General features: G+C 45.5%; 1 protein-coding gene across 1 annotated transcript; it reads right to left on the bottom strand.

Moving 5' to 3' along the window:
* Positions 1-19,876: 19,876 nt before the first annotated feature.
* Positions 19,877-39,484, bottom strand: LOC311111240 (uncharacterized protein; the record flags this gene model as incomplete). Its single annotated transcript, XM_084153953.1, has 11 exons — positions 39,366-39,484; positions 38,100-38,180; positions 22,593-22,645; positions 22,109-22,240; positions 21,758-21,895; positions 21,370-21,503; positions 21,058-21,178; positions 20,762-20,901; positions 20,552-20,587; positions 20,283-20,318; positions 19,877-20,065 (listed from the first exon to the last, which is right to left on the bottom strand). The coding sequence occupies exons 1-11, from the start codon at positions 39,479-39,481 to the stop codon at positions 19,877-19,879; spliced, it is 1,176 nt and encodes a 391-aa protein (XP_084010079.1). The 5' UTR covers positions 39,482-39,484.
* Between the last annotated feature and the right edge of the window lie 28,727 nt (positions 39,485-68,211).

The raw sequence follows: 68,211 nt of genomic DNA, 5'->3' as shown, positions 1-68,211 counted from the left end.
AATATACCAAAAGCTAAATCAAGCAGGGATTTACGACTATTTAATCATGTTAATCATGACTGAAACATGCAAACTACAAACATTTAACCAGTTAAAGATAATGAATACATGACAACTAGATTCAAAATAATTCATACAAAAGTCAAGAGTTGGCTATAACATCAGTACAAACAAAGTGAGTGTGTGTATCTGTGTGTAAGTGTTTGTGTGCGTGTGTGTGTATTATGGTGTGTATTATAATTTCCCATCATAAAAATGTATCCCCATTTCCAAACAAATACCTTAATCGATACCAAAAAAAACAAAAAAAACTGTATTTTTCTCCAATCTGGCAACCCTCATAAAATTCGACATAGCCTTCTATAAAATACATTATGAAAGAAATTGTGTAATGTACACGAAAAAGTAGAGTCTTATATTAAATGCATTATGAAGAAAATGGTGTAATGTAGGTTCCACAAAATGTGAAATGTTTTATGAAGAAAATCATGTGGGCCTACTGTTGCCTACACAAAAAAGGGCCTCTCTGACAAGAATAGAAAACAAGAATAGAAAACAGTATTGGCATTAATAAAAATAAAAAACAACATAAGACTACTATTATATTATAATTATTTAGTTGACAACCTGGTTGATTAACAATATTGGGTTGTGAACACGTTTGTTCTTTTATATAAATAAATGTGGGACACAAAAAAATGGCAGTGTAGAACACCATTGCCCATCATGCATTGCTCTAACAGCTTTCAAAATATTGTTCCGAAGTTTGGCCCCCAAAAAATTATTTCCCTATGAATGAAGTCGCACAGAAATGTGTGCATTTTCCTACGAATAAAGTCGCACAAAAATGTGTATCTTTTCACACTAATTAAGCCACACAAAAATGCACAAAATCTGCTGAAATACTTTTTGTACATATTTGCACAAATTGAATGTGAGATTGTGTTGAACTGGGAAGAAGTAAAGTGGTGGAGGGAGAGGAGAGTGGTGGAGGGAGAGACTAATGGTCAAGGAAGAGGAGAGTGGTGGAGGAAGATGAAATACATGCATGGGTGGGGAACTGACAATACCCATCTTTCCCCTTTTATTTAACTAGCCAAGTCAGTTAAGAACAAATTCTTATTTACAATGACGGCCTACACCGGCCAAACCTGGACGATGCTGGGCCAATTGTGCGCCGCCCCATGGGACTCCCAATCACGGCCGGTTGTGATACAGCCTGGAATTGAACCAGGGGGTCTGTAGTGACGCCTCAAGCACTGAGATGCAGTGCCTTAGACCACTGCGCCACTCGGGAACTTCATTTGGACCAGCTTGTTTAGTGTATACAGGGAGGGAGAGAGAGAGAGAGAGAGAGAGAGAGAGCGAGAGAGAGAGAGAGAGAGAGAGAGAGAGAGAGAGAGAGAGAGAGAGAGAGAGAGAGAGAGAGAGAGAGAGAGAGAGAGAGAGAGAGAGAGAGAGAGAGAGAGAGAGAGAGAGAGAGAGAGAGAGAGAGAGAGAGAGAGAGAGAGAGAGAGAGAGAGAGAGAGAGAGAGAGAGAGAGAGAGAGGAGGTAGGGAGGGGGCGTGTGGAGCACTTCTGAACCCAGTAAACACTATCTAAAGCTTGTTAACCTCTTCCCCCTCTCTTCTCTCCTCTCTGCTGGACATGAACATGAACTTGTAGCTTCACACAATTCCCTGTCCCTGAGAGTAACCCAACCACTGTAGTACTTCTCAACCTGACTTGCAGCTGTGCTAAGGTGCTTAGAGGGAGGAAAGAGAGAGCAAAAAAGAGATGCCATTGTCATTCACAAAAGAGTTTGCCTCTTCAGTGAATGGGAGTGTCCCGGAGGTTGTTTAGTCAGTACTGACATTGAAGCGCTTGTAAATTGGAACAGAGTACACACACATTCCAAGTCTGAGTAACTCAATTGACAAAGGGGCATAAAGTACACTGACAAAATGGTGCATATCAGGAGCATTTCTGTACTGTGTCAGGTATGAGTAAATGGACAGGTATGCTACATTACATGTTGATTCCTCTAGCATGAGTAATAGCCAGGACCATGACTAACACTGCCATTGAACAGTCCACAAAATAATGCTTAGCTGTGACTAATGCTAAGCTGTGGTATACGGTAGCCCATAAAAGAGGTGGAAGTGAGTTGAATTATAGTGATTATGATGATAATAATAATCAAGCGATTCCGATGTGATACTGCACTTGTGTATTTCCAGGTTAGGAGGAGGGATACAAGAGACGGACAGTATTTCAGCAGATACCACCTTCTTGTTATTTGTCTCTACTTTGAATATTACAGCATCAAATCAAATCAAATTGTATTGGTCACATACACGTGTTTAGCAGATGTTATTGCGGGTGTAGTGAAAAGCGTGTGCTTCTAGCTCCGACAGTGCAGTAATATCTAACAAGTAGTATCTAACAATTTCACAACAGATACCCACTACACACAAATCTAAGTAAGGAATTAATTAAGAATATATGCATATATAGACGAGCGATGTCAGAGCGGCATGGACTAAGATACAGTAGAATAGTATAGAATACAGTATATACATATGAGATGAGTAATGCAAGATATGTAAACATTATTAAAGTGGCTAGTGTTCCATTTCATAAAGTGGACAGTGATTTCTAGTCTATGTCTATAGGCATCAGCCTCTAATGTGCTAGTGTAGTAGTAATGGGCGATTCCAAAAATATTTTTGGTATCTCAGATTGTTCTGGCAATTCTCACATAGGAAATGTATTAGGAGGAAGGATGTTAAACATGCTTTCTACATTTGTATCACAAACCATTTTTGAGAAAATCATGATGAAATTGGCAATTTTAGGCCCTTTAAGCTACACTGTGCCAAGCTAAATGGCCTCTTTCATCATGATTTTCCCAAAAATGGTTTATGATACAAATGTACAAAGCATTTCAAACATCCTTCCTCCCAAATAAGGTTCTTTGTGAGAATTGCCAGAACAATCTGAGAAGAAAAATATATATTATCTGCTCCCGCTGGCGTGGAATCGCCCTAAAATGGTTTTACAGGATGTAATGCAACACAATCCCCATTAAACATATGGTTACTTGACTTATGTCAGTGTTCTCTTCAGAAACTCAATGATGTTTCATGCCTTCAGGCTTGTAAATCATACCTGACACATAGTTCAGAAATGCTCCTGATATGCACCATTTTGTCAGTGTACTTTATGCCCCTTTGTCAATTGAGTTACTCAGACTTGGAATGTGTGTGTACTCTGTTCCAATTTACAAGCGCTTCAAAGTCAGTACTGACTAAACAACCTCAGGGACACTCCCATTCACTGAAGAGGCAAACTCTTTTGTGAATGACAATGGCATCTCTTTTTCGCTCTCTCTTTCCTCCCTCTAAGCACCTTAGCCCAGCTGCAAGTCAGGTTGAGAAGTACTACAGTGGTTGGGTTACTCTCAGGGACAGGGAATTGTGTGAAGCTACAAGTTCATGTTCATGTCCAGCAGAGAGGAGAGAAGAGAGAGGGAAGAGGTTAACAAGCTTTAGATTGTGTTTACTGGGTTCAGAAGTGCTCCACACGCCCTCTCCCTACCTCCTTTCTTTCTCTCACACACACACATATTCTCTCTCCCACACCATTGCCTGCTTAAGCTTGCCTGCAACCCAGGAACGTGCTGTCTTGAGCGAGCATCTTAGAGCTGCTTCTTACGCCACTGTATCACCTATCTATCATTACACGTACCTCAGAGGGCAGAAGAGTGCATGCGAGGGAGAGAGAGATGGAAAGAGAGAGAGAGAGAGAGAGAGAGAGGGAAGAAGGGTGCATGTTCAGGGGGAGAGAATGTGCTTAAGTGTGTGTGTTTCCAAGAAACCTCTGATAGAGATCTCCTATATTGTGTGACGCTTCATTGCTCTCAATGCAACCTGAGATAGCCTCCACATCAGGACGAAGTGGAAGTGCTCGGTGAATTCTGGAAATGAAAGGATTACAGTCACTCACATAGAAGCTTCTGACATTTCTCCAAGACCACAGCCCACTGGTTGAATCAATGTTGTTTCGACATCATTTCAACCCCCAAAAAATCAATGTGATGACGTTGAATCATCGTGGAAATCTGATTTAATTAGAAAAAAATCATCAACGTAAGGGATTTCGTCTTTTTTTCACCCAACTTTTCACTTAAATCCAATGACCTGGTGAATTTGACAACTCACAGTTTACAACTAAACCAAATGTAAATCAAAACTAGACGTTGAACTGAAGTCTGTGCCCATTGGGAGGCTTGTTCTTTGGTTGGTCTATTGCCATCGTTTCATAGCATCAAAAATAGTCTCTAACATTTGAGCATCTCTGCTTAACGAGCAGCTCTGGAGAATATACCGTATATATTTTAGAAAGGTGCTATTTATTGCCCATGCTCGCCCATTCATAATTGGCATAGTGGATGGCACCTTGATGGTTTGATTGGACCTACATTATGGCTGGCTGTTTCTGGCTGTGTTTGCAGGTGCTTGTGAAACCCCCATTCACCTGAGTCCCAGGTGTGCGTGTGATCCACTGCACGAAGTCATGTAACCTAGCTATGTGTACTGAGAGAGGAAGACTCAGTGAAAATATTTGAGAACGTCGCAGCAGCACCCACAGGCTTTAATTACATCCTCTAGTGTCTTTGTCACTGGGCCTTTTATGAGCACAGCAGGCTTGTGTTGTCACTACTACTATTACCATTCAGGGTGGAGTGGTTTAGTTTCTTCTTTATGAGTGTACTGTGTCTTCTTAAACATGGTTTCCATGTGTTTGATGCCATTCCATTCACTCCATTCCAGACATTATTATGAGCCATCCTCCCCTCAGCAGCCTCCACTGACCTCTGTCTATGTCAATCCTTATGTCAACCCCATTATGAAATAGCCAAATGTCACAGATCACAGCAACATCTTGAAACAACATTTTTCTCTGTTGCTAAACCATTAAACATCTGACAGAGCTTCAGTTTGATGAGTGTGTATTTATTGACTTTTTCTGTCAGTAGGGAAGTGAAGTTTGCAGATCAAAAATGGTGAGGAAATGTCCCAATGTCCCCAAGGGGTTTAGTTATATCAAAGAGAGACTAGATGAAATGCCACCAGAGGCTGTTCTCCTGCCAACATTTCCATGATGGATAGTAAATCAAAACGCCTTTCAACTGTCTCTAAATTATTTTTATGTGAGCTTTGCTGTATCCCCGGGCCCGATCCCCGCCTCACAGAGCTTTGTACCTCCGGTCTCCATGTACCTGCTGATAGACGTTACACTCCAAACACACGGAGAGGAAAACAGATTTACCAACAAGCTTCAATAGAGGACCGAAAACACACACTGTTGTTGGAGGCTCTGTTTTCCCCAGATCAAAATGGCACCTCTAGATTTTATCTGGCTTTTGCTTTCCATCACACTCACTGGTTCATGTGCTCCATTGAGTTTGACATCACAGCAGGAACTTATGTGTTAGTTTTACCCCAACAATCTGCAAGTTGTGTTTTCTTTTAATTATTAGAAACAGTAAATTACTGATGTATATCATGTGTGTCCTGATGGCAGCATCAGCAGGCTCTGTGGTAGGAAGGCCAGAGGTTGACATGTGTTTTGACTGCCTGGGTTTATCTGCTAGCTGGGCTGCTGTGGTGTTTGAACAGGCCGACTGAATGGAGAGACACTCAAAATGCCTGCCGCTCAGCCCTCAGCCATAATTCAATTACACTGAGCTGGGCCCGGCAGCGGGGGCCAAGGAGATAATACACACATCCAGCTCCACTTAAACACTCCTGGCCTGCACGACTCATTATGACCCAGTCTGCTGAACACACACAAACACACAGACGCCCGCACCCACACACCACACACACACACACACACACACACACACACACACACACACACACACACACACACACACACACACACACACACACACACACACACACACACACACACACACACACACAGAGAGAGAGAGAGAGAACAGGGGCAACTATGAATGGCACAAGTTGCATCATAAAGCTTACACAGTATAAAGAGGGGCCATGTGACGTTTGTTTTGGTGGGAGTCATTAATAACCCCACTGCTCAAATTCTGGAGTGTGTGACAAAGTCAGAAGTGTGTGACAGTCTCTGTGTGACAAAGTCTGGAGTGTGTGACAGAGTCTCTGTGTGACAAAGTCTGGAGTGTGTGACAGAGTCTCTGTGTGACACACTCTGGAGTGTGTGATAGTGTCTGCGGCGTGTGATAGAGCTTTCCTCTCTCAATTATATCACCAGATCAAGAGCATGGACACACAATGAACTTGGCTAACCTCATTTAGAGACATCAACTCACGTCAACTCTGCACTATACCTTCACAAAAAGATAAGCTGAGTCCCATGTGAATGTGAATTAACCTATTCACCCCCTCCTCAATGCATCACACTACAAGGAGACCACTATGTCCACCCCCCACCCCTGCCCAAACCCTGTACATGCAGGTGTTTTGATCATCAGATGTGTTTATGATCTACTTATATAACGTTCTATTAGCCTACATAACTACAGTATTTCCATAGTTCTATTGAAACAACACCATGGTCTACAGTGGGGGAAAAAAGTATTTAGTCAGCCACCAATTGTGCAAGTTCTCCCACTTAAAAAGATGAGAGAGGCCTGTAATTTTCATCATAGGTACACGTCAACTATGACAGACAAAACGAGAATTTATTTTCCAGAAAATCACATTGTAGGATTTTTAATGAATTTATTAGCAAATTATGGTGGAAAATAAGTATTTGGTCAATAACAAAAGTTTCTCAATACTTTGTTATATACCCTTTGTTGGCAATGACACAGGTCAAACGTTTTCTGTAAGTCTTCACAAGGTTTTCACACACTGTTGCTGGTATTTTGGCCCATTCCTCCATGCAGATCTCCTCTAGAGCAGTGATGTTTTGGGGCTGTCGCTGGGCAACACGGATTTTCAACTCACTCCAAAGATTTTCTATGGGGTTGAGATCTGGAGACTGGCTAGGCCACTCCAGGACCTTGAAATGCTTCTTACGAAGCCACTCCTTTGTTGCCCGGGCGGTGTGTTTGGGATCATTGTCATGCTGAAAGACCCAGCCACGTTTCATCTTCAATGCCCTTGCTGATGGAAGGAGGTTTTCACTCAAAATCTCACGATACATGGCCCCATTCATTCTTTCCTTTACACAGATCAGTCGTCCTGGTCCCTTTGCAGAAAAACAGCCCCAAAGCATGATGTTTCCACCCCCATGCTTCACAGTAGGTATGGTGTTCTTTGGATGCAACTCAGCATTCTTTGTCCTCCAAACACGACAAGTTGAGTTTTTACCTAAAAGTTATATTTTGGTTTCTTCTGACCATATGACATTCTCCCAATCCTCTTCTGGATCATCCAAATGCACTCTAGCAAACTTCAGACGGGCCTGGACATGTACTGGCTTAAACAGGGGGACACGTCTGGCACTGCAGGATTTGAGTCCCTGGCGGCGTAGTGTGTTACTGATGGTAGGCTTTGTTACTTTGGTCCCAGCTCTCTGCAGGTCATTCACTAGGTCCCCCCGTGTGGTTCTGGGATTTTTGCTCACCGTTCTTGTGATCATTTTGACCCCACGGGGTGAGATCTTGCGTGGAGCCCCAGATCGAGGGAGATTATCAGTGGTCTTGTATGTCTTCCATTTCCTAATAATTGCTCCCACAGTTGATTTCTTCAAACCAAGCTGCTTACCTATTGCAGATTCAGTCTTCCCAGCCTGGTGCAGGTCTACAATTTTGTTTCTGGTGTCCTTTGACAGCTCTTTGGTCTTGGCCATAGTGGAGTTTGGAGTGTGACTGTTTGAGGTTGTGGACAGGTGTCTTTTATACTGATAACAAGTTCAAACAGGTGCCATTAATACAGGTAACGAGTGGAGGACAGAGGAGCCTCTTAAAGAAGAAGTTACAGGTCTGTGAGAGCCAGAAATCTTGCTTGTTTGTAGGTGACCAAATACTTATTTTCCACCATAATTTGCAAATAAAATCATTAAAAATCCTACAATGTGATATTCTGGATTTTTTTTTCTCAATTTGTCTGTCATAGTTGACGTGTACCTATGATGAAAATTACAGGCCTCTCTCATCTTTTTAAGTGGGAGAACTTGCACAATTTGTGGCTGACTAAATACTTTTTTTCCCCACTGTATATTATTTGTCAGCACCCGCATCCCACCCCCTCAAACAGCCCTTCTCTCCACATCTGTCTGATTGGTTAGATAGTGATTGGTTAGATAGTGGTTCTCAGGCATGTCACCACTGCCTGTTATTCTCCTGACTGTGGCTTGGCCCAAAAATATCTTCAATTTTATATAACTGGTGCTGGAATTGTGTGAGCTGTATTGACAGTACGGGAGAGTGGGGTAAGTTGAGCCATTTTTTACATTCAGCATCACTGCGTCAAGGGAAATATAGTATTATTTCGCTGCTTTTACACAGGCAGCCCGATTCTGATCTTTTTCCACTAATTGGTCTTTTGACCAATCACATTAGATATTTTCACATCAGATTCTTTCAGAGCTTATCTGATTGGGCAAAATACCAATTAGTGAAAAAAAGATCAGAATTGGCCTGCCTGTGTAAACGCAGCCATACTACCAAAGATATCTACATACACTGAACAAAAATATAAACACAACATGCAAAAATGTCAAAGATTTTACTGAGTTGCAGTTCATATAAGGAAATCAGTCAATTGAAATAAATAAATTAGGCCCCTAATCTATAGTTATTTCACATGACTGGGAATACAGATATGCATCTATTGGTCACAGATACCTTTAAAAAAAGGTAGGGGTGTGGATCAGAAAACCAGTCAATATCTGGTGTGACCACATTTGCCTGATGCAGCGCGACACATCTCCTTCGCATAGAGTTGATCTGGCTGTTGATTGTGGCCTGTGGAATATTGTCCCACTCCTCTTCAATGGCCGTGCGAAGTTGCTGGATATTGGCGGGAACTGGAACACGCTGTGGTACACATCGATCCAGAGCATCCCAAACATGCTCAATGGGTGACATGTCTGGTGAGTATGCAGGCCATGGAAGAACTGGGACATTTTCAACTTCCAGGAATTGTGTGCAGATCCTTGCAACATGGGGCAGTGCATTATACTGCTGAAACATGAGGTGATGGCGGCAGATGAATGGCACGACAATGGGCCTCAGGATCTCGTCACGGTATCTCTGTGCATTCAAATTGCCATAGATATAATGCAATTGTGTTCGTTGTCCGTAGCTTATGCCTGCCCATACCATAACCCCACCGCCACCATGGGGCACACTGTTCACAACCTTCACATCTGCAAATCGCTCGCCCACACATCTGCCCAGTACAGTTGAAACCGGGATTCATCCGTGAAGAGCACACTTCTCTAGCGTGCCAGTGGACATCAAAGGAGAGCATTTGCCCACTGAAGTCGGTTACGACGCCGAACTGCAGTCAGATCAAGACCCTGGTGAGGACGCAGATGAGCTTCCCTGAGACGGTTTCTGACATAGTTTGTGCAGAAATTATTCATCAGCTGTCTGGGTGGCTGGTCTCAGATGATCCTGCAGGTGAAGAAGCCGGATGTGGAGGTCCTGGGCTGGCATGGTTACACGTGGTCTGCGGTTATGAGGCCGGCTGGCTGTACTGCCAAATTCTCTAAAACAACATTGGAGGTGGCTTATGGTAGAGAAATTAACATTCAATTCTCTGGCAACAGCTCTGGTGGACATTCCTGCAGTCAGCATGCCAATTGCACGCTCCCACAACACTTCAGACAACTGTGGCATTGTATTGTATGACAAAACTGCACATTTTAGAGTGGCCTTTTATTGTCCCCAGCACAAGGTGCAGTTGTGTAATGATCATGCTGTTTAATCAGCTTCTTCATATGCCACAAATGTCAGGTGGATGGATTATCTTGGCAAAGGAGAAATGCTCACTAACAGGGATTTAACAAATTTGTGCACACAATTTGAGAGAAATAAACTTTTTGTGCATATGGAAAATTACTGGGATATTTTATTTCATCTCATGAAACATGGGACCAAGACTTTACACGTTGAGGTTGACATGTGTTTTGACTGCCTGGGTTTATCTGCTAGCTGGGCTGCTGTGGTGTTTGAACAGGGCGACTGAACGGAGAGACACTCAAAATGCCTGCCGCTCAGCACTCGGCCATAATTCAATTACACTGAGCTGGGCCCGGCAGCGGGGGCCAAGGAGATAATACACACATCCAGCTCCACTTAAACACTCCTGGCCTGCACGACTCACACACACACACACACACACACACACACACACACACACACACACACACACACACACACACACACACACACACACACACACACACACACACACACACACACACACACACACACACACACACACGGAGAACAGGGGCAACTATGAATGGCACCAGTTGCATCATAAAGCTTATTCAGTATAAAGAGGGGCCCTGTGACGGTATGACTGCATCAAGAGCCTGGACACACCATGAACTTGGCTAACCTCATTTAGAGGCATAGATAGTGGTTCTCAGGCATGTCACCACTGCCTGTCATTCTCCTGACTGTGGCTCAGCCCAAAAATATCTTCAATTTTATGTGAACAGTGCTGGAATTGTGTGAGCTCTATTGACAGTACAGGAGAGTGGGGTAAGTTGAGCCATTTTTTACATTCAGCATCACTCTGTCAAGGGAAATATATTATTCTTTGGCTGCTTTTACACAGGCAGGCCCTTTCTGATAATTTGTCCACTAATTGGTCTTTTGACCAATCACATTAGATCTTTTCACATCAGCTCTTTTTCAGAGCTCTTTTTCAGAGCTTATCTGATTGGTCAAAAGACCAATTAATGAAATAATATCAGAATTGGCTTGCCTGTGTAAACGCAGCCATACTAACAAAGATATCTACATATATTTCAGGATGTTGTGTATCCCTGGAAGTAATCAGAATTAATGTAAACATTACAATTTTGAAAACATAGCTTGTCCAAAAAAAGTGGTATCTTGGCACAACGCGGGACAGGGTTAGTTAAGACGCCTGTGTTCTTTACTGAATGAAATATTACCACTACCTTTTTAAAACCATGTCTATCTTTATTTCCCAAATACAATTCATCACAATCACTTTTTTGTCTTTGAATAATTTTAAGCATATTTTAACACCTAACAAACACTTTGTACTTTTTTAAACACTTTTTACATAGGCCAGGGCCTGTTGTTACCTCATATCCCAGCGATAATGCCTTGCATTACGACTGGAAAGAAAACACTTCAATTTGCTCAACTTGCCATTGGCTCAACCATTGGCTCAACTTACCCCATGACCATTGACTCAACTTACCCCAAGGCAAAGTTTTTTTACTATATTTGCCCACACAGCTACAAGGATGCACTTTCATCCTAGTTTTAGGACCTCATATAGAAGCTTATAGAGACCCCAACTGATGCATAGAACAATCTTAAAATGATCTACTTTGGTTTAAATACAAGCATTGTGAAACCTCTAACACAATAAATTCATTTGACTTGGTGAAAATCTGTTTTTTGGACCTAACTCGCTTACCAATATTTCCATGCGGTTTCTGCCTTCACAGACTCCATGAAATGATGTCCTCTTCCTAAATATTTGGTCAAATTCGTTTCCTAGAAACAAGGGTGAGTTGATTTACCAATTTGGCTCAACTTACCCCTCTCCCCTCTACATGTTACAACTTGTGTTTGTTATGAAAAATGTCAGGACAGTAAGGGGATACTCATCAAAGTGCTTATTTATACTAGGCTACAGTACCACTATTTAACCCATGGAAACTCTCCTCTTATTTAGCTGACACAGGAAAACACTTGACTCAGTAGACAGAGCCATTGTGTAGATGGATCATTTTAAAGCTTAGTGTGAGAACACAATCAATTTCTAAACTTGGCAAAAGTCAAAGTAGTGCATTCATGTAAAGGTCGAAGTGTAGAGGCCTAGGCTACTGCAGATCAGCAGCAGCTGTGTAATATAATATGAAATGGACAACTTGTGTGATGTTGACCATCTGTCCGTGTAGGCTACTTGTTTAATATGTCAAGGCTAATTCTTTCACTAATACTGTGGGTTTGTTTTTCACAATTAGTCATAACCTATGTATGTCTACTCCATGACAGTGTTTAGTGTTACATAACCTGGCCTTGGCTATTCATGAAAAAGCCCAATATTAATTTGTCCAAAAATATATCACAGGTAGGCCTATGCCTGTGGTTCAGAATCTAGGCCAGAGGCATATGGACCACAGCAGCATATGTTCAACATGGTGACTGCACACAGAGCAACAACAGCGCAGTGAAGGACAGCCTATTATTACCTGTCACGATCAATAGGCTGTTTGCGGGCCCATGAGAAGGTGAGAAGAAAAAATAAAATCGTAAAAATGCCGCAGCCAAAGGCCAGGTTGAGAGGTCGTAGGGAATGAAAAGATAAAGCAGTTGTCCTCACGCAAGCCAAGCAATTTCGGAACCAGAGGCAACACACTTTTCCTCAAAACTGAGATGCCCCAGACCTGTCCGGCTGGTTCCTGGTTCTTGGCTGCAAATGTGCATGCGAACAGCTTGTAAATGACAGAGGAAGCCAAGGTGTAGAGAAGAAGTGCCAGGGGCTAGGGGAGTTTACACAACGCCTTAACATTTATCCACCCTCTCAGATTTTTCTATCCAACCTAACATAACAATGGCAATAAAGCGCAACCTTCCTGTGAAAATATTCAACGTTTCTTGGCCCCGATCCCTTTTTCACATAGCCTACACCCTTGACAGATTAGATATATTCTGTTGCTGCTATTGTGCTTTTGACAAGAGTAACTGGTATGCAGAATTAAAGATTGGATTGAAAATGCATCATTTAGCTTACATTGTATATAATGCTTATAAGCCGACAATCATGTTTTTTGTCAACCTATAATAATTATTTCTGATGAATTCTGTCAATTTGTAAGGCCTGCTGCATGTTTATAGACATAGGCCCACAATGTCCTCCTGGGGTCATACAGCAGTTTATTTAATGAAGTAATAAGTAGCCTACTGTGTTATAAATAGACAGACATATAGGCAGACAAGGCCGATTCATTAACCAACTTCAACATCTGTCTCCATCCAACACAACCTAATTATCATGAAACATTGTTCTTATTCAAACTTTAAATTTTACTTCCTGGGTCACTGTCAAGTTAACAGTCTTGTAGCCATTCACAGACACCTAATGATGACAGATGATCGAGGTGACATAGACCTACATGTAGTGTGTACCAGTATAACAGACCCTTGACTCATTCACTAAACCTGTCCAGGTAGGTCTCAGGCTTACAGTCCCTTCAATAGAGGGACAGTAATACTATTGGAAGGGGTGTGGCAAGAGGAGGAGGGATTGAGCTTCAGAGAGCGAGCTGTGCTGATTTCAGCCGGAGGCATGTATCTCAGATTTAAGAATGAGTTAGCGTGTCAAGATAGCGTGTCTCGCTACAGACCACGCCTGCACCTGTCAGGTGTTCAGTGGCATGCCTATGTTTCGTGCAGGAAATCTTGTGTGTGTGTGTACTGTGTGTGCGTGAGAGAGAGCATGTCTGTCTGTGTGTGTGTGTGCTTATGTGTACTCTCTCTCTCATTTGCTGCACGCAGCTGCATACCCCAGCGGTGATGGATACCTGTGATTTACCCATAGATGTAGGATCTTAATTTGATCACCTTGTTGCAGGAGAACTTTCCTGCAATGCAGGAAATATAAAACTTGTAGTGAATTTGAGGTTTAAAAAGGCTTCTGAAGTTTGTAATATCTACTTTTTACAAAAAAAATTATCAACCCCTACAAAAATGTCCATTAATTATAATCCACATAATAATTCAAATGTCCTGTTGCTGCAGGATTATTTTCCTGCTGTAGCAAACTGGCTCAAATTAAGATCCAACATCTGTAATGCCTCCAATGGCTGTGCAGCCCTGGAAACACCTAAATATTGACAGAGATATGCAGCACCTCAGTGGCTGAGCCGCGCTGAGGAGCTCTCTTCTTCCTCTATACCTCTACACACAGGTTGGGGCTGGTTATGTAAACAACACATAGAGGAAGAGCAGGTTTAGTGTTTAGTGTCACCTCAGAGCATCTCACTCCCCTACCTGGCTGAGAGACACAGGGGTAAGTTTTGATACATAGGGGAGACAGACCAAGACTAAGGTCATTATAACTGACTTTGAATTTGGACATTTCTCTTCCTCATCTCTAGTCATTCATTAGCAGGGGGAAGATCTGTCGACAGATGAAAGATGGCCGATGGTTATATTTGCTCTATGCCGCTACGGCTTTCATTCACATTGGCAACAACACAATACTCAGGGCCAGGGTTTTGTACTGACCACATGAACCAACCTGGTCTTGGAGGATTTCATATTATTCTGTACGTAAATCTGAGCCACTCCATTTCGTATGAGATGTACATTTCGCATGGTATGCATTAATTTGTGTATATCCATCATCCATTTGTAAGATATGTTATGAATTACGTTGTTGTGGCTAATGTTAGCTAGGTGGCTAGTTATCTAACGCTAACGTTAGCTAGCTGGCTAACCTTAGCTAGGCTAGGGGTTAAGGGTTAAGGTTAGGGTAGGGGAAGGGGAAGCTAAAAGGGTTAAGGTTAGGGTCAGGGGAAGGGTTAGCTAACATGCTAAGTAGTTGCAACGTAGCTAAAAAGTAGTAAGTAGTTGAAAAGTTGCTAAAATGCTAAGGTTGTCGGTGATGAGATTCGAACATGCAACCTTTGGGTTGCTAAAGTTGTCGGTGATGAGATTCGAACATGCAACCTTTGGGTTGCTAGATGTTCGTGTTGCAAAGTAGCTAAAAAGTAGTAAGTAGTTGAAAAGTTGCTATAATGCTAAAGTTGTCGGTGATGAGATTTGAACATGGAACCTTTGGGTTGCTAGATGTTCGCGTTATAGTAGGGTTGCTAGATGTTCACGTTATAAGCCTACCCATCCACCCCGACCAACCACCCTCCTTTTGTTTTTACCTCCTTTCGTTTTTACCTTAAGTAACCTTCTGTCTTATGTAACCATACCAAATGTAACTTATCATACTAATTTGAGTGTTCCGGATTTGTTTACTATGGCGGCAGGAACTGAACAGGGAAACTCTGGACTCTGAGTTGAGTTGAATTGGGCTGCTTAGTGTTATGACCACTGACATAACTTGTTGACATAAAAGCCGCTGGCATGCATTCAGTTAGCCCTTCTCCCTGGCTGAATACAGTTACTTTACCCGTGGAGCACATCAAACAATGTCGAAATCCAGACCTTTCAGGTAGCCAGCCCAACTGCCAAGATAAAAAAAAGTCCCTTGGATTATGTCAACGCAGAAATGACAGATGACAACAAGATAACCAGCATATTTGAGTTTCTCTATTGAGGAATGAACAGAGAGGATGTTAGTTATGCTGTTGGAATGCAGGTGCCGTGTCTATTCCTGACTAAAAGGCAGCTGTGGGCACAGAATTAAATATAACACTTTTATAGATCTCTATCTATCTGGGTATATCCAAGCCTGCATCAGTGACCTCACTGCCTGGCCTGATGTCAGAGCCCTCTGCCTAGGCATGTGTTACGTGCCTTTGGTCACAGACACACACGCACTCACACACACACTCAGTACTGTCACTGCATTTCCTCAAACACAAATAGCACAGTGACAGCCCATGGGTACTTCAACATGCACAAGATGTGTGTCTGGACGGCCATGGCGTGTCAGGGAAAGAATAACTCTCCTATCTGAGGCTACTAGGAGAGCATTTCTGGAACAGCTTTATCTGCCACATCTTGGTACTCATCTGCAGCTGCCAGTGAATAGCTGAGTTAGGGTGGCAACAACCTCACCCAGTAGTGCAACAATGGTGGAGGTGCCGCATTGAACTAAAACGTTCAACATATAATAAATATAAATGAATACCTGGAATATACAATATCTCCAAAAGTCATTGACATATTAATAAATGAGTGGTAGATTAAATGTATAGGAAGGAAAAGATCATTGTATAGTTGATATACTGCAGACCTATGGAGAGAGAGAAGTAAGTACAGATTGTGGTTAATCTTTCCTTTCTCATCAGTATAATGACATTGTGCACAGTAGAGAGAACTTCTAAAGCCTAGACACAATGTTCATTAAACATCTCCTGCATATGGCAGCGGTACGGTAGATAAGGTAGATAAGAGTTAGTATGGTATGCACTGCACATCTGAAGTGCACTTTGTTGACCCATTATGAACTCCGCTGAACTCCTCACTGCTGTCATCTATAGGCCAAACGGGGAAAATACATTACAATTGCATGACAAGCAGTGAAGGAAATGAGATAATCTCTCACTCCCTCTCTCTTTTCTCTCTGACATAGTTCTTAAATTGTTTAATGTTGTTCTTCCTGATCTTTGTTGCCTAGCGACGTCTTTACTGTGAGCCGAGGCTGCACGGCAGGGGTGGAGCTGGTAGATGAGAGGCATGGAGGCTTGTCACGCACGCACGCTCACACACACACACACACACACCTTTCCACCATACACACATGCACACACATAGCCTTCCACCTGTGCTATCACCACCAGAGAGCTGACAAGTGTGCAACATGTCTGGATCAAAGAGACCAGAAAGGAGTCTGTGTTCTTCACCACAGAACAAACATGATGTGCAGGGGATTTTTCCAGGCTGAACAGAACATACTTTTAACTCATCCATGTGGACTCTCATCACAGGCTAAGTTAGGGAACGAGTTGAGACTGGCCGACACTGGGGGTCTGTAATTACCCATCCAGCTGTCTTTGCCAAAGCATTTGAACCCTGACCTCTGGTAATTACACCACTCATAATTACATTGAACCTCACTGTGGTTCACAGCCATCTTTACCTGCCAAGCCAGATATAAATGATTTACTCTGTGTCGTTTAATGGTGTTAGTAACATACAGCTAGTTAGGTGATACTGAACCCCATCTGTAACTTAGCTCCCTCTGCTGGAGATAACACAGTCCCTCTGGAGAGAGAATAACTGGAGAGGCAACAAGTGCAAATAGACTGACTGAAAGGCAGGAAAGCAGACAGACAAACAAATAGTCTGGAGCATATAAAAAATAAAAAAAGGGAATTGTTCCCATGAGTGATTGTAACTGGCTGTAGTGCGTAGACCCTGAGGAACAGCAGCCTGCATCCTCAACTAGGGTCAAGCAGCTGGCCTTTCCCTTTTATTCATTACATTTGTTGTTGTTGCTACTTTTAATTGTCTACAGTCCACACTCTTGGTATTTGTGATTTAATGGTGCATATCATTTGTGATTAGCAGATGTTTCCAAGCCCTGCGGTGCTCTAACATCTTGACTTCATTAGGGAAAGTGCTGGTGTGTAGTATATTCATACTTACACACAAGCAGGGACACACATAATGTTTTAGAAGGTGACCTAAGGTGTAGACCAATAGCTAGCATTAAGAGAACACCTCCACACCATATATGTACCTATCTTGAGTAGGGAAGCTCAACACTAACGACAACACAAAAGAGTAAGTTTACCAACACTCATATCCAAATAACTTTCTGAAACTTTCAAATGGTTCCTTTTTTATTTACACTATATATACAAAAGTATGTGGACACCCCTTCAAATTAGTGGATTCGTCTATTTCAGCCACACCCGTTGCTGACAGGTGCAATCTCAATAGACAGACATTGGCAGTAGAATGGCCTTACTGAAGAGCTCAGTGACTTTAAACGTGGCACCGTCATAGGATGCCACCTTTCCGACAAGTCAGTTCATCAGATTTCTGCCCTGCTAGAGCTGCCCCGGTCAACTGTAAGTGCTGTTATTGTGAAGTGGAAACGTCTAGGAGCAACAACGGCTCAGCCGTGAAGTGGTAGGCCACACAAGCTCACAGAATGGGACCGCCGAGTGCTGAAGCGCCTAGCGCGTAAAAATCGCCTGTCCTCGGTTGCAACACTCACTACCGAGTTCCAAACTGCCTCTGGAAGCAACGTCAGCACAATAACTGTTCGTCAGGAGCGTCATGAAATGGGTTTCCATGGCCGAGCAGCCGAGCAGCCGCACACAAGCCTAAGATCACCATTCGCAATGCCAAGTGTTGGCTGGAGTGGTGTAAAACTCGCCGCCATTGGACTCTGGAGCATTGGAAACGCGTTCTCTGGAATGATGAATCACGCTTCACCATCTGGCAGTCCGACAGACAAATCTGGGTTTGGTGGATGCCAGGAGAACGCTACCTGCCCAAATGCATAGTACCAACTATAAAGTTTGGTGGAGGAGGAATAATGGTCTGGGGCTGTTTTTCAATGGTTCGGGCTAGGCCCCTTAGTTCCAGTGAAGGGAAATCTTAACGCTACAGCATACAATTACATTCTAGATGATTCTGTGCTTCCAACTTTGTGGCAACAGTTTGGGGAAGGCCCTTTCCTATTTCAGCATGACAGTGCTCCTGAGTGGCGCAGTGGTCTAAGGCACTGCATCGCAGTGCTAACTGTGCCACTAGAGATCCTGGTTCGTATCCAGGCTCTGTCGCAGCCGGCCGCGACCGGGAGACTCATGGGCGGCGCACAATTGGCCCAGCGTCGTCCAGGGTAGGGGAGGTAATGGCCGGCAGGGATGTAGCTCAGTTGATAGAGCATGGTGTTTGCAATGCCAGGGTTGTGGGTTCGATTCCCACGGGGGGCCAGTATAAAAAAATATATGTATTCACTAACTGGAAGTCGCTCTGGATAAGAGCATCTGCTAAATGACTAAAATGTAAATGTAAATGCCCCCGTGCACAAAGCAAGGTCCATTCAGAAATGGTTTGTCGAGATCGGTGTGGAAGAACTTGACTTGCCTGCACAGAGCCCTGACCTCAACCCCATTGAACACCTATGGGATGAATTGGAACACTGACTGTGAGCCAGGCCTAATCGCCCAACATTAGTGCCCGACCTCACTAATGCTTGTGGATGAATGGAAGCAAGTTCCTGCGGCAATGTTCCAACATCTAGTGGAAAGCCTTTCCAGAAGAATGGAGGCTGTTATAGCAGCAAAGGGGGGACCAACTCCATATTCATGCCCATGATTTTGGAATGAGAAGTTCGACGAGGAGGACTTTTGGTCATGTAGTGTATGTACTGTATCTCTAAAGATGCTTCAGAGAGTCTGTAGTTTAGTGGCTGCAGTATAAAAGCTATTGAGTTGGGTTGTTGCATAAACAGGTGCAGTTAGTCTGGGGCCTGAGTCTGATTCTGGTCCCTGCAGTGTCAAGCAGCGACCGACCGGAGTCTCCTCTCCTCGGACTGGACAGATTTGACAGGAACAGGAAGAGATGCAGACGATAAAGCCCCTGCTGTGTTTGAAGTGGTTCAGCTCAGAGCGCACAAAGACACAGTCACACAGGGCTACAACCATCACCACCCTTAGCCCCGCACGCAAAGGCATACCCTGTCTCTTCAGTCATTCCAGACCAGGCTAGGCATGAAGGAAACATCAAGGCAGCAAGGCAAAGCTTGCAGTGGTTTGGTTTGGAGGGCCAGTGGTTCCATTTTTACCATTCTCTCTCTCTCTCTCTCTCTTTGTGTTTGTTTATAGTCTATATCTCTGACAGGAGAGAGAACTGATCAGAGGTCTCCTCACCTCATACAGTCCTATTTGGGTTTTAGAGACAAGGCTTCACTGGAGGAAAGGAGTCAGTTGAGTCAGTTCAATGTCTCTGCTCTACAAGAGCCAGTTGATTAGTTAGTTTCCGTTGGCTTATCGTTTTGAGTGACAGTTGCCGTGGGCAGGGCTATGGAGGTCAGGTATTGAGCATGAGCTCTCCTTGTCCGGAGCCCCACTCCCTGAACCCTGTCTCTCCGCTGGAGTGGGGCGGGTTGTCTAAGGAGAGGCCCCGCCTCTTCCCAAACACTTGCTCCTGCAGCTCGATGATGTCAATGCGAATGTCGGCCATCATGAGTAGGAGGAAGTCAAAGGAGCCGGGAGGTCCCTTGGGAAAGATACGGAGGTTTTAATATCTCTATCCACACATCAGTAAATGAGATTTCAACCTGTAAGGCATGTTGCGTGCTTTTGGCTGGACTTACTGTATGCTTGGAATCCGATATTAGATAGAATAGAATGAACAAGATGACAATGATGAAAATGCATTTATAAATAGTTCAAAGCCTAGCTGGCAAATATAGTAAGTCAGAAAGCAGACTCACTGGTGGACCTCTGGTACCAGGAGTTCCTCTGTCACCCTAAAGAGAAAGAAACATCCAGAAATGTCCAGTTCCGTACTTCCAACATTCACACAGGCTTCTATAAGAGCTCACATTGGCAGCTCAGAGCTCTCAGGGTGGGGTGAAATGTGTTGCTGTTAATGTTCCAGTTACCAGCTTTGAAACGTTTACAGGAAAGTTTAAACACATACAGTACACACACAAGCATTTACTAAACATACACAGACACATGGATAGACTGTTATACTGACCTTCAGTCCATCTCTGCCTGGTGCGCCAGGAGGTCCCTGTTGGAAAAAGGAGCAACAGAAATATGGGTTGAAATGTTTTTAGTGGGAGCTACAGCTCCTCTCATGCAACATTTATTGTAATGATGTATCTCTGCAGCTATGGATGTGTTGAGGTCTGCCTGGACTAATAGACCCAACAGCATGTTATTGGGGGAGAAATAATAAGATTACCACAGCTCCTCTGCGACCCCTCTTGATGTGCTCCAGGTCAGGCTCGGGGCCCATAGGGCCCATGTCTCCCCGTGGCCCCTGGGGGCCGGTCAGGCCTCTCTCTCCAGGCTCTCCCTTCTCCCCCGGCAATCCTGAGTGGCCTGGGATCCAAGAATAAAGGGATGTAAGAGGAACCAAGGAGTATCAGCCTGCTGAATATCAGCCAACAAACGGCTGACATAGGCAGTAAACAGAGAGATAGTTGAGAGAGAAAGACTGAGTTAGAAAGATTCAGAGAAAGAGAAGACAACTCTTACCTGGGACCCCAGGGGATCCTGGAGAGCCAGGAGGACCAGGGAGGGCGGGGATGTCAGGACCTTTCCCCACCCTCCCAGCAGACGGCTTATTACTGTTGTTAGCCAGGCCAGGAGACAACACCTACAGACAGGTACACACACAGGTTGTAGTACAACAACCTGTCTCAATTTGGCCAGACTTCCATTGTGAGACATCAAGTCTGGCGAGGCTAGTTTACGGTTAGTGTATCTCTGGTTAGTGTATCTCTGTGTTTGTATGGAACAACAGTGTAAGTAAGATGTGCAGTAGTTAGTGTTGTGATGTAGATGTACCTGGTTAGGTGACTGAGTGCTGCCCAGCCTCAGTTTGAGCTGCAGCAGGCTGTTCCTCATGTTGACAAAGTCCTGACAGGTGAGGGAGCAGGAGCCAGCACTCATCAGGGTGTCAGACTTCCCTGACGAGCTCACTGACAGAAAGACACAGAGACAAAGAGACTCTCAGAGACACAGGCTTGTTACAGAATAAGTAACACTACAGAATAAGTAACACAAACAGAAAGTCTAGTAGTCTATGTTTACCGTCTCAAACACATACACTGTACCCTCAGGCTGAAGACACACAGGAAGGTACTGGAGAGCTAAACCCAGAGGTAGTGTAGCTGTAGTAGCCAGGCTCATGTAGACAGTAGGAGTAAAATATAGTAGTATACTGAACACCCACGGTTGTGACTGGGTATACAGGAGTGCTTGTCCGGTGCCAGGATGTAACCACTGCGACAGCGACACAGGAAGCTGCCCACGGTGTTCTCACAGTCGTGATCACAGACACTGCCGTCGGACTCCACACACTCATCTATGTCTGTGGGTGGTGTGGGAGACACAACACCAGCTGTTACTTTACACCCTCTGATTAAGGCTGCATTTAGGCTGCTCTAATCATAGTGAGGGAGAGAGAGCGGTTGCTCTGATGCAGGATGTTAAATAAAGATTTATACAAAAGAAGACAATGCTGATTGGCTGATAAACAGGCTGATAAACCTCTGATTGGCAGATAAACAGGTAGTGGACTTACCTAAACAGTAGGTCTGGTGGTTGCGATGCCTCTCTCGATCAAAGCGGTATCCGGGGTAACAGGTGCAGACAACCCGTCCAAAGTTGTCGGTGCACTGCTGTTCACAGGGGGAGCCAGAACACACATCCACATCTGGAGCAGATAAAGGGGAGGGATTGGTTCATCAATAGGGACATGAACAGATAGGACCTTACATGCAAAGCTAACAGCTCAATAATAACCTTGGATGGCCAATAATATTACTCAAGGGTATTCCTTTGTAATGTTGCCCCCTCTAGTGGTCATGGTGTGTCATTGTACAGTATTGACAATTTATGGAATTACATCTATTTTACTCTTCGATACAATTTGCAGTTCAATAATGGGTTAATTTGGCGTAAGTAATTTGCATTCTGTCTGTGTACAGGTGCCCAGGTGTAATTACAGGCACTGAGTATAGAATCTGACTTGGGGTGAGTAGAACTGGTGTATTTTTTTAACCTACTTTCAGGTATGCACTGGCCCATCACAAACCTGAAGCCCTCACAGCATTTCCTCCTGTGGATAAACACACAGACAGACAGTAGCATGAGCCAATAATTCATATCCCAGCTGCTGTATCCTTCCCTTCACATACTGAATGGATCTACAAAGCCACTAAATGTGAAACACCAGAAATACTGTATATAATGACAAGATGCTCATGTCTCCGCCCTAACAATGGGAGTCGTTGTCCCAAAGGAGGGAAGGCAGGTGGTCTACTTATCTCTCTGCTTATCAGTTTCCTAATCGTGGACAGATTTTGACAGGAGAAAACACTCTCGCTTCGCCTCTTCCTCTCTGGTAACACCCAGCCTGTCAATTGTCTTTAGGACCAAAGCTCCTCATTAGCACCAGATCCCTCACCTCCCTCCCCACTTCACAACAACACTAGCCTAGGTGGTCAAGAGACAGCTGAACAAAGAGCATCATCCTCACACACAGCAAACCAAAACACCACATGTTACAGGCATTAGGGATGGAACTGCGGAATAGGAAACGATGGAAAGGGATATTGGAACACTCATAGAATCACAGAACCAAAATAACACAGACCATAGACGAGGAGGGGGGTGGAGGTTATGGGGGGAAACACACAACTCCTGCCCCGAAAACTGCACGCTCTTGATGGAGGGAATTTAGCATGGTACCTCACTCAAGGTTCCCTGAAGATAACAACTTGCTTTTATTCTTCTCCAACCTCTATGCAACATAACCCTAAATCACTCCTCTAAGACCCTCCCCCACTCCCTCTTCTGAATGATAAAAAACCTACAAAACTATGGGCCTGGCCAGGGCCTGATTAAAGCCACATGACAGACTGGCGCTTTAATCTGTGGCTCATAGCTTTGTTGTGTTGTGATGGAGAGAGCTGGGGATGGGATGGGACAATACTGGGGGTCTGCTAGGGGCTCTGGCCAGGGGCCTGAAGGACATCTCTCTCCAGGCCTGCCACCTCATGTCCCTCCAGTCAGTGTGTCCAGAGAAGAGAGGGCCAGGCTGGGCTAATGGACAGCAGATGTGGGCCCTGTCTGTCTGTCTGTCTGTCTGTCTGTCTGTCTGTCTGTCTGTCTGTCTGTCTGTCTGTCTGTCTGTCTGTCTGTCTGTCTGTCTGTCTGTCTGTCTGTCTGTCTGTCTGTCTGTCTGTCTGTCTGTCTGTCTGTCTGTCTGTCTGTCTGTCTGTCTGTCTGTCTGTCTGTCTGTCTGTCTGTCTGTCTGTCTGTCTGTCTGTCTGTCTGTCTGTCTGTCTGTCTGTCTGTCTGTCTGTCTGTCTGTCTGTCTGTCTGTCTGTCTGTCTGTCTGTCTGTCTGTCTGTCTGTCTGTCTGTCTGTCTGTCTGTCTGTCTGTCTGTCTGTCTGTCTGTCTGTCTGTCTGTCTGTCTGTCTGTCTGTCTGTCTGTCTGTCTGTCTGTCTGTCTGTCTGTCTGTCTGTCTGTCTGTCTGTCTGTCTGTCTGTCTGTCTGTCTGTCTGTCTGTCTGTCTGTCTGTCTGTCTGTCTGTCTGTCTGTCTGTCTGTCTGTCTGTCTGTCTGTCTGTCTGTCTGTCTGTCTGTCTGTCTGTCTGTCTGTCTGTCTGTCTGTCTGTCTGTCTGTCTGTCTGTCTGTCTGTCTGTCTGTCTGTCTGTCTGTCTGTCTGTCTGTCTGTCTGTCTGTCTGTCTGTCTGTCTGTCTGTCTGTCTGTCTGTCTGTCTGTCTGTCTGTCTGTCTGTCTGTCTGTCTGTCTGTCTGTCTGTCTGTCTGTCTGTCTGTCTGTCTGTCTGTCTGTCTGTCTGTCTGTCTGTCTGTCTGTCTGTCTGTCTGTCTGTCTGTCTGTCTGTCTGTCTGTCTGTCTGTCTGTCTGTCTGTCTGTCTGTCTGTCTGTCTGTCTGTCTGTCTGTCTGTCTGTCTGTCTGTCTGTCTGTCTGTCTGTCTGTCTGTCTGTCTGTCTGTCTGTCTGTCTGTCTGTCTGTCTGTCTGTCTGTCTGTCTGTCTGTCTGTCTGTCTGTCTGTCTGTCTGTCTGTCTGTCTGTCTGTCTGTCTGTCTGTCTGTCTGTCTGTCTGTCTGTCTGTCTGTCTGTCTGTCTGTCTGTCTGTCTGTCTGTCTGTCTGTCTGTCTGTCTGTCTGTCTGTCTGTCTGTCTGTCTGTCTGTCTGTCTGTCTGTCTGTCTGTCTGTCTGTCTGTCTGTCTGTCTGTCTGTCTGTCTGTCTGTCTGTCTGTCTGTCTGTCTGTCTGTCTGTCTGTCTGTCTGTCTGTCTGTCTGTCTGTCTGTCTGTCTGTCTGTCTGTCTGTCTGTCTGTCTGTCTGTCTGTCTGTCTGTCTGTCTGTCTGTCTGTCTGTCTGTCTGTCTGTCTGTCTGTCTGTCTGTCTGTCTGTCTGTCTGTCTGTCTGTCTGTCTGTCTGTCTGTCTGTCTGTCTGTCTGTCTGTCTGTCTGTCTGTCTGTCTGTCTGTCTGTCTGTCTGTCTGTCTGTCTGTCTGTCTGTCTGTCTGTCTGTCTGTCTGTCTGTCTGTCTGTCTGTCTGTCTGTCTGTCTGTCTGTCTGTCTGTCTGTCTGTCTGTCTGTCTGTCTGTCTGTCTGTCTGTCTGTCTGTCTGTCTGTCTGTCTGTCTGTCTGTCTGTCTGTCTGTCTGTCTGTCTGTCTGTCTGTCTGTCTGTCTGTCTGTCTGTCTGTCTGTCTGTCTGTCTGTCTGTCTGTCTGTCTGTCTGTCTGTCTGTCTGTCTGTCTGTCTGTCTGTCTGTCTGTCTGTCTGTCTGTCTGTCTGTCTGTCTGTCTGTCTGTCTGTCTGTCTGTCTGTCTGTCTGGAGATGTACAGCCAGCAAGGGGAGGCTATGGCTGGCAGCCTCTGGTCTCTCTGAGTGTCCACTCATAACATCAACACACAACCTCTGCTCTGTGTCCACTGCTCTACTCAAAACATCAACAGACAGCCTGTCACTCACACAGAGACCTGACCCCACACTGCCCCTGATCTGGGACCTGAAAAAAAAAGAAAGAAACTCTTTCATGAGCTAACTTGACATTTTCCCCCCTTACTAGCTCTGACTTTGCTGATAGCTACTTTATTGAGGAAAAATGTACTTACTATGACTGAGATCTGTGGTTGTCCCACCTAGCCATCTTAAGATGAATGCACTAACTAAGTCACTCTGGATAAGAGCGTCTACTAAATGACTAAAATGTCAAAGTAAATGCTAGAGGTGTCTCTGATTGATGATAACGGCTCTTCAGTGGTCTGTATAAACTGTTCAGTTTATTAGTTACACAGTGTGATGACCTGTCTGTTGATGTTTGGGAATGTAGGGGTTGGTCTCTGTTGATGAACACTGTTCTCTGATCTAAAAGGGAAAAGGCCAAACCACTAAAGCTACATCACTGTCCTCCACAGTGAGATAACCGCTTCTCATGCTCCCCCGCATGCATGTGTGTGTGTGTGTGTGCGTGTGTGTGTGTGTGCGTGTGTGTGTGTGCGTGTGTGCCTGGGGCCCAGAGCAGTCAGTAATTGGGTGCATCTTGTTAATGTCAAGAAACAGGGCATGGGTTATTAGTGAGAGTGATGTGTGACACTGACAGGACTGTTAAGCACAGCCTTAAGGAGGAGAGCTACCAGACCAGGCTCTTCCTTCACTTATCTGCTCTGCTCTCTTCACAATACAGACAAACATCAAGGTTAGGTGACTAACAAGGTTAGGAGAGTACACTCTTAGAAAAAAAAGGTGCTATCTAGAACCTTAAAGAGTTTTTCGGCTGTCCCCATAGGAGAACCCTTTGAAGAGCCCTTTTTGGTTGCAGGTATAACCCTTTTGGGTTCCATGTAGAACCCTTTCTACAGAGGGTTCAACCTGGAACCAAAAAGTGCTCTACCTGGAACCAAAAATGGTTATCCTATCGGGACTGCCGAAGAACCCTTTTGGAACCCTTTTTTCTAAGAGAGTATCTTTCTCTACTCCCAGATTTTCAATACTGATGGTCGGATTCTATGGTATTTTCCTGCCCATTCGATTCTTCTGTGTTTCTACATTCTGCATCAACATGTCCTTCACAAGCATATTGTCTGATTAAGTTCCTTCAGAAGATGAGTATAGTCCCTGTGTCACCCTGAGGGTATTCCTGCTGTTAGACACTGCTTCTCTTAATGCTCCACACTCTAACAAAGTGCCTACAGACCCACCAGGTCTGTCTGACCATGCAAGTCACACAGACCCACCAGGTCTGTCTGACCATGCAAGTCACCCAGCTATGAGTCCGTTTTAGGAGCACCATGCCTGGGCATCCCTGTCCCTGTGCTCCCCTGGTCCTCCTTGGTGCTGGTGGTGACCCAGTGACTACCTGCAGAGAGAGGGACGTACCGAGGGCCCACACAGGCTCTACACTACACTGCTGCTGCCAAAAACAGCACAGAGACGCTGGAGGAATAGCAAGACAGGATCCACAGTACAGGCCAGAGCAGGATCACTTTACACGCCAGATTATGTACTTTAGCAAGGGTTTCCCTCCAGGGAAGAGAGATCAATGTTATTGTTTTCCATCCAGGCTGGCGTGATTTATTTGTGCTTTTGTGGCAGGAATGCACTACAAAGACAGGATATTCATTATAGACCCACCCAGGAATGCACTACAAGACTGGATATTAATTATAGACCCCCCCCCCACCCCGCCCCCAACCGTCTACAGCCTGGACAGACAGCACTGAGGTTACACAGAGAGAGCAGAGCAGAGACCAATCTAGAATGATGCTTTCCATAAACCAGACTGAAGTCACTATGTATTAACAGTTCCACTCACTCAGTACAGGATTGCTCCCTGGACCTCAGATAGTGTTTCTGTTTCTAGATATGGGGGATATAGCGAAGAGGGACAACAGTATCATTAGATGCCCTGTGCCACTTTAGTGAGGCAACGTTATGTATCATATTTACTCGGTCAACTCCCAGACTCCTCAGAGAGACAGCGGAGATGACTTAAGGGGGTTGTTGTGGCAATGGAAACGCAGCGAGGAGGAAATGAGACAGGGAGATGTTGACACGTCGAGGAGAGGAGGAGGATGGAGGGAGAGAGAAGGAGTGAAAAAAAGAGAGATGTAGCTTTTGTGTCAGTTGTGCTTGATGGTCCTTCATGTGGTGCTCTGTGAGTCAGAAACACAGGAAGTGGACCTCGGTGGAGGTCACTGACCCCTCGACACTTCAGGACAGGAGAGGCAGTGTGTTTGTGTGTTTCTGCTCTTACATATCTGTCATGTTGATGTCTTTATGTGGGTGTGGGTGTGCTGTGTGCTTTGCAGTTTTTGAATGAATGTTATCCTGTCTAAGTGCCTCTCTGTGTGAGGATGATAGTCTGTCTCCCGTCTTTGTGTTTACAGTTTTTCTCAATTGCTAAAACACTAAACCCTATTGTCTGAACCAAATGCTCAGTTGCCTGAACCCACTGATTGAATCAATCACTCTTTTGGCAAAACCATAAGCACTTTTCACCTGTTTAGACATAACTTGCCAACACATTTTCATTGTGATGCACCCGTGCTGCATAATGGTGAGCACAGGTGACAAAAGTCAAACACAATTAGAGCACAGGTGTCACCACTTGAACACAACAACTCAAAATTGATCACACTTGTGGCTAATGATGTGAGGGAACATATACAGTAAGCCAGTTCAGAGAGCACTGGTTTGTGAGGCCCTACAATGGATAGAAATCTGAGAGGAAGAGTTCGTGTGAGAGGAGGTCGAGGTGGTCGAGGTGGTCAGCGAAGACAAAGAACAGTAATATCTGATGAAATCAGAGCTACTGTGATTGACCATGTTCTTGTCCATGTAATTACCTTTTTTTGACATTATAGTACAGTATGTAAATCTTGACAGCAATTACTGTATGACATACTATATACTGTACCACAGTATACTGTAAGTAAATATATGTTTCAGTACATCACTGTACCAATGTACTGTAGTATTGTAATGGAGGGTTGGTCTAACTGTTTGTAGGCCTAGTATTCCATGTATATTTTTTGTAACTCCATGTTCTCTTTTTGTAGAATTGAAAGACTGCCACATGGGGGTGGGAGGACAGGTATGTTCTCCCCACACCAAGAGACCCTAATTGTTGATATGGTCCGTTAGAACAATGCCATTAAACTGAGCGAAATTCAGCAGAAGATCATTGAGGACCATTTACATTTTGAGGGTATCAACAGTGTCAGCCTCTCTACTGTTGATCGTGTCCTCAAGCGCAACAGACTGCGCATGAAACAGCTATACAGAGTGCCCTTTGATCGCAACTCAGACAGAGTCAAAGAGCAAAGATTCCAGTATGTACAGGTTGGCATATATCCAGACACATTCAATGTTGATTACTATAAGTAGTGATTTACTGTAGTGGCCTAAATCACTTTTTCCGTATCACTTACAAAACTATATCTATTTCTACAGAGGGTTTTTCAACTGGATGCAATGGAAAGACCCCATCAATACATCTACATGGATGAAGCTGGGTTTAATCTCACCAAAAGGAGAAGGAGAGGCCGTAATGTGATTGGCCATTGGGCCATTGTTGGTGTTCCTGGGCAGCGTGGTGGCAATGTCACATTATGTGCTGCCATCAGCAATCATGGGGTTGTCCACCATCATGCCAACCTGGGGCCCTACAACACTCACCAGCTCCTCATTTTCCTCAATCACATGCGAGATGCTTTGTTAGGGCAGCAGGATGAGCATCCCATCTATGTTGTTGTTTGGGACAATGTGAGTTTTCACAGAACCCTCCAGGTTAGAGAGTGGTACAATATGAACCAAGGTTTTATCAATCTTTGCCTTCCACCGTACTCCCCTTTCCTAAACCCCATTGAGGAATTCTTCTCCTCATGGCGGTGGAAGGTATATGAACGCCAACCTTACACCAGGGTAAATCTCCTGCAAGCCATGGGACTTGCCTGTGGTGACATAGGTGTGGAGGCATGCCAAGCCTGGATACGGCATGCCAGGGGTTTTTTCCCCCGTTGCCTGGCCAGACAAAATGTGGCCTGTGATGTGGATGAAGTCCTGTGGCCTGACCCAGTACGGAGACATGATGCTGTGGCTGAGTAATGCACTTATTTGTATATTTTTGTACTTTATTTTTACATGGGCTTACTGTACACAAGTGGCAAACGCATAAGATTTCTGTTTGTTTTTACAAGTGCTACATGTAAATGCACAAGATTTCTGTTTTGTCTTTTTGTACAAGTGCTAAATGCACAGTTTTTTTTTGTTTTGCAACATGCATTTAGCCTACAGTGAACAATAAACATTTATTTCTCCAGCTTCATGTCCTGAGCATTGTGTTTTCTATTTTTCTACGTAGTGTTTAGTGACTGTTCAGTAGTGTTTTTTATTTTTGATTGACTCGGGGCACGATTTGACAACATAGTTCAGTTTTGAGCACAGATTGAACTGTTTTGAGGTGAAAGTTTGGTTTTGCAAGAAGAGTCTGAGGTTTTGTGAATGTAGCTTGAAAATTGGGTTTTGTGTTCACAGTTAAGAGAAAAGGAGAGCAGCTTTCAAGAAATGTGTCTTAGCAATCGAGAAAAACTGTAAGTAAAAGCGTCAGTCCTGTGTGTATAATTGATTAGGGTGTTATTTTTAAGAGGGTCTGTTTTCTTAGTGTTTCCTCATACAGCAGGGTGATAGGCTGTTATATAAAGGTGTTTGTGGGTAGGTAAGGGTGTTAGTGTATAAGCATATTGTTCTTGGACAGTGTGAGTATATGTGAAGGTGTGCTGAGACGTGAGCGTGTCCTCTCTCTGTTTATTTATTCTGTCAGCACACTTCCAGCCTGCGGTCTCTCTGGGGACACATCAGAGTGGGGAGGCTGTTAGTCAGACAGAGGATGCTTTCACTGAGAGCACAGGAGGTCTGCACCACTTCCACAAGCACAGCCACGCTACAGTTCCCAAAAAGCACCAACACTCCTTCGCCACCTCTAACCCACCTCCTACCGCTTCTGTCTTCACAGCTCCTCACTCCATCACCAAAGCCTGTTCTAAAATTCTAACAGCCTATCCCTATTCCCACGGCTGACCTGGTGACACATCAACCATAATTGTTGGAACCGTGCTAGGAAGGACAATGTGAAAATAATATATCAGAGCCAGCATAGCACAGAATGGTTTGGGTCTGCACGGTAGTGTGAAAAGGGTATACCACCACTCATAAAGCCAGTTAATGTTGGGCCAAAGAGTGACAAAGAGCCCCCTATCCCTCTCTGTCACTCTCCCTCTCTTTTATGACCCCTCTCATTACAGGCCCTAAAGCTCCCAGGTCTATTCCCAGTGCCAGCGCCCACCCTCAGTTCCCCCCAGGCAATATGAAGGGCCGCTGGCTACTGTGACCCTGGGGTCAACCCAGGGCCGGGTGTCACCCCAGGAATGTGCCATCTCTGACCCTTCTGAGCCGCTCACAACCTCTCAACAACAGACAGACATGTGACCTGGCCTGGAGCCTTACCTGATGACGGAGAGAGAGAGAGAGAGAGAGAGAGAGAGAGAGAGAGAGAGAGAGAGAGAGAGAGAGAGAGAGAGAGAGAGAGAGAGAGAGAGAGAGAGAGAGAGAGAGAGAGAATATGGACCCTACGAGGACAATAAAGGGCCTAAGAGAGAGATGAGGTCCAGATTATAGGTAATGTAGTGAGAGCAGCCAGTAACTGAGAAGGGAGTCTAAAGCCAAACTAATGATGGATCTGTCTTAATGACGTGTCTGTGAGTGCTCTATTGCCAGGGCAGGAAACCAGGCTACAGTCTGGTGTTTTTTAAGGATTTTACGCTGAGATCACACCAAAGTCCTTAACCAGGGCTCAAGGTAATGGACTGATAAGACTTGGCCTTCCAGAACCTTCCAGGACTCAGAGGGAGACGGCCTGGAGGTGGGAGGGTTGAAATTGCCCCACTGCATGGAGAGATTTATGTTTGTTGTGTCCGACCGTGACTCCTCATCTTTACCACTTCAAACTTTCTTTATTTCATCCCCCCCTTTTCATTCCTTCATTCCCCCCTTTTTTTCCAATTCTGTGATATAAAAACATTTACTGTCTATACAGCACACGGCTGCTTCTCTGTGCTGTACTTCAAACAACATGCTGACGGTGCCATTACAGGCCTTAATCAATTGGTGGGTGATTTGTATTGCTGAGATATTAGTGTTACATCATACCCATACAAGGGCAGAAATGTGCTTACCCCTGCTCTGTGGAACTGTAATGAATAACAGGCATTGTGTTTGTACAGAGCGCTGTTCAGGTGAATGTTAATTAGAAAAATATGTAAAATGATTACTGGATATTTACTGGGGTCCAACAATAATACCGATCTACGCAAATGATTAGACTTCACCATTAAAGACAGGAAGTGAACCTCAGGCCTTGTAAAAAAGTGTTTTGTGAGAAACAGAGAAATTGATAATATTTCCCCTGTAATGAAACAGTATTACGGCAGTACTCAGAACAGTATTGTGTGAAACAAATTAAACAGTTTCATTTTCCCACAGCTTGATCGCCATTCAAAACACACGAGGAAGAAGTGTACTAGTTAGAATAGGACACCCCCGGAACTCCTAGATGCAACGTAAACAATGTGTGATGAAAGGCAGTTTCACTATGTGTTTAGGGTGAATGAGCTGTCCTGATGTACTCTTGGCAAGAGAAGACATGTCTCTCTGAACCTTTTATCACCTAAGCTTGTACAATTGGGTGGAAGTGGTGAGATATTTCTCTCCTCATTTCGTGGCTAACGTGCTGGTTGCTGTAGTGTGGTGAGTCTGATGAGGACTTGGCTGAAGATAGTAACCCTGTCAGAGCCTTAGTGGAGCACAGTGTGGGGTTCAGACCTGACTGGATACACACACAAACACACACACACGCAGGCATCTGGTCCTCGTTACTGCTTCGGAGCCTGTTGCTCCGGACCTAAATCACATCGCCTCTGCCCATTCTTCACTATGTTTTTCCTGACTCTGACATGACTCGTTTTAGCACCTAATTTCTCTATTTATTGTTAATCAATTTAGTGCCAGTGATTGACTGACAGACAGGGCTTACCAGGGTAGGTATGATGTATGTGTTATATAGTCGCTTGTTTTATGGCTTGTAGGGGGGAGACCTCTCAGAGCCCTGGACAGCGAATCACAGGGGGGCTTAGTAGAGTTCAGCTATGTGCCCCAGACACACACAAACACCTCTCGCCTGCTTAAATGATAAAACCAGAGCACAAAAGAGAGACAGGACTGTGAGAGTTTGGCTCTCTCTCTCTCTCTCTCTCTCTCTCTCTCTCTCTCTCTCTCTCTCTCTCTCTCTCTCTCTCCTCTCTCTCTCTCTCTCTCTCTCTCTCTCTCTCTCTCTCTCTCTCTCTCTCTCTCTCTCTCTCTCTCTCTCTCTCTCTCTCTCTCTCTCTCTCTCTCTCTCTCTCTCTCTCTCTCTCTCTCTCTCTCTCTCTCTCTCTCTCTCTCTCTCTCTCTCTCTCTCTCTCTCTCTGATAGGATGGTTTTCAGACCTTACAGCAGGCAGCCACATGTACTACAACAGTGTTGTTGCAAAGAGAGGGATAGAGAGAGGAGGAGAAGAAAGAAGGAGGAGAGAGCGGTAACAAGAAAGAGAGAGCGTAGTGAGGTGGTGCTGTTCTGGTGCTGAATCCTTCATTACACTTTAAAGCTTTAGCTCCAACACTACTGGCTTTGACTCCACTGGGGTTCCACCACATCAACTGGACTACCGGGCACCAATTGCAGCAGAATACAGAGGTTCATAAAAGCCAGAGCTCTGACCTATAGAGATTCCCTCCCTCCTGTGATTTCCCCTTCCTGATCCTTTTTAAAGGACTTGATGTGGCTTTCCAGGCAAGCCACTGCAGAGGGGAACACACGGCATTGCCAGAATCCAGGTTTATTTAATTTGGATTTAAAAAATACCTCCATTCTTAACGTTTTCCCCTCCTTCTCCCCTCCCTTACTCTCCTCCTTCTCTTCTCCTGTTCCCCCTGCCATGCATGTCACAGTCTTGTTTACAGCCGGCCCCACCATGGCCTGTCGACATGTAGGGGCTGTATGGGGGAGCAGAGCGGTGAGGGAGTGAGTGAGTACGGAGCCCACAGCGAGAACACTGCAGAGGTGAGAGCCAAGGCTAATGCAGTAAATCCACAAGGAAACAAATAAAGAGAGAGTGATGAGAGAGAGAGCATAACACTAAGGAGGTAGTAGCTACGTAGTACATATGCTCTGGGCCTGCATGTGCATCAGCTGTCAGAGCCTAGGACACATGCATACACGCACACTCGACTGACACACACATTATCACTCACTACGTACTCTTTAACACCAGGGAGGACACACACATTGCACTCAGAGAAAGAGGAGAGGAGAGAAGAAGAGGGGAATGCAGCCAGTGTGAATAGCCTGAGTGTTGTTCACCCTGGCCTGGAGGCCCCAGACAGACTCTGCATCTCCCTGCTTGGTGTTATCTCAGGGTTTAATGGCTGAAACTCTACACATCCTCTACACAGCTCTCTGTGGGACAATGACACCCGAGACCCTCTCCCTGGCGTCATCATCAGCCCCCATCGCCCCCCCATCCCTGAGGAGGGAGTCCTGTGTGAGGAGGCCTGGGCCTGGGCACGTAACTCATACACTAGCCCTGGCTTTCTCAACCTCCGTTCCCTGAGATGCTTGTGACCAGTCCCTCAGATGGTTGGCTGACATCAGAATTTAAGTCAAGTTCTAAGGGGTTATCCAAGGTACTACAGTACTCCTTGGTACACCCCCTGGTACAAAAACTGGTTGGGAAACCCTGGGCTACACTGGGGCCTGGGGCCTGGACTCTCTCTCCCTGTCAAGGCTTCAGCCTTCCAAACGAAGGCAGAGTCACAGTTAAAATAGAAAAGCTGTGTCGTGTGGACGGGCAGATTGAGACCAGGCCTGGAGCGGGTCTGTCTTTCTAATGAACACAGACCACTTGAAAGCCAAGTGGTTGACACACAGGGGAAAGGGGATGCTCAGAATTGGCATTTCTGATGGAACCCCGGTCACAGAGGCATCTGATTGGGTGCAGAACACACCCTGTATAATGAGATAAGACAGCCAGGTTTAACTGGGATTTGCAGAGGAAATCTAGTGGTCGGGCAGGAATGAACTGAGTATTACGTAAATAAATTATTGTGATTTCTTTGAGAGGTTTGATGAGTGTGTGGCAGGAAGGCAGGCCCAGTGAGTGACTGAGTTCACCTCAGTTCATTTCAGGGAATCCCCACTCAGGCCCAGACATGACAAGTAAGATGGATGGGATATTTAGAAAATAATAAAATGTTCATAAGTGAGCCAAGAGAGAAATGACAGCAAGGAAATTTCACTGATGCAAATGCAGCCCAAAGCCGTTTTGACTAAGACGTTAGATATGTCTGGAAGCAAACTAGAGAAACATTAACAGTAACCACCTTATCATCCACAGTTTGTATGCGAGTAAAGTCATACCGTATAAAAAAAATCACGACATCACGACAGCTGTGAAGGAAACAGGACGTTTAGGTACAATTTTATAAATGCCGACCGGTAATTTATTTGTTCTAGATGGTGGGATCATTTTGTGTTTGTAAAATGTATTATGCGAGAAATGGCGGTGGAAACGCCTTGTGCAAATACTGATATAATAACCATCATATTGAAGTAAACTTTGAGTCTCGCAATTATATGGTGTGTGAATAAATGATGAAGAACTTTGCAGGATGTTGAAAGTGCACTGTGATGAGTTTGATGCTCATTTCCAAAAAATATTGAGGGTCCTATTCTGGTGACATAATGATCTATGCTTGACAACATCAAAAATTCTCCCTCTTATCCATAACAATCTCATTATGTAGACTAGCCTACCCAGTACCTGCACAACCTAGCCGCACTGTATCTGCGAGCTGTTGGCTAGAGTGCATTAGCCAAGACCAGAGTAGGCACATTTGCTATTTAATGCAACAGTTTATGTAACAAAACTATCTGTGATGAAAACACATTGAACTTTAGATTTTTATTCGGTATATGAAAAAGTACATTTTGTGTGCACTATGTCATCACGCACTACTTTTTATCCACAACAAGTCCGTTTTCTTTATGCAGATATTAGAATATTTGCATGAAAATCTGTCGCCAATTGGATGGAAACCTAGCTAGTAAATAGCTTTTTTCTCCCTCTCTTTTTTCTCCACCTCATATGTGACTTGGGATTGTAACAGTTTTTCACTCAGACCTGACCACACGTTCTGGCCTGTGGATGAATATGTGTGTGTGTGTGTGTGTTTAGGTGGAGAGGTGCTATACCACATCCCCAAATACTTGCCCTCTTCCCAGGGGGCCCAGTCTTACCACTGTACAACAACAACAGTTTGGACTAGTAGGGAAGTGAAAACAGACATGGAAACAGACCCTTAACCTGCTATACCCGAATCCCAAATACCTCCCTTCATCCCTCAATCCATCTATCACTATTGGAGAAGTTGGTGTAGAGAGACAGATTTACAGTCTGGATCTATATAATCAGTTATTTTAGCACATCCCCTGTCAAGACTACATGATGGAATAGTGAAGCAATATAAAGGAGGACTTTTATATCACATTGACTCATAAAGTGCTAGCTCTTTATCCATGTGCTGCCCTGTCACCAGTCTCTCTGGTATAGAGACAGACTGGGAGCAGCTCTGAGGTTTTGCAATGCGCCCTAACTCAAACAGTATAGCATGCTGTTTATCAGTGTCTTCTCCTCGACCAATGAGCCATCAGCCGGGTGTTTAAAGCAGAGCAACACAGTAATCTGGGGAAGAGTGTTTATTGGTTTATCAACATCACAGAGACACAGAGCTGAGAGTGCTCCTTCCTCTCATCATCATCACAGACCTTCTCTACCCTGCCAGGAGAGACAGCACAGCAGCCAACTCAGAAAGAGAGAGAGAGAGAGAGAGAGGAGAGAGAGAGAGAGAGAGAGAGAGAGAGAGAGAGAGAGAGAGAGAGAGAGAGAGAGAGGTTTTCCTTGACTCAGGAAGGGGAGGATGGGTAAGCTCTGACCTTTCATTCATTCAGACAGACAGACAAAGAAACTGGGTAACAACTGTGTGTGTTTGAGTTGGCATCGTCTGTACTGACCTCCGCCTGAGACAGAGATCAAAAACAATGCCAGTGGGTTGATTGTTTCTGATTCACCCTCATTGGAGTGAAAAAAAAACAAATGCCTCTCATTGGCTCTTTGTTTCTAGTAGAGTGGCTGTGTGGGTTTGCTGCCCGACACCACAACAACCCAGTGTAATTGTGCTAACCCCAACCCCAGAGGTGGAGACATGGGAAAGCCTGCAGACTGCCAGGACTCACTGAGCTATATGGTTAACTCACTCTGCTTGCACGGTTAGGCAGACCAGACAGAATCATTTTCATGCATGGCCATCATCTAAATGATATTTCGCAGCCTGAGACAGGCCTTACCACGCTTCCCTGGGAGACATGGCACTAAAAACGAGAAAACTAGCTAAAACTCCACCACCACCACACACACATCTCGTCTGGAGCCAAGAATCAAATGAGACAACTTCTATTGCTGTGCTATAACCTTGACAGTACACAGATCAAATGCTCTGGACTTAAACCAGACCTGCAGGCTGGGGGTTTCTGGTGTGTGTGTGTGTGTGTGTGTGGTGTGTGTGTGTGTGTGTGTGTGTGTGTGTGTGTGTGGAGGATATTGGTAGAGTGGTGTGATTCTAAGGACATTCCGTATGGTGGATGGTTGTCAGGATGATGGGAGGGACATTTTCCGGAAGCGAACCACCCTATTTCATCCCTTCGCTTTATCGGCATCGAACACGTCACCCTCCTTAGGAGAGGGGGTGACCTTGACAATTTATTGTTAAAACAAGGGGCCGTCTGGATCTTTAATTTAAAGACCCTCACTCCCTTCGGTCTCAACATAGAGTTTGATCTGAAGCCATTCCTGTGATAGTGTTTTTGTTATCCATTGTAAATAATGTGTTTGGAGGTCTATATGATGTAGGCTAATTGTATCTATGATCGTATGTAATCCATTCATGCTTTTTTCTTTGTTCTATTGATATTTGTAAATGTACCAATGAAATCATGCCACAGCTGGCCTTGATTACAGACTCCTGTGTGTGTCCTTTGAAACTCTATATAAACTAGTAACCCGCAGTGTTTGTCATTAAACCATGATGAAGACAGCTTGGCTGTCGAAACATTGCTATTAAATTATTGCATAGAGCAGCGTTTCCCAAACTCGGTCCTCGGGACCCCAAGGGGTGCACGTTTTGTTTTTTACCCTAACACTTCACAGCTGATTCAAATTATCAAAGCTTGATGATTAGTTGGTTATTTGAATCAGCTGTGTAGTGCTAGGGCAAAAACCAAAACGTGCACCCAGGGGGGCCCCAAGGACCGAGTTTGGGAAACCCTGTCGTAAAGGTTGCGGCTCTTCTTTTCTTTTTAAAGGATGGGACACTCTTACCTGAGACAGGTGCCATCCGTGCCCCTTGCTGTAATACAGGGGTACTCCACTGTAACTACCTTGTTCTCCGGACACTCCTCCCTTTACAAAGCCACGAGAAAAAAGACGAGAGAGATAACAGTGTAATGGTTACTGAGAGCTCCTAGCTCCAGGTAACAATGTTGTTACTATAGTAATAGGAGTGGTATTAAAGAGAGAGTCACTCAATTAAATTGGTAGTTATTTCATAGTGGAAATTCCCTTTCAAAGCAGCCAGAGTTCCCAAGCATTATGGCTACTTTAGTACATCATGGTACAATACATCATCACAATTCTATGGCAGCAACTATTATATGTGAAGCAGCCATAATATTTCAACATGAAAGTTATAGAAAATGTATTGTGCCATGCAGTGGCCAGCTTGTGATTGCATTTTTTGTAAGAAAACGTTAGTTAAATAACCCAGCAAAGAAGTGCATTTATCACCAAGCTTTGGATGATTTGAAGCAGGTGTGTCTAAGGCAAAAACAAAAATGTGCACCCCCTCTCGGTCCCCAGGACCAGGATTAAGAAACACAATAACTCATTTGAAAATACAGAGGTCTATCACAAAGACATTTACTTGAAAAAATAAAGGAAAATAATAATATCATGAAATCGTTTACAACTGGAATGCTGAACTAAGAGGTAATAGCACGGAATTCAATTATAATTTCTGAGCAAAATTAGATGCTTCAAATTTCTTGTGGTCTATAATTTGCCCACTTCATTCAAAGGATTGTATGTAGGCTATGAACTCCCTCTCCCTGGTCCAGACCTCTCTGTGCGCACCTTAATAACCTATGTCACCTTATGGGCAGAATTTACAGATGGCATGCTACTGAGTGATCTCATTCAATATTCACATCACATCACAACCACGTTTACTCGGGGACGCACGGATCATTGGGTAGATAGGCTTAATGAGTGGAGCAACGTGGTGGTCTTTCTTTGACTGATTGTCGACGTTTTTCACAAGCAAAGTATTGTTTTTATTGTCTCTCACACATCACACAGAAATATTAAATGCAGTTACTTTTCGGTGTAAATAGCACATTCATCACCATGTCCAACCGGATAGCAAGTTACTGGACAGTTTTATTCATTTCCTACCAATCCTTCATTTGAATGTGCATGCATTTTATTAAGCTTTGATCAGGTGTCCTATATTTTATTTCATTTTCTGACAGGAAATAACAGACTGATATCTACAACGTTCCCTCAAAAATGCGCGGACTATCAACTTACCCTGAAGTGAGCACTGCAAATCTTGTTTTTATTAAAGAACTGGCACCACAATCCCAAAGAAAAACAACGTAGATGGCACCAAATGGTAAGAGTGTCGCAGCGCAAAGCTGACCCATGTCCCTGGCGAGCTCCGTGACAGCCTTGTTTATAATTTCTTGATGCCTCGAGAACGAAGACGCTGGACTTCTGCAAAACAGCTATATGTTTTAATTTATCAATGTCTCACATGTACAGATTTAAATCTAACAGAAATCATAATTATACTCAGAGGTCAAACACGTGAGACCCTGCACATTAATTACTGCACTCAAAACTTCCTCGCGCGGCACTGTAGTGAGTCCGAGTCCTGTCCCAACTTTTGCGCACTGAATCAGACCCCCTCGAGCGATTCTGGACGGGTTTATAGACATGCGCGGTGATGAGCGCGATTCCAATCATTAAACCCCGGCGGAATTACGTTCCTGTTTTTAAGAAACAGACTTTGCTGAAAAGGAAACATTTAAGACACAGTAGAACATACCTCTATCGTCCTCTTGTGGAGCGAACTCTCATCCAGAATAATTTCTCTAATTCCACATTCGTCTTTCTCTCATCCACTCTTCCCTACACATTAATGCATTCGTTTGAGTGGATTTAGAAAATACATATGTGGGGGAAGAGGTCAATGTTATATGTAAAGAGCAGAACCAATTTAGAGGAAAACGTTTGATTGATTGTTTCCTATTCTCCACTAACTCTCTCTTTCATCAAGGACAAGCTGTAGCATAATACATTTGCTGATTGCTGAAATTAACTTTCCCATTTAAATTCACCGCATAAATTGTTGATTTAGGCCCACTCTTTAATCAATGTCCAGAAAATTCTTGTTTGGACTTTTTACTCATGTTCATCTGCACTACTGACATACTGAAGTTATATGAAGTCCAAAAATGTCTTAAAAACATAATATTTTTTCAATCATAATCGAGATAAATACTAGCCTGTATCTGTAAAATATTTTTGTAATTCTAAATCAAAGCTGAAATAACTAGATAACTCCTCAGTTGCTCAGTCTCTAAAGCTACCACTGTTTTCCTAATTTGATTGTATTGCTTTAAATTAAATCATCCTAAAACAGAGGAACTTTGTCACTGAAGGAACTTTGTAGGGGACATCTTTAATATGTTTACACAACACAAGCTACTTTATTATTTTCAGATTCAATTATTTAAAAAATGATATAATCACACATTTAAATGACTAGTAGACAAATTTGATTGCTCATTGAGTAAATCATGAACTGTTGACATTCACCTGACAAATCATTTAGGAGATGCAATGTAATATTACCATATTTATCTGCATGAGGGAAGATTTTTTTTTTGTGCTTTTAATTTGTTTGTGCTGCAGTACTAGGATTGTTCTGGAATCTGAACAGTTTTCAAGGAGAGTGACTTGCATAGTTGAGCTCTGTCTCTGAAGAGGGTAAAGGTTATGGTTACCACACTGACAGGGCAAAGCAGACCACCAGTCACCCCAGTGGTCAGCCTAAAGGGCCAGTGGTCAGTCAGTGTCAGTGGCGATGTTAGGTACAGTGGCTTGCGAAAGTATTCACCACACTTGGCATTTTCCCTATTTTGTTGCCTTACAACCTGGAATTAAAAATGGATTTTTGGGGGGTTTGTATCATTTGATTTGCACAACATGCCTGCCACTTTGAAGATGCAAAATATTTTAAATTGTGAAACAAACAAGAAATAAGACTAAATACTTTGTAGAGTCACCTGTTGCAGCAATTACAACTGCAAGTATCTTGGGGTGTGTCTCTATAAGCTTGGCACATCTAGCCACTGGGGTTTTTGTCCATTCTTCAAGGCAAAACTGCTCCAGCTCCTTCAAGTTGGATGGGTTCCGCTGGTGTACAGCAATCTTTAAGTCATACCACATATTCTCCATTGGATTGAGGTCTGGGCTTTGACTAGGCTATTCCAAGACATTTAAATGTTTCCCCTTAAACCACTCGAGTGTTGCTTTAGCAGTATGCTTAGGGTCATTGTTCTGCTGGAGGGTGAACCTCCGTCCCAGTCTCAAATCTCTGGAAGACTGAAACAGGTTTCCCTCAAGAATTTCCCTGAATTTAGCGCCATCCATCATTCCTTCAATTCTGATCAGTTTCCTAGTCCCTGCCGATGAAAAACATCCCTAAAGCATGATGCTGCCACCACCATGCTTCACTGTGGGGATGGTGTTCTTATTTTTTTCTTTAAGCAATGGCTTTTTTCTTGCCACTCTTCCGTAAAGCCCAGCTCTGTGGAGTGTACGGCTTAAAGTGGTCCTATGGACATATACTCCAATCTCCGCTGTGGAGCTTTGCAGCTCCTTCAGGGTTATCTTTGGTGTTTTTGTTGCCTCTCTGATTAATGCCCTCCTTGCCTGGTCCGTGAGTTTTGGTGGGCGGCACTCTCTTGGCAGGTTTGTTGTGGTGCCATATTCTTTCCATTTTCTAATAATGGATTTAATGGTGCTCCGTGGGATGTTCAAAGTTTTGGATATTTTTTTATAACCCAACCCTGATCTGTACTTCTCCACAACTTTGTCCCTGACCTGTTTGGAGAGCTCCTTGGTCTTCATGGTGCCGCTTGCTTGGTGGTGCCCCTTGCTTAGTGGTGTTGCAGACTCTGGGGCCTTTCAGAACAGGTGTATATATACTGAGATCATGTGACAGATCATGTGACACTTAGATTGCACACAGGTGGACTTTATTTAACTAATTATGTGACTTCTGAAGGTAATTGGTTGCACCAGATCTTATTTAGGGGCTTCATAGCAAATACATACAGTGGGGGAAAAAAGTATTTAGTCAGCCACCAATTGTGCAAGTTCTCCCACTTAAAAAGATGAGAGAGGCCTGTAATTTTCATCATAGGTACACGTCAACTATGACAGACAAAAAAATCCAGAAAATCACATTGTAGGATTTTTAATGAATTTATTAGCAAATTATGGTGGAAAAAAAGTATTTGGTCAATAACAAAAGTTTCTCAATACTTTGTTATATACCCTTTGTTGGCAATGACACAGGTCAAACGTTTTCTGTAAGTCTTCACAAGGTTTTCACACACTGTTGCTGGTATTTTGGCCCATTCCTCCATGCAGATCTCCTCTAGAGCAGTGATGTTTTGGGGCTGTCGCTGGGCAACACGGACTTTCTACTCCCTCCAAAGATTTTCTATGGGGTTGAGATCTGGAGACTGGCTAGGCCACTCCAGGACCTTGAAATGCTTCTTACGAAGCCACTCCTTCGTTGCCCGGGCGGTGTGTTTGGGATCATTGTCATGCCGAAAGACCCAGCCACGTTTCATCTTCAATGCCCTTGCTGATGGAAGGAGATTTTCACTCAAAATCTCACGATACATGGCCCCATTCATTCTTTCCTTTACACGGATCAGTCGTCCTGGTCCCTTTGCAGAAAAACAGCCCCAAAGCATGATGTTTCCACCCCCATGCTTCACAGTAGGTATGGTGTTCTTTGGATGCAACTCAGCATTCTTTGTCCTCCAAACACGACGAGTTGAGTTTTTACCAAAAAATTCTATTTTGGTTTCATCTGACCATATGACATTCTCCCAATCCTCTTCTGGATCATCCAAATGCACTCTAGCAAACTTTAGACGGGCCTGGACATGTACTGGCTTAAGCAGGGGGACACGTCTGGCACTGCAGGATTTGAGTCCCTGGCGGCGTAGTGTGTTACTGATGGTAGGCTTTGTTACTTTGGTCCCAGCTCTCTGCAGGTCATTCACTAGGTCCCCTCGTGTGGTTCTGGGATTTTTGCTCACCGTTCTTGTGATCATTTTGACCCCACGGGGTGAGATCTTGCGTGGAGCCCCAGATCGAGGGAGATTATCAGTGGTCTTGTATGTCTTCCATTTCCTAATAATTGCTCCCACAGTTGATTTCTTCAAACCAAGCTGCTTACCTATTGCAGATTCAGTCTTCCCAGCCTGGTGCAGGTCTACAATTTTGTTTCTGGTGTCCTTTGACAGCTCTTTGGTCTTGGCCATAGTGGAGTTTGGAGTGTGACTGTTTGAGGTTGTGGACAGGTGTCTTTTATACTGATAACAAGTTCAAACAGGTGCCATTAATACAGGTAACGAGTGGAGGACAGAGGAGCCTCTTAAAGAAGAAGTTACAGGTCTGTGAGAGCCAGAAATCTTGCTTGTTTGTAGGTGACCAAATACTTATTTTCCACCATAATTTGCAAATAAATTCATTAAAAATCCTACAATGTGATTTTCTGGATTTTTTTCTTCTCAATTTGTCTGTCATAGTTGACGTGTACCTATGATGAAAATTACAGGCCTCTCTCATCTTTTTAAGTTGGAGAACTTGCACAATTGGTGGCTGACTAAATACTTTTTTTCCCCACTGTATACTCCCCTTTATTACTTTTCAACCCCGCCATCCTTTCCCTACTTGGGGTAAATTAGTGAACAACTTATACAACTTATACTTACTATCTACATTTTATGGACACAGTCAATTTTACAATAATTCTATTTTATTTGTTTTTGCTCCTGAACTTCTTCTACTCTGAACCTCTTCAATCATTTTCATGATGTCCATCCGGTTTGCTTCTATATGCCGTATCTTTCTAACTGTGCTCTTTCCCAAAAGCTCCCAACATACAACCTATATACTTATTATGGACACAGTATGCTTACCTTATTAGTTATCTTGTTATTATTTGTTGTTATTTGTTATTAGTCCCATCCTTCAACTCCATTCAACACACTCCATTCAACACCAAAAATAAACATTTTTGCTAAAAGTATTATTGTATTATTGATCGATTGACTATACATTTTACATTTTAGTCATTTAGCAGACGCTCTTATCCAGAGCGACTTACAGTTAGTGAATACATATATATATTTTTTTATACTGGCCCCCCGTGGGAATCAAACCCACAACCCTGGCGTTGCAAACGCCATGCTCTATCAACTGAGCTACATCCCTGCCGGCCATTCCCTCCCCTACCCTGGACGACGCTGGGCCAATTGTGCGCCGCCCATGAGTCTCCCGGTCGCGGCCGACTGCGACAGAGCCTGACTTTTCAGATCACCCAGTAATGCTATCTGCAAGGTTAGCTCCAAGTAAATATTGCAATCCTTTAGCCATTCCTGGACCTGTGTCCAAAAACAAGCTACAAATGGACAAAACCAAAACAAATGATCTAATGATTCTGTCTCTTCACAGCAAAATCTGCAGAGCTGGGAAGATTGTATCCCCCATATACAGTGGGGAAAAAAAGTTTTTAGTCAGCCACCAATTGTAGATGTTCTCCCACTTAAAAAGATGAGAGAGGCCTGTAATTTTCATCATAGGTACACGTCAAATATGACAGATAAAATGAGGGAAAAAAATCCAGAAAATCACATTGTAGGATTTTTAATGAATTTATTTGCAAATTGTGGTGGAAAATAAGTATTTGGTCAATAACAAAAGTTTCTCAATACTTTGTTATATACCCGTTGTTGGCAATGACACAGGTCAAACGTTTTCTGTAAGTCTTCACAAGGTTTTCACACACTGTTGCTGGTATTTTGGCCCATTCCTCCATGCAGATCTCCTCTAGAGCAGTGATGTTTTGGGGCTGTCGCTGGGCAACACGGACTTTCAACTCCCTCCAAAGATTTTCTATGGGGTTGAGATCTGGAGACTGGCTAGGCCACTCCAGGACCTTGAAATGCTTCTTACGAAGCCACTCCTTCGTTGCCCGGGCGGTGTGTTTGGGATCATTGTCATGCCGAAAGACCCAGCCACGTTTCATCTTCAATGCCCTTGCTGATGGAAGGAGATTTTCACTCAAAATCTCACGATACATGGCCCCATTCATTCTTTCCTTTACACGGATCAGTCGTCCTGGTCCCTTTGCAGAAAAACAGCCCCAAAGCATGATGTTTCCACCCCCATGCTTCACAGTAGGTATGGTGTTCTTTGGATGCAACTCAGCATTCTTTGTCCTCCAAACACGACGAGTTGAGTTTTTACCAAAAAGTTCTATTTTGGTTTCATCTGACCATATGACATTCTCCCAATCCTCTTCTGGATCATCCAAATGCACTCTAGCAAACTTTAGACGGGCCTGGACATATACTGGCTTAAGCAGGGGGACACGTCTGGCACTGCAGGATTTGAGTCCCTGGCGGCGTAGTGTGTTACTGATGGTAGGCTTTGTTACTTTGGTCCCAGCTCTCTGCAGGTCATTCACTAGGTCCCCCCGTGTGGTTCTGGGATTTTTGCTCACCGTTCTTGTGATCATTTTGACCCCACGGGGTGAGATCTTGCGTGGAGCCCCAGATCGAGGGAGATTATCAGTGGTCTTGTATGTCTTCCATTTCCTAATAATTGCTCCCACAGTTGATTTCTTCAAACCAAGCTGCTTACCTATTGCAGATTCAGTCTTCCCAGCCTGGTGCAGGTCTACAATTTTGTTTCTGGTGTCCTTTGACAGCTCTTTGGTCTTGGCCATAGTGGAGTTTGGAGTGTGACTGTTTGAGGTTGTGGACAGGTGTCTTTTATACTGATAACAAGTTCAAACAGGTGCCATTAATACAGGTAACGAGTGGAGGACAGAGGAGCCTCTTAAAGAAGAAGTTACAGGTCTGTGAGAGCCAGAAATCTTGCTTGTTTGTAGGTGACCAAATACTTATTTTCCACCATAATTTGCAAATAAATTCATTAAAAATCACAATGTGATTTTCTGGATTTTTTTCTTCTCAATTTGTCTGTCATAGTTGACGTGTACCTATGATGAAAATTACAGGCCTCTCTCATCTTTTTAAGTGGGAGAACTTGCACAATTGGTGGCTGACTAAATACTTTTTTTCCCCACTGTAAATAACATTCTATTGGTTGCAAGAATTTTATATGATAATTTAAATTGAAAGATTCTAATTTTTGAATCCGGTGTCATTTTGCGTGTCAGTTCATAAACACTATGCCATGGGATCGGTACGTCAAAAATCTCTTCCCTACTATTTTGCAATCTATATGGGACGGCTGTCAATCCTTTGGTCCTTAAATGAAACTGATATACTTTTTTATTTATCACAGTTTTCCTTAACCAATTATGTTCTTTAATTCAAGGCCGACAGACAAGTTCCTTACTTCCTCCCCCTTCCACTTTCCTCTTCCATTTTTGCGGTAAGGCTGCAATTATTTGGTTGTAATCTTGGGTAGAGCAGACATTTCCATATGTTTTTGTTAGCTGCATGCGCGACATAACTCCACCAGTCCTACCGATGATATCATTTACGAAGACTATACCTTTTTTAAACATTTTGTCAAAAAATAAAGTTTTTTTGTCAATTAGTATATTTGAATTTAACCACAATTGTCACGCCCTGGCTCTGGGGACTCTTAAATGTTGAGCCAGGGTGTGGATTTTCTATGTTTAGTTTTCTATGTTTTTTGTTCTAGATCGTTTAGTTCTATGTTGGCCAGGGTGGTTCCCAATCAGAGGCAGCTGTAGCTCGTTGTCTCTGATTGGGGACCATACTTAGGCAGCCTGTTGGCACCAGTTAGTTTGTGGGATCTTGTTCCGTAAAGGTTTGTGTTGTTGTAACCTCAGGACTTCACGTATCGTTCGTTTTGTTGTTTTGTTTGTGTGTTGTGTACTAAATAAAATGTACGCTTATCACGCTGCGCCTTGGTTCCACGAGTCATCAGTCAACGTGCGTGACAACAATATTTGTTGCATTATTTGTTCTGTCGTTTCTGGAGGATTCAATTGAAATTGCAACCAACTTTCTATGGCTTGTTTTAGAAATAGTGATATTTGGGAGATGATTTCCTTTTCAAATAACTGAAAATGAGTGGTTGTAATCTGAATAAAGGGAAAAAGGCCATTCTTGAACATTGGGTGAGACAATCTTACTAATTTGCTTGAGAACCAGTTCGGATTTAAGTATAACTTTTGTATGACTGAAGCTTTTAGTGATAGGTCTAATGCTTTAATATTTAATAATTTCTGTCCTCCGAATTCATATTCATTATATAAATAGGCCCTTTTAATTTTGTCTGGCTTGCCGTTCCAAATAAAATTGAATATTTTTTTCTCATATAATTTAAAAAATTGTTCGCTAGGCGTAGGCAAGACCATAAGCAAATAGGTAAACTGAGATAATACTAAAGAGTTAATCAGGGTGATTTTTCCACAAATTGACAGGTATTTACCTTTCCATGGTAGCAAGATCTTATCTATTTTTGCTAACTTTCTATTAACATTTATTGAAGTGAGATCATTTATTTCCTTTGGGATATGTATTCCGAGTATATCCACATCACCATCAGACCATTTTATTGGTAAACTACATGGTAATGTAACATTTTTATTTTTTTGTGATCCAATACGTAATATAGTACATTTGTCATAATTTGGTTGTAATCCAGAGAGATTAGAAAATGTATCTAGATCCTCTATGAGGCTGTGGAGGGATTCTAGTTGTGGATTTAAAAGAAAACATGAATCATCAGCGTACCATGACACCTTTGTTTTTAAGCCCTGGATTTCTAATCCTCTGATATTATTATTGGATCTGATTTTAATAGCTAACATCTTGATGGCCACAATAAATAGATATGCCGATAGTGGACAACCTTGTTTCACTCCTCTTGACAGTTTAAAACTTTCTGAGAAATAGCCATTATTTACTACTTTACACCTAGGGTTACTATACATGATTTTGACCCATTTTATAAGAGATTCTCCAAAATTGAAATGCTCCAGGCATTTATATATAAACCCCAGTCGTACTACTCTGCTATGAATAGCAATGTAGATCCCTTTTAAATGGATCCTCAAATAACCTTTTGAAGAACCTTATGTGTATTAATAATAATAATAGGGGAGGGGGGTAGTTAAAAAATTAACCCCAAAAGGTTATTCAAAAGATTATTTGAGGATCCATTTAAAAGTGTTCTTCGAAGAACTTATAAGGGTTCCCCCACATTTTCAATTTGAAGAACCCCTAAAGGATATTCCAGGAGCCTTTTATTTGTAGAGTGTAATGCTGTGTTCAGTTGTCTTCTATCCAGCCTCTCTGTATCTTTTCCTCTAGTGGATTTGTTGGCCACCAGTCAATTGCAACAGATGGTTGTATTCACCACAAATGAATCTGTCCTTCAGTCTCCCCTCCCACTTGCCTAACGCACTGAATGAAACTGCTTCCCTAGTCTGTTTTTGTTACGTTCCCACTAGAATCAAATAAATGTATAAAATATATAAAGAAGCATTATTAAAGAACCACAGAAAAAGGCGATGGTAGAAACTGCAGTCTCTAGTTCATTATGACGACCACAGAGCCCATGCCTACTCATGTTCCCACGGAATGGAGCTCCTCTCTTGGTTTACTTTGGTTTGGGGTTTTATTTGGTGTTTGTCTATCTGCATATATTGAAACCAGTATAAATGTGTTTTTCATTGCAGGCTGGGGCCACATACACGGCAGTGTCTTTAGCTTACTGTCATATCTTCTGGGTGAAACAGTCCAATCCTGAAATGTACTGTATGCAGTAAGAGATAATACTTTGACAATATCCCAGCTAGCTGAAATAAAAGGATGGGGATACACCATGCATGTTCCAGGTCTTTCGTTTATTTGTATTGCGTAAACTGGACACTGCTCTGTGTCATTTCTGTCAGACCCTCTGTTTCTTTAGTAATGGTTCTCTGACTGTTGTAAGGAATGTATGCCTTCCCTGGTCCTCTAGTCCATGGTTCCACATCAACAGAAAAAGAACACTCTGACAAACACCATCTCTGGATCAAATGGGGAAATACATGATATTATTGAGATGGACATGGAAAAAAAGTAACAGCTTTCCACAGTCACTTCAGACAGCTATTTCACTTATCTATTTGATGTATACTTATTTATGCCATTTATATATTGCTATAGCAACCGCTCCATCCAGAACTGTCATGGGATGAAATACAGCAGTTGAGATGTGTGAAGCAAGCAGGGCCTGGGCTGGAGGCTGTTTTCCCCCTTTGTCTTGTATTGGTTGCAGTAACTCATAGCAGTCTATTTGTCTATTTGTATTGTGTCAGTGTCACCTTAGAAACCCTGGAAGATAGTTTTCTCATGACTCCATTACAGCAGTATACGCCTGACAGATCCGACACGATTTATCACAGCTGGATGTAAATAAATATATATTTAAAAAATAATGGAAATATGCTTTTCTCACATATTAATAGTTCCTTATGTAAACTAATGGGGAATTAGTTGTAGGCATTGGCAAAAATAAAAACGTACCTGGACAAACTTTGGACAAACGTTTTGCTTTTGTTTTCAGAGAAATCTGTATTTTATAAGACTGTCTGTACTGTACAGAAGCAATAAGAATTGCTCAACCTCTCAAACTGAGCTGACTCTGACAGCAGATAGATTTTTACATTGTTCTTTATTGGGCCTCATTGTTACATTTATGCATGCCCTGAGGTTGAGGTACCATACATGCTTTATTTCACATGCGTCCTTTACAGCAGGGTTTTCCAAACTCAGTGCTGGGGCCCCCCTGGGTGCACGTTTTGGTTTTTGCCCTAGCACTACACAGCTGATTCAAATAACCAACTCATCATCACGCTTTGATTATTTGAATCAGCTGTGTAGTGCTAGGGCAAAAAGCAAAACGTGCACCAAGGGAGGGACCCAGGACTGAGTTTGGGAAACCCTGCTTTACAGCACTGGGACAAGGCAAAGACTTGTAAAGGAACAAGGGTATCAACTCCAGTTGTTTCATCAAATTCTAACTGCAAAAACTCTGATTCCTTATCGTGTTGATTTTCTGCTTCTAATAATGTCCAGAGGGTTGATCCTGCTGCCAGTGGAACTGATTTCTTTAGTACGATTTACCGATTTACAGACTTTTCCTCCCTCATCCTGCTGTTTTTTAGCCCCATGACTCCCAGCTGTGTCTCCAGGCCTTTGCTCCTAACAGTGATTTATTGACACTTCTCCTCTGCACGTGTATGGAGTTTGATAGGGGTCCTAAGTACATTTCCATGCAGCCGAAAACCTGTTCATGTGATGAAATACATGTTGTTCATGGCGTACTAGAAGAGGAATGACACTAAGTCACTCTGCTGTTGGTCCCTGTTGCGGTTTTGGGTACACTGTGACCTGGATGTGGTTATTATCTTCCAGAAACGTCCATGCTATAATAAAAGAGAGAGGGTCTAATGGTTGACTTAGATTACCCACACCATACCACCCCTTTGGTACGACTGGGGCTCCACCAGCTCTCTCTCTGTGTGTGTGTATGTGTGTGTGTGTGTGTGTGTTTGTTTGTGTTTGTGTGTGCCATGTACCTCCATGTTCCTCTGATTTATTCGATGTTGGAGGCTTTCAACTTTTGAGGAGGCTGGAGAGGACAGTTCCCCTGCTCCCACAGGTGCTCCCAGCAGCCAGCAGCCAGCCCGGAGACAGAATTGAACAGAGCCGAGCCTCCCAGCAGGAGGTGGAAGAGCTTTGACACGATTAAGACCTCATCTGGAACCCAAGCACCCTGCCTGGCCATCTGCTGGTGTGGACCATGATCGATCCTACACTCAGGCTCAGGCAGCAGGATGTAGAGAAAAACATGGGCCAGATGGGATTAGGCTTGTGAGTTGTGACAAAAATACACACACAGTAACAGACCGGAAGTGGTTAAGAGCGGGGAGTGGACTACACATCAAATGGAATGAGGTGATTAAAACAAGCCACTCAGAGAAGAGTAGGGAGACTTGAGAGGGACTGGTGCTGAACCTACAGTACAGTAGCACCGTGGCCTGGCTGACTGTCTGGCCGGTTGGCTGGTTGGTGCTGAGGTCTCACTTTGTGTGTGCAGTGATCAGAGGGGTTTAATCGAGCAGAGAGGCGGCTATGTCTGGAATGCATCTCGGCACGGCTGTGACCCCCAGGGACGGACCAGGAGATTCCTGTTCTCTGCTTCTCCTCTGGTTCCTACCTCGGAGTGGGAGAGAGAGAGAGAGAGAGAGAGAGAGAGAGAGAGAGAGCTTCAGAATTGGAGATGGACCAGCCACTGACTTCACACACTTACAGTAACTCGCTGGTTACTATAGAGAACGGCTGTGCAGCAATAAACCAGGAGTATGGGGATGGAGTATACTACATCCTTATGTCCACACTAGCAAACCACTTAGAATGTATTGGCCGTTCATTCTAAGTAGTGTGGTAGTGTTGATATTGAAACGTGCATTGGAACGTGCAGTATGCTGGGACACACTGCTCAAACACTGTAGATAGACAGAAAACAATAGCATGTGATTGAAACCAGATCTTAAAAATTCTCTCCCCAGAGTTTAAAGAGAGAAACGAGAGCAAACAAAAGGAAGGGAGGCAATACTGAACCCCCCTCCCTTCACTTCACACTACTTCTGGCCTATTCTAATTGATGTCCCACTGAAGAAAAGAACAGAATGGAAAAATACAGACGAATGTCCCTGGGGGAGCTGTGAATTACGTAGCTCTGAAAAGATCATGTGAACTTCTTGTCAGTTAATCAGACCTCAGTGTGATGTGCTGTACCTACCGCAGCTGAGCTGGGGCAAACATTCCCATTCCCATAGTCACAGGGGTGGTGGTGGTGGCAGAGCAGGACTTGAAGTAGTGGAACACACACTGTGACAGAGAAGGAGAGAATTAATCATGTCATTTGCATTAAAGTTAATAGTTCAACATCCTAACTCAGTTTGTAGGTGACATAGTCCCAGAGGGAATGGAAGTGTTTGTTAGTGTGTGTGTGTGTGTGTGTGGTGCAATTCCTCTCCCTGAGTCAGGGGCAGTTTAGTGGCAGACCTGAAGCCAAGTCCTGCTCTGTGTCCACACAGCACCAGGCTCTTCTGGCTAATCACTCCACTTTCATTTAATGAAGGAGAGGAGCAGGGAACTTCCTTCTCCCCAGGACCATAGCCTAATGATCAATGTTGACCTTCATCAAACAAGCCCTGCAGCTACCTTTCCCTTTGCGATACCAGCTCATATGATCAGATATACCCTCTGTGCTCCTAACGTTGTTGAACCAGAGAAATCTGTGGTAAATAAAATTCATTTCTTTATGTAGCTACTAAGGGCCTGTCCCCAGTGGCCTACAGGTTATGTATTGAAGGTCTGACAGGGGTGTAGAGGCCTTGACTTAGTTATGTGCTCAGTGATTTAAATTAATACCAAACAAATTGGACCGCAGGCTACAAATAAACCCTACAGTCTTTAACAGCAGATGTATTATATAGGACTAGGACGCAGTCTTAAAATGGGTGAGAAGCGGTTGTCTTCAACTGTAAATGTGCTGGTAAGCAGAAGCAGATGGTGACAGTGGGCAAAACCCCCTCAGAGAGGAGGCCTCAAATCCCTCTGTTTAAATGTTTGGTTTTACTATTTCATTCTTGTAAAATACCCATTTGGAATTTGAGAAGGTCTTGATTGTGGCAGCAGTGGTGGTGTATAAGAAGCTATATCACAATGTTGGTTGTCGTTAGTTCAAAACTATCTGGCTAATAGTCCTGCACTTTAAGTGTTATACCACGTTAGCATGGGACCAAATGACTTGGGATTCCACAATATGGTTTTCTCAATGACTGTGGGTTCTGTGTGTGTGGTTGAGTTGTAGGGGGTGCTGAAGCATTCAAGTCTCAGCAGTGAGAACTATTGATGTAATAGGACATTACCTGAGACATGAAATGTTGTCTTTCTCCACTCCAGTGTATGACTGATCACAGTCCCGCTTCGAATGATCCAGATTAAGAACAAATACCCTCTGGTCTGAAATGAGATGTTTGAGAAAATCAGTGAGGAAGATCAGGGAGGAGACAAACAAAGGATCTGGCTTTGCCAAACAAAGATGTCATTCACACATGTGGAGTTGGAGTTAGGAGAAAGTACTGCAGCTTGGGCTCACATAAACAACCATGCACAGTGTTTAGTTTCCCTTATGGCAGCCGGCTGTGTGGTGTTCTGCCCTCCTCCAGGCAGCTCATGTGGAAGTCTCTAGGCTGTGTGGTCTGGACCTAGAGCAGATCCCAGACACAATGAACACCACCCTGGGTGTGGGGGAGATAGGGGACAGGGGGTTAATATGAGATGTGAGAGAGGAGGTGGTGCTCTTCTGTCCCTTAGGACACCAGAACAAGCTCTGTTGGCAGCTCCACAGCGGCAAGGCTCACAATCTCTCTTCCCCTCTCCTCCTATGATCATTGCTCTCTTCCTGTTAAACCAGCCTCTGCTGGATCGCTGCCCCCTAACGACATCACTGTCACATAATATGACTCTCATTATATGTTTACTCTCTGTGTTTTGTCTCATTTATTTATTTCGTCTGGCATGGGAACAAAGCTGTGGTGACGCACTCTGAGAGTTAAGGAGGAAGAGAGGCTTTTCTCGGAAGAGAGACTTTGGAGTGCATGCAAAAGGAGTCAGTGCCAGAGACACACAGAACGGAGAGTCTATAATGGTTGTTATGGGATACAGTCATTCCTGTGTGTGGTAACTATGGTCTTGGTTTAGCAAGGGCAACAGTACGCTCGGCTAACCAGCTAGCGATACTACATCTGGTAGATGTGCAGGACACAGCAACATGCTGGGAGAGGAGAACCACAGACCCACAGCAGAACCACAGAACCTGCTCTGGCTCTTATCACCCAGAAGGCAGTGTGATGACACTGACAAAGAGTGATGAGAGCCAGCAGAGGCATCATGCCCATAGTGAGCACAGGGGCACGTACCCCCTCAGACTTGTCCTGTTTAAAAAATGTTTTTCATTTGTTGTTGTTGTTTCTCTGTAATACTACTAGCCACCTAGCAATTGTATTACATTTGCTTTAGCTAGCCCAGATAGGCTCCCAATCTCCCAACCTCATAACTACAGCTACCTGTACCAAGAAGCCATTTCAGGCTATCAATCAAGTTAGAGTAGCTAGCTTGTCTAATGTCTAACTATCTTAGCTGGCATGACTGCTGGCAAGGTTGGTAGACTTTAGAAAAGCAAGCAATTACTAAATGTACTGAATAAGACTCCTTTCAATCTTTTACCCAGATTTTAGCAGCGATGCACAGAAGCATATTGTAAGGGATCGGGGGTTGGCAGGGTCTAGACAGAGTCTGACACTTCCCCGATCTACAGAGAGGGGGAGTCATCAGACTCGATCTGGTTCACCTGAGTTCTGAGCACACCTGTCAGTAATTAGGGTAGGATTTAAGGTGTGCTCAGAAGCTCAGTCGGCGCAAGGTATTGTTCCTTTGTGACTTGCTAAGCGTTTTGTTCCGAGAGAGAGAGAGAGAGAGAGAGAGAGAGAGAGAGAGAGAGAGAGAGAGAGAGAGAGAGAGAGAGAGAGAGAGAGAGAGTGTCACGGTTCAGACAGACGACCACAATTGCGTCACACCAGAAAGTTTATTAAAACTTAAGGGAAAAGGGAAGTAGGGAGTGAGTGAAGGCTCCAGAGGTTACTGGGAATAACAGGGATTCCGTCCAATGTGCTGGGTCTGTGCCCCCCCCAGTGGCAGCGATGCGTCCTATGACGCCGGTGGTGGGTGGTCCAGAAATCCTGGGGGGGGGAAACACAGACACAACGGGGCGGATGAAACAAGGCAGAAGTACAGTTCAAGGGAAATCCAAAATACGTTGTAGCAAGGCAGAAGGCTGGTCAGAGTTACCGGGATCGAAGAGTAGTCAGGAGTCGTTATGGCAGAAAGCAGGTCTGGTTTTCCTGGGGCAGAAGAGTATCCAAGAATCAGGCAGGTCCGGGGTCACAAAACAAGGGTGAGCCAGAAGCGCGAGCAAACAGGTTCCGGGTGTGAGCTTTGCAGACGATCTGACAAAGGAGAGCTGAAAGACAGGGCTTTAAATACTGGGAGAGGTTAGTGGGTAATGCAGCGCAGCTGGCAGAGTAATTAGAGCAGAGCAGAGCAGGGACAGGTGGAGCTAGTTAGGCTGAGTAGAGAGAGTGGTGAGCAGAGTGGAAGATAGTGGAAACAAATTAAGGTGGTAACCCGGTGGAGTGAGAGGGCTCATGACAGAACCCCCCCCCCCAAGGGACGGCCCCAGAAGTCCCAAGAGCAACACCACGCCGGGCGGGAGGAGGGGAGCCGGAGGAGGGCTAGAACTCCTCCGAACGGTCCGAGTGAACGTCCTCATCCTCGGAGGAAGCCGGAGGGCCGTGGTCGGGAGATGGGACAGGTCCCGAGACAGGATCAGGCACAGGACAGGAAGCCGAGCGGGCAGGACGGTTAGGGACCCCTCTGGGGCGGCCCCTACGGATTGCAGGTTGATCAGGATGCCGTTGGTGGAAGGCGGTGATGAGAGTCCTATCCACAATCCGACTAGCTGGCACCCAGGTCCTCTCCTCAGGTCCATAGCCCTCCCAGTCAATGAGGTACTGGAGACCCCTACCCCTCCGTCTGGACCGAAGCAGGCGGCGGACGGTGTAAACCAGACCACCATCGACGAGCTGTGGAGGAGGAGGACAAGGCGCAGCAGGGACCAGCGGACTCTCATGAATGGGCTTAATCTTAGACACATGGAAAGTGGGGTGCACCCTCATGGAATTAGGCAGTTGGAGCCGGACAGCAGTTGGGCTAATCACTCTTATGATAGGGAATGGGCCAATGAACCGAGGTGCCAGCTTTTGCGACTCCACCCTGAGTGGCAGGTTCTTCGATGACAACCACACCCTTTGACCAACATGGTAGGTGGGAGCAGGAATTCTCCGACGGTTGGCCCCGGTAGTGTAGCTGGCAACGGATCTGAGGAGTGTGGCTCGGGCTTGTGACCAGGTGCGGCGACATCGACGGGCAAAAGCAAGTGCAGATGGGCAAGTAACCTCCCCTTCCTGGCTGGCAAATAGAGGAGGCTGGTATCCATAAACACATTGGAAAGGGGACATACCGATGGCAGAGCAGGTCAGAGAATTGTGTGCGTACTCCACCCATGTCAATTGCTGCGACCAGGAGTGGGGGTTGCGTGAAGTCATGCATCGCAGTGCCTTCTCGAGCTCCTGATTTGCCCGCTCTGACTGCCCATTGGATTGGGGATGGAATCCGGAAGTCAGACTGACTGTGGCTCCCAGCAGGTGACAGAACTCCTTCCAAAAAGCGGAGGAGAATTGTGGACCACGGTCAGAAACTACATCCTTTGGCAGTCCGTGGATCCGGAAGACGTGTTCCAGGACCACCTGGGCGGTCTCCTTGGCGGTTGGGAGCTTGGGGAGGGGAATGAAGTGTGCCATCTTGCTGAATCGGTCAACTATGGTGAGAATGACGGTCATGCCACTTGAAGGGGGCAGCCCCGTGACAAAGTCAAGGGCGATGTGAGACCAGGGACGTCTGGGCACAGGCAGGGGCTGCAGCAATCCGGCTGGGGGCTGGCAGGACGACTTGTGTTGGTTGCAGATGGGGCAGGCTTGGACGAATTCCCGTACATCCTTTCTCAGAGAGGGCCACCAGAACCTCTGGGCGAGCAGGTTGTAAGTGCGGGTGGAGCCAGGGTGACAAGCTAGGCGGGAGTCATGTCCCCACTGAACGACCTGGGACCTCAGGTTTTCGGGGACAAAAAGGCGGTCAGCTGGGCAAGTGCTGGGACCTGGCTGGTTACGGAGAGCTTCCAGCACCTGTTCCTCAACAGCCCAGGTCAGAGCTGCTACGATGCAGGGACTTGGCAGAATCGACACAGGATCCTTGGAGGGGGTGTCATCCTTCTGGAATTGACGGGAGAGGGCGTCTGGCTTGGTGTTGCGTGATCCAGGCCGGTATGACAGAGTGAAATTAAACCTGGTGAAGAACAGGGCCCAGCGGGACTGCCTGGAGTTCAACCGTTTGGCCGTGCGGATGTACTCCAAGTTCTTATGATCGGTCCAAACGAGAAATGGAATGGTGGACCCCTCCAGCCAGTGACGCCACTCCTCCAAGGCAAGCTTCACAGCCAGCAGCTCTCGGTTCCCTATGTCGTAATTGCACTCAGAGGGGGACAACCGACGTGAGAAAAAGGCACAGGGATGGAGCTTCCTATCCTCCGCAGCCCACTGAGAAATCACAGCACCAACTCCCACATCCGAGGCGTCCACCTCCACAATGAATTGCCGGTCCACATCAGGCATCTGGAGGATGGGAGCGGAGGTGAACCTTACCTTGAGGGTACTGAAGGCTTTGTCGGCTGCTGGGGTCCAGGTGAAGGGTTGCTTGGTGCTGGTTAGAGCAGTGAGAGGGGCAGCAACGGTACTGTAGTTCCGGATAAACTTTCTATAGAAGTTAGCAAACCCCAGAAACTGTTGCAGCTTCTTTCTGTTCTCCGGAACTGGCCATGAAGTGACTGCTGATACTTTGGCAGGATCCATTTGGATACTTCCCTCTGCCACTATGTACCCCAGGAAGGCCACTGTCTTGACGTGAAACTCACATTTCTCTGCCTTGGCGTAGAGGGAATTCTCCAGAAGACGATGAAGGACTTGCTGGACATGGCGGGTGTGTTCAGACAGGTTTCTGGAGTAGATTAAGATGTCATCCAGGTAAACGAAGACAAACTTGTTTAACATGTCCCGCAGTACATCATTCACTAGAGCCTGGAACACAGCAGGAGCATTGGTGAGGCCAAAAGGCATAACCAGATACTCGTAGTGGCCTGTTGGTGTATTGAATGCGGTTTTCCATTCATCTCCCTCCCGGATCCGCACTAGGTGGTAAGCGTTTCTGAGATCCAACTTGGTAAAAACAGTGGCTCCCTGGAGCAACTCAAAAGCAGAGGTGAGCAGAGGCAGAGGGTAACGGTTTTTCACTGTGATGTCGTTGAGTCCCCTGTAGTCGATGCAGGGGCGAAGAGATCCGTCCCTCTTCCCCACAAAGAAGAAGCCAGCACCAGCAGGAGATGAAGATGAACGGATTAATCCTGCGGACAGAGAGTCATTGATGTAGTCCTCCATGGACTTTCTTTCAGGAGCAGACAACGAATAAAGACGGCCCTTTGGAGGGGCTGTTCCAGGGAGGAGGTCGATGGCACAGTCGTACGGTCGGTGAGGGGGCAGAGATGTGGCTCTTGCTTTGTTAAACACTTCTCTGAGACCATGGTAGCATTCTGGGACATTGGAGAGGTCAGGAGCGGAGTTAGTAGGTACTGGCCGAGGGGGTAGTGCGGCAGCAAGCAGGCAGGTTCGGTGGCAGTCCTCTCCCCACTCCCTGATCACCCCGGTCACCCAGTCGAGCTGAGGGTTGTGCCGGCGGAGCCATGGGTAACCCAGGATGAGGGGTTGGCCTGGAGAGGGGAGCAGGTGAAACTGGATAGTTTCTTGATGGTTTCCGGACAGACCCATCGAGACCGGGGCCGTGACATGAGTGACCGATCCGAGTAAGTGTCCGTCCAGTGCCCGGGCAGGAATAGGAGGTGTCAAACGGAGGTTCTCCAGTCCCAGTTGGCGTGCCAGCTTGATGTCCATTATGTTGGCTTCGGCGCCAGAATCCACCAGAGCAGCCAGGGTGTGAGTTGAGTCAGAGAGGCGGAGGTGAACTTGCAGCAGGGGTTTGCGGTCGGAGGACTGGATGGTCATTGAGCTCAACCGGACTCCCCCTATGCCCGGTGAGCTTCGGCTTTTAAAGGGCAGGTTACCACACGATGTCCATCACCTCCACAATAGAGGCAGAGGTTTGAGGTGAAGCGGCGCTGGCGCTCTGCAGGAGTGAGAGAGGCTCGCCCAATCTCCATAGGCTCAGACTGATCAAGCTGACTTGGGTGAGTGGCAGTAGATGACAGGAGCCCAGTCGGATCTCTCCGAATGCCGGTAGTTGGTGGACCTTGGCGCCCCCTCTCACGACGACGGGTCTGTATCCTTCTGTCGATCCGGACAGTCAGTGCGATGGCTTCATCAAGAGTGGAAGGCAGTTCATGGGAGACCAACTCGTCCTTGATATAGTCAGCCAAGCTATGGAAGAACGCGTCCACCAACGATGGTGTGTTCCAAGAACTTCGTCTTGCCAGGGTTCGGAAGTCGATGGAATGGTCTGCGACTGTACGTCTGCCTTGTCGAATACTGAACAGTTCACGAGACGCCTCTGCGGTTGGTGAATCCAGGTCAAACACCTTCAGCATCTCCTCAGCAAACAGGTCGAAGGTTGCACATGCGGGGGTTTGACGTTCGAACTCTGCTGTTCCCCAGAGTCGAGCTCGGCCCGTCAGGTGAGTGATGGCATACCCAACTTTAGCCCCCTCCGTGGCGAAGGTCCTTGGCTGCAAGGAGAACTGAAGTCGGCAGCTAGTCAGGAATGGCCGGACCTGGGTTGAATCGCCGTTGAACCGCTCGGGGTTTCCAATCTTGGGTTCCGGAGCAGCGGCTGCAATGACCGGGGCAGGTAACTCGGGGGCAGGGCTGGTGGGCAGACTGGCTGGGGTAAGGTTGGTGAGGAGTTGGATGATCATGGCGAGTTGTTGTTGCTGCTGCTGGAACTGCTGCTGGTGCTGCTGGAACTGCTGATGCTGTTGGTGGCCGACCTGAAGCAGAGAGGTGATGTCGCCGCTCATGCGGGCTAGCCCTCTCTCAGTGTGTTCCAGGCGTAGCATGGCGGTGGGTTGCTCAGGTTCGTCGGTTTCCATGTCGGGGGAAGTGTGCGCTGAGTCCATGATGGTCAGATCGTACTGTCACGGTTCAGACAGACGACCAGAGGACCACAATTGCGTCACACCAGAAAGTTTATTAAAACTTAAGGGAAAAGGGAAGTAGGGAGTGAGTGAAGGCTCCAGAGGTTACTGGGAATAACAGGGATTCCGTCCAATGTGCTGGGTCTGTGCCCCCCCCAGTGGCAGCGATGCGTCCTATGACGCCGGTGGTGGGTGGTCCAGAAATCCTGGGGGGGGGAAACACAGACACAACGGGGCGGATGAAACAAGGCAGAAGTACAGTTCAAGGGAAATCCAAAATACGTTGTAGCAAGGCAGAAGGCTGGTCAGAGTTACCGGGATCGAAGAGTAGTCAGGAGTCGTTATGGCAGAAAGCAGGTCTGGTTTTCCTGGGGCAGAAGAGTATCCAAGAATCAGGCAGGTCCGGGGTCACAAAACAAGGGTGAGCCAGAAGCGCGAGCAAACAGGTTCCGGGTGTGAGCTTTGCAGACGATCTGACAAAGGAGAGCTGAAAGACAGGGCTTTAAATACTGGGAGAGGTTAGTGGGTAATGCAGCGCAGCTGGCAGAGTAATTAGAGCAGAGCAGAGCAGGGACAGGTGGAGCTAGTTAGGCTGAGTAGAGAGAGTGGTGAGCAGAGTGGAAGATAGTGGAAACAAATTAAGGTGGTAACCCGGTGGAGTGAGAGGGCTCATGACAGAGAGAGAGAGAGAGAGAGAGAGAGAGAGAGAGAGAGAGAGTTTGTTGTTTTTGATTACCCGTGTATCCGACCTGTGCCTTGTTGTTTGACTCCCCGAATTGCTTAATCCTCTGCTTGTCTACCCCAGTGATTACCGTCCTCTGATCCTGTGCCTGTGCCCTCGACTACGACTAAGCCCGCTCCATTGGTACCTCTGCCTGTCTATGCCTGGCCTGGTTTTGACCACAGCCCGCCCGACCACGATTAAGCTATTCCCTTGTCTGTACTCTAATAAAGCATCGCTATTCTGCGATTGGATCTTACCACTCTGTCCGAGTATTCATTACAGAATACCTCGCCAATACCATGGATCCAGCGGAATTACAAAGGCGATGGGAGATACAGGAGAAACGGATGGATGAACTCCTACAGCTACTCAACGCTGGTGCGGCTGAAGGCACCACCCCGAGCACGGTCAGTCCTCGTCATGCACCTCCGATTTCTCTACCTACAAGGTACGACGGGGAACCTGGCAAATGTCAGGGGTTTCTACTCCAGACGTCCCTGTATATGTCGTATAATCGTACTATGTTTTCCGATGACCGTAGCAGGGTGGATTTCATGATTTCTCTGCTAACGGGAAGAGCACTGGATTGGGCTACTGCGCTTTGGGCAGCTGAGGTCCCCGAGTTGAATGCGGAAGTTCAGTTCAAGAGACTGTTTCAAGAGGTGTTCGACCACCCAGTATCTGGGCGTAGTGTGGGAGACCAACTATGCGAACTTCAGCAGGGCCGTCGCACAGTAGCCGACTACGCTTTAGAGTTCCGTACTATAGCAGCCGGTAGCGGATGGAGCGAGACTGCTTTGCTCACAGTTTTCCGAAGAGGGCTGCGCAAAGACGTACAGACTGAGTTGGCTTGTCGAGGAGATATCACTGCGCTACATGAGTTTATCAAAATAGCCATCTCTATTGATAATCTTATAGTGCAACACAAGGCATCCACAGTCCGGGAGTCCTCGATCACTGGTCCTATGCAATCGACAGAGCGGAGGAGAGAATCTGAGGAGGAACCTATGCAACTGGGACGGTCACCTCTACAAGGTTCGGTGAGACAACAACGTCGGCAAGACGGACTATGCCTGTATTGTGGTCAGTCGGGTCATTTCGTTCGTCAATGTCCGGTACGACCTAACCGTACACCAGGATATCGCCTCGGAACTGCCAAACCGGTGAGTGAGAATCAAGTTTTGAACATTACATCGAAACAAATGTATGTGCCAGTTACCTTATCTGTCGGAGAGAAAGTGCGCAGGTTGGAAGGACTTGTTGATTCCGGAGCGGCTGCCAGCTTTCTGGATATGGGTCTTGCTGAGGAGTTGGGAGTTCAACTTATCCCAATTCAACCTCCCCTGCGAGTCAACGCGCTAGACGGTGAGCCCATGGGCACTGGGTTCATTACGCACCGTACAGAGGTAATCAAGTTGCAAGTGGGCTCCATACACCAGGAGAACATCTTTTTTTTCGTCATCTCCGCTCCACGGGAGCCACTAGTTCTCGGCCACCCCTGGCTCGTCCTCCATGATCCGGTCATCTCCTGGAAATCAGGCGATATCACAGCTTGGAGTGAGGTATGTAGGGCAGAGTGCCTCAATTTACAGTGCAAAATGTCTACTGTGGAGGATGCGCAGGGTGCGGTGTCTACTGTGGTCCCTACAGAATACCAGGATTACGCGCAGGTGTTCTCCAAGGAGAGGGCTACCGTGTTACCACCTCATCGGGCCTGGGACTGCGGGATTGATCTGCTATCCGGAGCTACACCTTCTCGTGGAAGAATCTACCCGTTGTCACAGCCGGAACGAGAAGCGATGAGCCAGTATATTGATGAGGCGCTACAGCAAGGGGCCATTCGCCCATCGACGTCTCCCGCCGCATCCAGTTTTTTCTTTGTGAAGAAAAAGGATGGCGGACTGCGTCCTTGTATAGACTATCGAGGGTTGAACGATATTACCATCAAAAATCGTTACCCTCTTCCTTTGATTCCAGCAGCCCTTGAACAGGTGGGACAGGCCTCCATGTACAGTAAACTGGACCTCAGGAGTGCGTACAATCTGGTGCGTATTAGAGAGGGGGATGAATGGAAGACCGCCTTCATCACACATCGAGGACACTACGAATATTGTGTCATGCCCTATGGACTTACCAACGCGCCCTCAGTATTCCAGGCATTCATGAATGACATTTTCAGGGACATGATTGATCGATTTGTTATAGTGTACATTGATGACATCCTAATATATTCTAACTCTCTGAGTGAACATGTGTCCCATGTACGACAGGTTCTGGATCGGCTCCTACAACATTCTCTGTTTGTGAAGGCAGAAAAGAGTGAATTCCATGTCACTACGATTTCCTTCCTTGGGGCCATACTCACTCCCGACGGGGTTAAACTGGATGAATCCAAGGTGCAAGCGGTACAAGATTGGCCTCAACCCCAGACGGTGAAGGAGCTCCAGAGGTTCTTAGGGTTTGCCAATTACTATAGACGGTTCGTGCGTAATTTCAGCACAACCGCAGCGCCCCTGTCGGCGATGACCAGCTACAAGGGTCGCGGTCTGAACTGGACGGAGGGGGCAGTGCGTGCGTTTGAGACGTTGAAACAACGCTTTACCACCGCTCCTATTCTATGTCAGCCGGACCCTACCTTACCGTTTATCGTGGAAGTGGACGCTTCGGAGGTTGGAGTTGGAGCCGTGTTATCCCAACGCCAAGGTGAGCCGCCTAAATCACGACCCTGTGCTTTCTTTTCAAGGAAACTGAATTCTGCCGAGCAGAACTATGACGTGGGTAATCGGGAATTACTGGCGGTGAAGTTAGCACTGGAGGAGTGGAGACATTGGTTGGAGGGAGCAGAGCATCCGTTCCAAGTGCTCACGGACCACCGCAACCTGGAGTATCTTCACAGTGCCAAATGACTGAACTCCCGACAGGCAAGGTGGTCTTTATTCTTCAACCGTTTCCGATTCACTGTCTCTTATATCCCCGGGTCCAAGAATGGTAAGGCGGACGCGCTTTCCCGACGGTTCGAGCGCACGGAAAGACCCGTGGAGCCAGAACCTATTCTCCCCATGAGTTACCGTGCTGGTCCGGTGAGGTGGGCTATTGATGACACGATTCAGGAGAGCTTACAAGCGGAACCAGCCCCTCCAGAAACCCCGGGGTCTAAGGTGTTTGTGCCAGCTCCTCTTCGATCTCAACTGATGGAATGGTGCCACACGTCGCTGGGATCTGGTCATCCCGGAATCACTCGAACTACACGACTCATCAGCCAAAAATACTGGTGGGATTCCCTCACAGATGACGTCAGAGACTATGTCTTATCCTGTCCAGTATGTGCTCAGTCCAAGGTACCTCGTGCACTACCGGAGGGTAAGCTGATGCCATTGCCAACTCCTCAACGACCATGGTCGCACATTGCTATGGACTTTGTTACCGACCTACCAGAATCAGAGGGCCATACTGTAATTCTCGTGGTCATCGATCGTTTCTCCAAGATGTGCCGGTTAGTACCCATGACCCGTTTGCCTAACGCCACTCAGATGGCTGAGACTATGTTTACCCAGGTGTTCCGGCAGTTTGGTGTCCCGGAGGATATTGTTTCCGACCGGGAACCCCAGTTTGTATCCCGGGTATGGAAGGCCTTCTGCGAACGCTTGGGCATCTCGGTTAGCCTAACCTCCGGATATCATCCCCAGGCCAATGGGCAGACAGAACGGCTCAACCAGGAAATTGGGAAATATCTACGGCAACAATGTTCACGGCAGCCGCAAGAGTGGAGTCGATTCCTTCCTTGGGTAGAGTATGCTCAGAACTCACTCATTCACACCTCCCTACGCTTAACGCCCTTCCAGTGTGTTCTAGGGTATCAACCCCCCCTGTTCCCGTGGGATACCGCATCAGGGATGGTACCGGCGGTGGACGAGTGGTTCCGTCGGAGTGCGCAGGTCTGGGAGACGGCCCATCAACATCTCAGTCAAGCCTCACAACAGCAAAAGACCTACGCCGACCGACGCCGGAGACCTACTCCCACTTATCAACCCGGGCAACGAGTGTGGCTGTCTACCCGAGACCTGCGGTTCCGACGGAGCTGCAAGAAGCTCCAACCCAGGTACATTGGTCCTTTCAAAGTTCAGAGACGTATTAACCCTGTCACCTACCGTCTGTTACTCCCTCGACACTACAGGATAAACCCTACATTCCACGTCTCCCTGTTGAAACCTGTCCATTATAGCCCGATGTATCCACCAATCGCTCAACAACCTACTACACCACCTTTGGAGGATGAACAGGACACCACCTATACAGTCCACGAGATACTGGAGTCAAGACGGAGACGAGGGGGCATCGGATATCTCGTGGACTGGGAGGGATATGGACCTGAGGAACGGTCCTGGGTTCCGGCTAAGGACATACTGGATCCCGCTCTCAAGGCCACTTTCCACGCTGAGCACCCAGATCATCCAAGACCCCGACCCAGAGGAAGACCACCCGGTAGAGGTAGAAGGCCATCAGGAGCCGGCCCTGGGGAGGGGGATACTGTAAGGGATCGGGGGTTGGCAGGGTCTAGACAGAGTCTGACACTTCCCCGATCTACAGAGAGGGGGAGTCATCAGACTCGATCTGGTTCACCTGAGTTCTGAGCACACCTGTCAGTAATTAGGGTAGGATTTAAGGTGTGCTCAGAAGCTCAGTCGGCGCGAGGTATTGTTCCTTTGTGACTTGCTAAGCGTTTTGTTCCGAGAGAGAGAGAGAGTTTGTTGTTTTTGATTACCCGTGTATCCGACCTGTGCCTTGTTGTTTGACTCCCCGACTTGCTTAATCCTCTGCTTGTCTACCCCAGTGATTACCGTCCTCTGATCCTGTGCCTGTGCCCTCGACTACGACTAAGCCCACTCCATTGGTACCTCTGCCTGTCTATGCCTGGCCCGGTTTTGACCACAGCCCGCCCGACCACGATTAAGCTATTCCCTTGTCTGTACTCTAATAAAGCATCGCTATTCTGCGATTGGATCTTACCACTCTGTCCGAGTATTCATTACACATACAGTGGGGAAAAAAAGTATTTAGTCAGCCACCAATTGTGCAAGTTCTCCCACTTAAAAAGATGAAAGAGGCCTGTAATTTTCATCATAGGTACACGTCAACTATGACAGACAAAATGAGGGAAAAAAATCCAGAAAATCACATTGTAGGATTTTTAATGAATTTATTGGCATATGATGGTGGAAAATAAGTATTTGGTCAATAACAAACGTTTCTCAATACTTTGTTATATACCCTTTGTTGGCAATGACACAGGTCAAACGTTTTCTGTAAGTCTTCACAAGGTTTTCACACACTGTTGCTGGTATTTTGGCCCATTCCTCCATGCAGATCTCCTCTAGAGCAGTGATGTTTTGGGGCTGTCGCTGGGCAACACAGACTTTCAATTCCCTCCAAAGATTTTCTATGGGGTTGAGATCTGGAGACTGGCTAGGCCACTCCAGGACCTTGAAATGCTTCTTACGAAGCCACTCCTTCGTTGCCCGGGCGGTGTGTTTGGGATCATTGTCATGCTGAAAGACCCAGCCACGTTTCATCTTCAATGCCCTTGCTGATGGAAGGAGGGTTTCACTCAAAATATCACGATACATGGCCCCATTCATTCTTTCCTTTACACGGATCAGTCGTCCTGGTCCCTTTGCAGAAAAACAGCCCCAAAACATGATGTTTCCAACACCATGCTTCACAGTAGGTATGGTGTTCTTTGGATGCAACTCAGCATTCTTTGTCCTCAAACATGACGAGTTGAGTTTTTACCAAAAAGTTATATTTTGGTTTCATCTGACCATATGACATTCTCCCAATCCTCTTCTGGATCATCCAAATGCACTTCAGACGGGCCTGGACATGTACTGGCTTAAGCAGGGGGACACGTCTCGCACTGCAGGATTTGAGTCCTTGGCGGCGTAGTGTGTTACTGATGGTTGGCTTTGTTACTTTGGTCCCAGCTCTCTGCAGGTCATTCACTAGGTCCCCCAGTGTGGTTCTGGGATTTTTGCTCACCGTTCTTGTGATCATTTTGACCCCACGGGGTGAGATCTTGCGTGGAGCCCCAGATCGAGGGAGATTATCAGTGGTCTTGTATGTCTTCCATTTCCTAATAATTGCTCCCACAGTTGATTTCTTCAAACCAAGCTGCTTACCTATTGCAGATTCAGTCTTCCCAGCCTGGTGCAGGTCTACAATTTTGTTTTTGGTGTCCTTTGACAGCTCTTTGGTCTTGGCCATTGTGAAGTTTGGAGTGTGACTGTTTGAGGTTGTGGACAGGTGTCTTTTATACTGATAACAAGTTCAAACAGGTGCCATTAATACAGGTAACGAGTGGAGGACAGAGGAGCCTATTAAAGAAGAAGTTACAGGTCTGTGAGAGCCAGAAATCTTGCTTGTTTGTAGGTGACCAAATACTTATTTTCCACCATAATTTGCAAATAAATTCATTAAAAATCCTACAATGGGATTTTCTGGATTTTTTTTTCTCAATTTGTCTGTCATAGTTGTTGTGTACCTATGATGAAAATTACAGGCCTCTCTCATCTTTTTAACTGGGAGAACTTGCACAATTGGTGGCTGACTAAATACTTTTTTTCCCCACTGTATTTAGTTTTTTTTAAATAACCACCAGTCAGGAGGATACAAAAAGCTCAAGAGGTATGCTTAGATATGCAGAAAAATATACATATTTCTTTTACATAGAATTAAGCATAATGATTATGGCTTTTTGGGGTGCATGACGCCCCTGAGACACTGTCCTGACTTCCAGGGGGCCCCAATTGATTGTATTACTCACTTTCACTCAGATATTATATGAACATGGCATAAGTCATGGCAAAATGTGTAGAAAATGTGCTTTAAAACAGCAACATTTTCTCAACGCCCCATGGCAAAATGTGAGGAATTGCAGAAATGTACTTTTAAACGACAAATTTCTCTCCGCCACCAAAATGTGTTGCCTGCAAGGTGGGGGGCCCCGAACCAAATCTTGCTTAGGGCCCCCAAAAGGCTAGGGCTGGCCCTGACTAGCTCATATGGGTGGCCAAATGTATGCAAGTCACACTCTTTAAAACAACTTTCCTTTAAAGTTGATGCAACATAAATGTAATTACAACCTAATAAACAGTTTCATTCAACCATTCCAACACCTTGTGCACCTGCTCATCACCGGTCTTCACTCCCCTTCCTGTTATGTCACAAGAATTATCTGGGTCAATTAGTTACTTTTCACACAGGGGTAATTGGCTCAGGGCAAGATGCAATTAAAGAGCAGATTGAAAACCCTCAACCACCTTATTTGTGGTTCTTTCATTGAGGAAAATGAAGAGGGAGGAGAGTAAACTGGAGACTGAGAGAGACTAATGAACTTCTTGTGGTGGAGGAGGAGAAAGAGAAGGGAAAGAGGGAAGGGAGGATGATGAGGAGTGAGAGGGG

This window comes from Coregonus lavaretus (genome assembly GCF_964263955.1).
Source record: "Coregonus lavaretus genome assembly, chromosome: 37".
NCBI classification, from domain to species: domain Eukaryota; kingdom Metazoa; phylum Chordata; class Actinopteri; order Salmoniformes; family Salmonidae; genus Coregonus; species Coregonus lavaretus.
Note: the sequence above shows the minus strand (reverse complement) of the source record. Positions and strands in the feature narration are given on the sequence as shown.